Genomic DNA, 72,089 nt, shown 5'->3' with positions numbered 1-72,089 from the left:
TTTGCTAAATTCTCGTATCAAGCTCTCCTCTTCCGTTAGAATGGTAGCTATTTGCGAATGATCTCTACGGCTCAAAGCATCTGCCACTACATTGGCTTTGCCGGGGTGGTAGTTAATGCCACAATCATAGTCCTTCACTAGCTCGAGCCATCTTCGTTGTCGCATATTCAAGTCTCTCTACTCGAAGAAATACTTTAAGCTCTTGTGGTCCGTAAAGATTTCACATCTAACTCCGTAGAGATGATGCCTCCAAATCTTTAGGGCATGTACCACTGCTGCTAACTCCAAATCGTGCGTTGGGTAATTCAACTCGTGTGGTCTTAATTGTCGTGACGCGTAGGCGATCACTTTATTATTTTGCATCAATACGCATCCTAATCCAACCTTCGAAGCGTCGGTGTAGACTACGTAGTTCACTCCAAACTCGGGCACAGCTAACACTGGCGCGGTTGTCAACTTTTCCTTCAAGAGTTGAAAGCTTACTTCACACTCTGGGGTCCAATTCACCTTGACTCCCTTCTTGAGTTGTTGCGTCATTGGTCTCGCTATCTTGGAGAATCCTTCAATGAATCTTCGGTAGTATCCTGCCAATCCTAGGAAACTCCGAATTTCGTTTGGTGTTGAAGGCGACTTCCATCGTTGTACCGCCTCAACCTTGGCGGGGTCCACTCGGATTCCTTCTGCCGACACAATCTGTCCTAGAAAATTCACTTCCTTTAGCCAGAATTCACACTTGCTGAATTTGGCGTATAACTTCTCGGTCCTCAACGTTTCCAACTTGATTCGTAGGTGCTCCTCATGCTCCTTCTCGTTCTTTGAGTAGACTAGCACGTCATCTATGAAGACTAAAACGAATTTATCCAAGTACGGATGGAATATTCGATTCATCAAATCCATGAATACCGCTGGGGCATTCGTCAATCCAAACGGCATCACCACAAACTCGTAGTGGCCATATCTTGTGCGAAACGCAGTCTTGGGTATATCCTCCCTTCGAACTCGTAGCTGGTGATATCCGGACCTCAAGTCCATTTTTGAAAAGACTCCTGCTCCTCGCAGTTGGTCAAACAAGTCATCTATCCTTGGCAGTGGATACTTGTTCTTTAGGGTCAACTTGTTTAGCTCCCTATAATCGATGCACATCCTCATTGATCCGTCCTTCTTCTTCACGAAAAGTACTGGTGCGCCCCATGGCGAGACACTAGGTCTAATGAAATATAGGTCCATGAGTTCCTGGAGTTGTATCTTTAGTTCCTCCAACTCTTTTGGCGTCATTCGATATGGTGCATTTGATACGGGTGTGGCTCCCGGTTCAAGGTCAATCGTGAACTCCAATTGTCGATCTGGCGGTGGTCCAGGTAACACTTCCGGAAAAACATCGGGAAATTCTTACACGACAGCAACATCTTCCATCTTCTTCTCGTTCTTCTCCTCTCCATGGAGGTAGACAAGATAGGCAGTTCGCCCTTTTTTCATCATTGCGTTCGCTTGAAGCGCGGATATGATGGCGATTCACCGGCTCATCGAGATTCCGTGGTATATGGTGGGTTCGCTTCCCGGAGCTTGTAGAGATATCTGCCTCTCCTTACAACAAATCGTCGCAAAGTTCGTTGTCAGCCATTCCATTCCCAAGATTATATCGATATCCTCCATTTTTATGACTCGCAAGTCATGAGCAACTATCTTAATTTCTCCCATAACAATTTCTATGTTCGAGCACGTTCTAGATATTTCTATCATTCCTCCTACTGGTGAGGACACCATCATTCTACGTTCAGATTTGCTAGAAGGCAAGCTCAAAGTGCACACACACAATTCAGATATAAACGAGTGCGATGCGCCTGTGTCAAACAACACAACAACAGGGGTGTTGAGAATTTCGCCCATACCTGTCAAGTTTCTTTTTCCATGATCGTCTTGTTCCTTCTTTGGCTTCTTCTGTTCCAGCGCGAACGCTCTAGCTTGGGGAGGAAGTCTGGGGCGGTGAGGTTGTTGTTTCCGCGATGATGAGTCGCGATTCCCTCCCGATTCATTCGGCGGTGCCCTCGCTTGATGAGTGCGATGCGCCTGTGTCAAACAACACAACAACAGGGGTGTTGAGAATTTCGCCCATACCTGTCAAGTTTCTTTTTCCATGATCGTCTTGTTCCTTCTTTGGCTTCTTCTGTTCCAGCGCGAACGCTCTAGCTTGGGGAGGAAGTCTGGGGCGGTGAGGTTGTTGTTTCCGCGATGATGAGTCGCGATTCCCTCCCGATTCATTCGGCGGTGCCCTCGCTTGTTGACGGGATCCCTGATCATTCTGTCTCGATCCCGATCCTACCTTGTTATTTGGACACTCCCTAGAAAAGTGACCGTTTCCTCCACAAGTGTAGCACTTGATCACGTTCTGATATCGGCATTCTCCGAAATGGTACTTAGAGCACACATTGCATTGTGGTGCCCTCGGTCGGTAGTCTCCTCTCTGGCTAGACGTACGCTGCCCTCCTTCGTACTGGGATCGATGCTGGCTCGACTGGTGCCGCTTTCCATCGTGCGAAGCTCTAGGCTCATCCCACTTCCGTTTCTCTCTGGAGTAGTGCGGTGGGGGTAAAGACGAAGTAGTGTTCTCCTTAGCTTTCTCCTTAGGCATTGCTGCCTCAGTATCTAGCGCAAGTGCTAACGCTTCGGTGTAGGGGAGTCTCCCTCAGCTGGCCAACGACATTCTTATCTCGGGTTTTAGTCCCTCACGGAACTTGTCGGATAGCTTCTCGTCGGTGTCGACTTGATCGGGGGCGTACCGTGTCATGCTGTTGAGCGCTCAATCGTACTCGGTCACCGTCATGCGTCCTTGTGTCAGATTGTGGAACTCCGATGCCTTTGCTTTCCGATAGCTCTTTGGCACATACTTGTTGTATATTTCTGTGTTGAAACCTTCCCACGTCATCGCCTCTACTTGGTCTCGTGGCATAGTCTTCGTTCTAGTATCCCACCAAAAGTCGGCTGCCTCAGTCAGCTGATGGGTCACACAACTCATGCATTCTCTATCGTTGCATCTCAAAATCGCGAAGATGCGCTCTATTGCCCGGATCCAAGATTCAGCCTTGGCCGGTTCTCCCAATCCATCAAACACAGGTGGCTTTTGCTCTAAGAATAGTTTCACGATTTCTCGATCGACCGGAGGCGGCGGAGGCGGAGGAGGTGGAGGATGCGGAATGGGTTGTGACACGCTGTCCTCTTCCTCTGGTTGAGGAGTTTGTTCTCGATGGCGTCTTGGTGGCATTCTGATTTATCAACACAAAATATTCCCATGATTCTAACAATAGCCACGTGGTATGGTTGAATAACAAGGTTCTTGGGTCAATTGTTTTAGAGTATATGGCCAAGCACAAGATATCAAAAGTTCGTCACGAAGTCCAGGAAAATGAGGAGGTATAAGCTGGACGAAGTCTAGGAAAACAAGGAGGTATAAGCTGGACGAAGTCCAGGGCAAAAAAAAAAGAAAAAATAAGAAAGGAAGTAGAAGGAGAAATTCTCATAACCCAAGGCATCAGTGGCAGAAAATAACTTAGAGTGATTGATCCTAACATCCCTGGTGAGAAATGAGAGATCGAGTGAATCCAACAACTAGTAAGGCTAAAGGCTATCTGGACCAACTGACAAATCGACTAGGTGGACGAAGGGAAGGGGAGGATTTGGAGAGTGTAGACTATTTGATTGACCTTAAACTTGTGGGGACGGCTGCTTAAAAGTCTGAGCTAATTCATGCCTATGTGTTTTGTTTTCTTAAGTGTTTATTTTTCTTCTTTTTATGTCAATAGTATGTCTAGGTCTAGGTGTCTAAGTGTCTTAGGGGGTCGGTCTCGAAATAACCATGCATTGAAATTCGCCTTATTTCTTTTTCTTGTCTTTATACTTGAGAACAAGTATGGTTTAAGTGTGAGCAGTTTGATAAGACTAATTTCATGCATTGGTTATGGGGTTAAATTCTGTAATTTCCCGGGTCTAACAAGGTTTTGTAAGCCATGTGTAGAGAAAATGCCAGATCCAGGAAGGAGAAAATCACCTGGAGAAGGAAGCTGGCAGAGAAAGTGAGCAGAATAAAGAAAGAATTTACCAGACGAAGGAGCATCTAAGAAAAGGGCAGAATGGGGATTACAAGGAAGAATCTAGAAGCTCCACTCCTTATAAATAAGAGCACGCGGCTTACATGAAGAGATCATCCATCATCTTTTAGCTCTTAGCTCATCTTTTTTCGCTCTACACACACACCTTAGGGGGTAGAATTTGGGGGACTTCACGGTTCATCAGAGTTGTGTAACACCGTCTCTACGGGAGGCGAAGATACAATCTATTTTCTGTTTTAAGTTTACGTTTCTGAATTTCCCGAGTCTTCGCTGTTCGAAGCTCGGCCGTATTTTGTTAAATTTCTGTTGGATTTGCACCTAATTTGCTATGGAATTCGCTGCTATGGTTTCGTTTCTTGTCATTGTTGTTTTTCCTGTCTACTTTGGATGCGTTTAGCGGTTGATCGTAGTTTTTGGTTGAATTGTGTGGAGATCGTAGTTGATCGTTTGAATCTGGTTGAATTTGTGTGATCGGAGATGGGAATTGCTGTAGTTTGTTGTGGATGGCTTGGATCCGGTGCGGATGAAGCGTCCAGTGTTTGGATCTGTTCTTTTCTGCATGGTTTTGATGTTTAGTTTTTGTTTTCGCATTTACCGCGTCTAGTAATAGTAGATCTTCTTAACTTCAGTAGTTAATCGTAGTTTAATGGTTTGATATAGCTTAATCTGTTCCGTTTCATAGCTTGCTCTATTTTCCTCTGCATTTCATGATCAAGAATCGTTAGAGAAGATGAAGTTAATTGTTGGTTAAGCCTTGAATTAGTTAATTTGCAGCTTTTCATTAGTACCTTGCCAATTTGGGAAATGATCCCCACAATTTGTCTTCCCTCTACCTAGGTTAAATTTAGGAAGTTATTTACTAGGTCTGGTAATTGTTTCGCTGGAGAGTGATCTTGAGTACGTCTTGTTTATCGTCATGCATGTTTATGTTATTTTTGCCTAGGTCAAGCTGTTAAAATAGGACATTTCATCTCCCCAGTCTAGTAGTTAAATCTCAACCCCAAAAAAAATGTTTGGCAGCAACCAAAAACAGTGTCCAGGTTTTTTTGCATGTTTACTTACGCCTCCATCTCTGTGGGATTCGATCCCTACTTCCTTATACTAATCCTTTTAGTACAGTGAGTTGAGGGTTTTGTAAAGCAGGGAAAGATCGTGTGCACAACGACCGAGGGTTTCAAGGATTCTTCCTAGGCCCCATGATCTAGTGGATTCCCTGGATCTGAGAAGTCTGATATAATTTACAAAACACACGAACACTTCACCAGGCTCTTTTCAGGAATCATATTTTCAAGAATCAAAATCCTAGAGATCATAATCACAAAAATCATTTTCCTTATTAACATTACTTTCCTGTCAAACAAACGCGGCCTTAGGTGTCGCATGCGGTGGAATCAATCCTTATAAAACCAACTATGGCATTGAACCTGAAATATGGGTCGGCAAGTGGTGGAATCAGTCACTATAAAAAGTTTACCCGACTATGGCCTCCTCCGTGGAGCGGTCTTTTATTATGACCAACCTCGAACAAACAGCCAAAATCAAAGAATTCGTCTAGAGTTTCCTCCTAACTCACATACATGGTAGAGGAATCTTCTTCAATGTCAATTCATGGACTAATTTTAAATGATAGCGACAACGGTTGATTGTTTACCCAGCTTAAGTAGAAAAGCAACAGAAATATCATGAAAGAAATATGTTGTCATATTTCACTAAGCTTTAGGTTTTAGGATCAGTAACCAACTGCGCTTTCCTGTTTCCTCTTCACAGCAGTTTCTTTTGCAATTGGGCTTTCTCCTTCTCTACGCGTTTTTGCTCGGCAAGAGTGGACCTAATAGGCAAGAAACGGAACGTCAACACATATCTTCGACTCAATTTTTTTGTTTATTACAAGCTTCGGCTCAATATTCATATAATACACAAGGTGATGGAAGTGCTCAGCAAAAAAATAAGCCAAATGAAATGAGGGGAAAAAGAAGAAAAAGGCAAAATGAAGAGCAAACTGACCCAAAAATTTCCACAAAAAAAAAATCTGCTAGTGTTAAAAAATGAAAACAAACAATATCATCTATCTTTCATCTACCGGAGAGAGATAGAGAGAGTTTCTATTTGAAAATATGAGTTTCTTACAACTCGGCAATCTTTTGTAGCGTCTCTTTTGAAGGAGGTACTGGGGCATATGAAGCAGCATCAATGATTGCCTGTCTCATTCATGTACAAACGATCAGTGATACCATAAACAATTTCGCTCATAAAGCATTTAACACCAGATACTAACTCCAGCCTTCCGTAGTTAACAAAAACAGAGTGATTTGTTTAATCCAGACGTACCTGTAATTTCTTCTTTTGGTAACTGAATACCTGTAGTTTTGCAATGGCATCTTCAGCGTTGCTCCTACAGCAAAAAACAAGACATTAACTTCTAGCATAAATTGAAATAGATAACGCATGATAAAGTAGTCACAGATATTAACTTTTGAGCTTTACTCTTCTTTGAAGAAATTACAATCTCCCCATCTTTGTTGATCCGGTGCTTCTCCTGCCAATGACATCAGAAATTAGGAAACAACAATACCATGACCAAAATAGAAACATTAATATATGGAGATTTCCATCACAAGCAATTTTAAGAATCCATGCTACAAAGTCTCATGTACAGACTTCAAATCTATGGTTATTAATAATTTGGAATTTTGGATACATACCCCTTAGATACATGAGATGAACTTGACTCTAACTCTAAGCCTAAAACAAAGACTCCCTCCGCCCCCAAGGAAGATGACCCCTTCATTGGGCGGCGCAGGATTTTATGCAACTTTATTTTATGTGTCAAGTGGAGAGAAAAAAAAAAGAGATAAATGTATTTCTATTTTTAGTAATGGATCATCTTAGTTGGAACAAACCAAAATGGAAAGTGGGTCATCATGAGTGGGATGGAGGGAGTACATAACTTCTCATTGTTGACTTTCAAAAAAGAAATTATTGCTACAAGTTTAACATTTTACTATATTAATTTCCGAGTCTTAAATATGCGTATGTATATTGGAACCATTAACAATTAAAATGAAATCTAAAACTAAAACCTAGAAAATAATTCAAAATTATACTAAACTTATTTGGTTGGTTCGTCTAGTCATCGTGAAGCTAGGCGAATGATGGAGTGAAGACTCATTAATTGAGACTTGAGAGGGCATGACGCCCCAATTTTAACAGTCAAGCGGTAAGCAAAAGTTTATTGGCTTCTACAAGGTGAGCTTGAGACAAAGAAGCATAAACCACCTGTCCTTCAAATAAGGATAAGGAATCACAAAATCCATGGTTGAAAGCAGCAGACTTAGTTAGTGGTATAAATTATCATCACAGAGCACTTCTAAACAGTTTGGCACTAAGATAACTGCACATACACAAAGGCACAATCTATTTGAACTTTACCACACTAAGGAGAGTTGCAAGAAATAAAGAATTAACTCAAGAAAACATAAAGTAAAAGCACAAGGAAAAGGGGAAAATAAAGTCATAACGCACCATTTGCATGATCCTTTCTCTCACTTTTTCATCCAACCATTCTGCAGTTTTCACATTGAACCGCATGTCCACCTTTGTGTTTACCGCTGATGTAGAAATGTAATTAGTGCATATAAGTACCTGACTAGGCATGGATAAAACTGAGGTAACACACCTTTGTTGAAGCCTTGCCCTCCCCCACCACTGTTTGCATAGCTTATTTTAACATGGTCTGCAAGGAAAATTGAAAATTATCTAACCTCATTATAGCCATTCATCACTATAAACAAAAAACATCAATTGCATAAGCGTCCTAGCTGAAAGTTTAAGAATTCAGAAAATTTATAAGGAAAAGACAATTAGAGTGGTCAGGGACAAACATGTACAACATTTCTAGACACCATCAGTATTCCCAAATCAAAAAAAGTAGAAGGGATAAAGAGGTATACTCACAAAATAAGATACAAAAACTGATAGAACATATACTTCCTAGTTCCTATCCAGGTTTATCAATTTCGAGGAAAGCAGCCACCAGATTAGCTTGTTTTTCTTTCCTTAAGTTTTACTATTATAGAGTTCCTTTAGTTGGTTGAAGCCCAAGGGCTCTTGCATGTGCCAGCTATGGTAGTATTTATTAGAAAGGCAGGAGAGATTGTGCCTGAGGACCTTGTTTAAGGTTGTTCTATTCCATTTAACCAATCTTTTTATTCAAGAACTTGTGCTTAACTTCAAATGAAACATTCAAGTGCGAGCTGTTCTGTAGGACAGTTGTTTTGCATGGTCAATCATCACGATGCAATAGAGCTCAACAGTACTTATAACATTTCATCAACAAATAAACATACATAGACTATCTCAAATAGCAAAAATAATTCATTTATCAATACGAGATAGTGCAATATAAATAGTAGGTTTAAGAAAATAAAATTCCATATTCCAAAATGTCAACAATGCATAGTAGGACACTTCAGAGATTTTTAACTCATAAGGTCCAGATAAAATTTGAAACACAAGTGACATCAACATAACACAGATCAGAATTTTTGTGCTGGAGCATAGTAGGATATGCCCATTGGATCATTGTGTAATACTGATCATCATGGTTATATCCACTGGTAAAATAATTATCTAACATCACTGAGAGGCTCTGTCAGGGCTTATGGTGGTACACTATGATTCTATAAATGAATGAAAAATAAGGACATAAAAACTATGATGAACCCAATAGCATATAGCTCTACTAATTAGTAACCTGTAGATGATATTTCAATTGATAACTTATTGTACTTAAATAAGAAAAATAATAACATTGATGTCAATGTAGGAAGTTGCTGAGAAACTGGAACATGCATTGACCATTACTGAGTAATTTCTGTCACAGGGAAACAACTTTGACATTGAGCATAAGAACAGAACACTAGGATGGAAGGGCCATTGATATATGCTTTGAATGATTCTATGGTTGCTGAAGGCTACATATTGGAAATTTATCCCAGGAACATATGCTAAGAAGCACACTATGGCTCAACTAAGCCTTATTGGCTTCATTCAAACAATGCTTTCTGTTGAATCAAAGCCATAATGAGGATTATTATAAGTCATATTTAGATTAGGAAAATGAATTGTTTAACACGACATAAAGTGCAAAAGCAATGGGATCTATTATAAATACAAACTCCTATGAGCCATGAGCTTAATTGTGCACCAAAGATCCTTACACGGTCTTACTTTTCCGAGTAGTCTTAGCCTGCTTTCTTCTCAAATTAACCAAAATACTAGCATTACCGAACCAATGATATCTTTCCATGCAATCTTATGACTATTTAGTAGTAATCTACTGGTAATTTTTTTATAAGCATTTCATTGAAATTCCAACTACTACAGATGCAACTTCAAATCAATAGCAATTTCACCGCTATAATTCATTAACATCAAACACCCACTATATCAAAATTATTAAACCTCAGACAGCTGATCTTTGAACCGTTAACTGATCAACAAAAATTTATTCGAATTCATAAATAAATCCCTAACCAAAACGAAAAATATTTCTCACTGAAACTCAATAAATAACAGCAGGGGATAAAAATTACCGAGCGTTACTCTGGGGATAGGCTCGACGCCTCCAGAAGGCTTGTAACGCTCCTCCGCCTGATACAAGAGCCGCTGAACCTCCACAAGGCGCGGCGAAGATTTGCCGGATTTGGTGGAGGCGCGACGCTGCGCGCCACCGCAATCCAGTGGCGTCAACGGCGGACGAAGGAGGCGAACTGATGGAGCCAATATTGCCTTGCCATCTCTCGCTCTAAGCAATGCTGCCATTACCAAGTCACGAATTTCAGTTGTCGAGAATACGGGAAGTGAACTTCTGTTCTACAAGTGAAAATGAACGCAATTGGAATTTGAGGGCAGAACAAAATGGTTTACTTGGCCCAATAATACCAAGAGGGCCTGGTTAGCCTAATACCTATGTCTTCCTTCTTTTTGTTTTTATTTTTTTAAAAACACCGGGTGTGAGCGGGGGCTTAAGGCTTCCTAAATCCATAAATAAAATAAAAATATACTATTAGTTTAAAATATGAACCAAGCCCAAAAGTAACTTGAGTCCAAAACCCCACAGATCGAGAACCACCACATTATCAAAACTAAACTAAAACTAGGATTAACAACTGGAATAGCTAAAAATAAAATATCATATACTAAACTAAGAACAATATCAATTCACATCTCTATGTCGGAAGTAGAAGTTAGGATAACTGATGGTTAGGCTGAGAGCACAGTACATGTTCAATAATTCACAATCTCCATGTCAAGAGGATTCACTAGATCACAGGGTCTAGGAGATCTCATACCGGAAAGACTCTGGTCGTTGGACTCGCTCTCAGACAACTCTCAAAAACTTCAACCCGCTACACTAATGATTAGTATAGGTAAGCAAAGGATCGGTTCCATAGAGAAGGATAGGACGCGAGTCGGAATCTAGAGGACTTGGAAAGGGGTTGGCTGCTGCCACGCAACTAAGGGTTGAGAATTTAAATTACTAGACTTGGGAACAACAAAATTATCTATTCTAACAACTAGACCTGGGAAACGGAAAAGACAACATGCACATTCATCGTAAACAGAAATCAAGCAGCAATTAGAACTCAGCAACTAAACTTACTAGATCTGGTAAACGGACTTCCCTAAACAGCTAGACAGGAAAGAAACATGCAGTGGAGACTATTTTCCCAAAACAGAAAGGTACGACTGAAAAGCTGCAAAAACAAGTGACGATGCTACTCTGAATCTAACTACCAACAATCTTCATCTTCCTTAACGAAATAAGCCTAAAACATGTACTCCCTCCGTTCCACAAAAGATGTCACACTTGTGGGACGACACGAGATTTTATGAGGTTTTGTTTTGTGTGTTAAATGGAGAGAGAAAATATAATTTTTATATTCATGTGAGAGAGAACTTTCTCCAAAAAGGGAAATGTGACATCTTTTGTGGGACAAACTAAAAAAGAAAGTGTGACATCTTTTGTGGGACGGATGGAGTATAAAACAGAGTAACAGAACAGATCGGAACAAAGCATACCAAATCGGACGTCAGAAACTGCGATTAACCGGAAAATAAACAGATCTAAACTACTAGGTCAAGTAAACAAAGAGAACAACAAGTAAACATCCATAATCATGCAAAATTTCGCCACCCTGTTTTCAGATCCACACATCGAACGCTTAATCCACTCCGGATCCAAGCAATCTGAACTCAACAGCGACAAACCCATTTCCATCAACCCCGATTCAAACAATTCAACCACAAATCAACTCCGATCAACAACAACGCAACCACAAATCAAGTCCGATCCAACAAGTCAAATGCGAAAAGCACCCAAAATCAGTAAATAGCATCAATCAACATCGAAGTAAACTAAAACGAAACATAAACTTCCATAGCAGCAATATTCAGATGTTTAACACATAATCAAAAGCCGCCGAGCTTCCAGCGATGAAGTCTCGGCTTAAAACCCACAGAAAGAGAAAATAAAACAGCAAATTGTATCTTCGCCCTCCGTGAGGATGGTGTTACACCACGATGAAACCCCCAAATTACCCAATTCTATCTAAGTGTGTAGAGAAAGTGTGTGTAAAAGAGTGTGAGTATGATGCGATCTCCCTTCTGATGAGTGCTCCGCTATTTATAAATGCGGCTTTGGTCTTCTAGAGTCTTCCTTCTCTTGAATTCTCCATTTTGCCCTTCCTAGAAATCCTCTCCGCCTGCTTTACTTCTGCTCCATGCTCATCCTGGCTCTCCTCGGTCAGGTGGAATGTTGCTCTTTCACTCTCTTTTTCGCTTGATTTCTCCGTCTGGTAGATATTTCTCTTCATTCCTTAGACCTGACGGATTTCTCTACACACCTGAACTTAAAACATGTGTTAGACCCTGTAAATCACAAAATTTACCTCCGTACAATGCATGAAATTAGCCTTATTAATTAATTAAGCTGGCTCATCCTAACAAGCGTCTTCACATATAGGTTTGCCTATAAACCTATGTCAACAGTAGTATATTTTTGGTTATTAAAGGACAGGTCTTTCCTAGTATAATCCTACTATATGTTCTCTAACTTCAAATATAATCTTTTTTTGAGTAAAATCCAATTATACAAATAGAATTTAAATGAGAGAAATGGTTATTCTACAAAAACTGCGTGCTTGCGGTGTCAAGTGAGCGGACCACTGAGTTGGCATTTGTCAACGTGAGTGGTTCATTGAGCGGACCAAATGAATTCTTATCCTTATGTAGGTTAACAAAACAGTCTATGTCACTAATTGATATGCTTCACATGTGGAGACACCATATACATAATCAGACGCTGCCTCGTACACCATCCAAATTGTGTTCTTCTTTTCAAATGTAAGTACGAAATGATTAGCGATTGCATATGTAAGAGATGCACTATATCTTCTATCATGTGGTAAATGGCAGTGGATAAACGAAATGGACGGGGGCCATCAACATAAAAGGGAATACAATTAGAAGGATCAATTGACTGCATAAACAAAATTTATACAAAGAATACGAGTGATTAACAAAAGAAATCTGTAAATCATGCACCACACCTCCTTATTAAAATTGGTATGCTGACTGAACAATAGCAACGAAATTGATTGATGAATCCAACACAAAAAAAAAAACAAAAATTAAATTTAATCCCCAAATTTACCCACTACAACCAACTCTACAAATAAACTCTAGTAATAACCGAAAAAAATGGTCACATGTCCAAACAAATAATGACCGAAGATCGCCTATACACAAATCATAACTATTTCTCACATTGTAACAAAAGACCCGTACAAGATCAATTTTTCACAACTAGACCCGACAGATGACTCAACCAAATCCAACAAATACATCCACGTTTTCACAATATAGGTTAAAATCCCAAAAGTACTTGCGCGACACCAATCGATTCTCCTTGACGAAAATTTCATCGCCTATAATGTGCAGCTCTTTCTTCTATGATGCATGTGTTATGCGACGAAGGTTTGTCTTTGAGTTGTGCTCAAATTCAAAATAACAAAATGAGGAAGGGCAATTGGGACAAAAAAGGAGTTTATTAGACTCAACGGTCGATGACAACAAATAAACGCACCAAAATGTAGATACTTATCTGCTGAAAATAATGTGAACAGTGCAGGCCTTGATTCTAACGAGCCAACATATAACATATGTAAGTAACCAAACACTAGGTTTCGTGCATATAATCATTCCAATATGGCTGAAACTTAATAACCAAACGACTCCTTAGGTCATTGTTTGTACGATGGGATGAGTTAGGGAGGGGATGAAATGAAGTGAGAATGAAATGAGGATTTGAATGAAATGACAGTTTCATTGTCTCCTTTTGCTTGGTAGGCACAATATACAAAAAGAATACAATTATTGTTCATTGATTGACTTCATCCCAATAATTTATAATTGATGTACAGGAAAGGGTGTGTTAGGTCTCGGGTTGTGTTATGGAACGTGTGTTCAACTGATCATGAGGTGACTCCTAACCTAGTCGTGTCGCTGGATCGAAGACCTATCGCTGGATCGAAGACCTAAAAACCTGGTATCAAGAAATTTCCTCAACTCACTTCTACTGCCTAGTATAGTGAGAGTAAGGGTCGAATCCCACGAGGAATGATGGTTGCAGCTCTAGACTATGTGACACTCTGGAATGGTTGGTTAGCTACCATGCTTGTGTTGAGATTCTACCTAGACGAAAGCTAAAGATGGACTTAGACTCTACTGACTGGTGTGGTTATATGATATCTGGGTGAGGTGGACATATGAGAGAGAAAAGATATTCTTCTGGAGTGCATGTGAAATATAGAAGTTTACTAAAAGTAGTTAAACAAAAGCTGGGGTGAATATCCTAACGAACTGGATGACGCATGTTAGCAGAAAATCTGACAAAAGTGGAAGGACAAAAGCAAAATGTGGTTGAAAAGTAAAATGGTCCAAGAAAAGGTGGATTGTGATGTTGTTTTCTTCAACAAGTATGCATAAAATTCAGATGAACACAAACTCCATGGATGAACTTAGATTAACAACTTCACACATCAGATCCATAACTTAAAAAGCTTAAACTCAAAGATTAACAGCTAATAAACCAGATTACTCCTACATGCAAGGTGACGACATCAACGTAAAGTGAAAAACTCATGCATTAAACCTTAGATCGGAACAAAGAAAACTCGAAAGGCTAGCTAACAAACTCAGATCTAGCCTACGCAAACGAAAACATGCTCAATACTTGGAAATTAAACGTAAACAACAGAAATCTAAACTAGGCAGAATGAAATGTAACGACGATCAAAGAGAACAAAAGAGAGGCAACTTCCATAGCAAATGTTTGGATCGTGACAAAAGACTTCGAAAACAGTTGAAGATTTAAGTTCTAACAAGATACAACAAGCTAAAAACGAAATGTGAAATTAAACTAAGAAAGTAAGTAAAGATTGTTTTTGCCACTTGGGCGATGAAACAGTTTCTGGCTACTAAACGGCTGGAAGAGTAGACGGTGGATAATTTCTGGTGGAACTCGGTCGGCTTCAAGTGATCATGACTGGTGGCGAGGAACGAGAGTTGAAGAGCTGGCCTCCGCCTCAAAGCTAAGATTTCCGAGAGCGGTTTCTAAGTGAGCTTATGTTGGTAGGTGGATTATGGAGCATGAATGGATGATTTGCTTGAAAGATAGATGGATCGATGCTCCTTCCTTCATGTGACCTTCTATTTATAGGGAGGCTTGCCCTGAAAAGTAGGGTTGTTCTTCCTTGCAAATTGTCGCTTTTGAGCCCGTCAAATAGTTGGACGTCTACCAGCAATCCTCTTCTCTCCATCTCGAGCCTTTGGGCATGCATCCTGGTCAGTATTACACCCTTCTAGCGTCCTTTTTCACTTGAACTTCCCGATTCCTTTCCTGCTGATAGACATGGCCAAACCAAACCGGACCGCCGGTTTCTAACCGAAACCGGAACCGGACGACGGTTCCGGTTCGAAATCCGGTTACACGGTTTTTACGGTTCGGTTACGGTTCAAGAAATATGCAACCGGAACCGGCGGTTAACCGCCGGTTCGGAACCGCCGGTTAACCGGAAAAATAGTCGTTCGCCGATAGGTTCGTAGGGTTGCAGGGGGTAGGTCTGAAAAAGCACGGTTAACCGCCGGTTTGTGTCGGAAACCGGCGGTTTGTGTCAGAAAACCGGCGGTTCCTGACACAAAACCGCCGGTTCCCGCCGGTTCAGGCGTAGGGTCTAGGGTTCAGGCGTAGGGTCTGAAAAGGGGTCGGAAACCGCCGGTTTTTGGTCAGAAACCGGCGGTTTCCGACCGTTTCAAATTTTGAATTTCAATTTTTTTTTATTTTTTTTTTTAATATCAGATTTTCCCCCCATTTTTATCTATAAATACCCCCTTCTTCATCACTTCTACTCACCCCATTCTTGTGTTAACAAGGATTTCTCTTTCAATCTCCAATTCTCTATTCTCTACCTCATTCTCTCAATTTGCTCTCTACTTGTTTACTTAAGTTGTTCATCAATTTTCATAATTTGCACTTCATATTAGTTACAACTTACAACTTGTTCAACTACATTACTATAAAAAAAAATATGTCTTCTTCTCATGGTGGTGGTGACCGTGATCGACGGGGCAAAGGAATTGCAGAAGATCAATCTACCCGTCCGAGAAAATCACGACGACCTACTCGTCGAGAAATTTTGGAGGAGGTTTCCCATGCTGAGGCTGTTCGCTTACAAGTAAGTTATAAAATATTTTGCATATTATTTTTTTTATACATAAAGTCATAACTTATAAGTTTGAGTTCATGATTTTTCTATGTTCATCATCTTCTAAATTCTAATTCGTACATACTACGTATACTATTTGTAGATGGAAGAAGATCGTCGTGCAGCTGCAGCCATTGCACTATCCCAATTGGGTGGTCATGGCGCGGTTGGCGCCGAATCCGATGCTGATAATTACATCTCGGTCGATGATTACGATATTGATGATGTTAATGTTAATCTAAACGATGATAATGAGGACAGTGACGGTGGTGACCACGAAAATGAGGAAATGCCCCCCCCTTCACAAGACGGCCGCAGAGAAAAAACTAAATATAAATCTGATATATTTGTGAAACATTTCAAAAAGGTCCCAATAGTTTCTTCCGCTAATGAAGTGCCGGTATTTTTTATGGCATATTGTAACTACTGCACCAAAAAATACAAATTCAAGAAGTCCGGGGGATATGGCTCTCTCATCCGTCACATGCAGACGATTCATCCCGAACTATATGGGCATACCGCTAGCCAAACCCAACTCAACTTCCAAAGTGCGAGTGCCCATGGCTCCGCCTCCGGTTCGTCTCAAACAGGTACGCCGTCCTCCGCTCTTTTAAGATATGATCATAAGCATACTACTGACGTTATGGCTAAATTTGCTGCAATGCATCATCTTCCTTTTGGTATTTATGATAATCAAGATTATGAAGATTCGATGAAAGAGTGTTATAATTTGAACTCAAAAAGACTACCTAGAACTAGTATTCAACGATCTACCAAAAATCAATATACTGAAATGAAAAAAGATTTATCACGATATTTGAGTAACTTGGGACACAAAGTGAATATTTGCTCTGATGTATGGACTGACGCTTTCCAAAAGCATGCATACATGGGAATTACGGTTTACTTTATGGACAATAGTTGGTCTTTGAACAAACGTTTAATTGCTTTTAGAGATTTTCCTACACCACACACTGCAAATGCAATTGCTTTTTTAATTATTCAAGTTTTGAATGAATATCAATTATGCAATAAGGTGTTTTCTATTGCTTTTGATAATGCAACTGCTAATACTGCAAGTATTAGCGACTTGATTGATGCGTGCTCTCCGATTATCGATGGTAAGTATTTTCATCAAAGATGTGTATGTCATATTTTGAACTTATGTGTATAAGATGCGCTTTCTTTATGGCAAAAGCATGTTGATCCTATTAGAAATGCAGTTAGAGCGATCCATTTCAAGCTTGGCAAGACTTGGAAAAAATATTGCCGTAACAGGAACATCAGGTATACAACCTTTATAATGGATGTGTCTACTAGATGGAACTCTACATATGATTGCCTCAATCTACTTTGGAGCATAGAGATGCTTTGTGCGATTTTTTTAGAACTAATCCCTATGGTGATATAGTTCTTACGCCTAATTGTTGGGACCAAAGCATGAGTTTATGTCAATTGTTCAAAGCTTTCAAAAGTGCTACCGTTGAATTATCGGGTGTTTACTATTGCACATCTGTTCGTGTGTTAGAGCATTGCATGTATATAGCACTTGGTTTTAAAACATGCATGAAAAATGCTAGATCTCGTGAGTTAATGTGTGTTTTATTTTATATGATTGAAAAATGGTTGAAGTATTTTAGTGAAATTCCAACTGTGTTTTTAATTGCTAAGTGCTTGGATCCGAAATGGAAATTAGCTGGCACAACTAAGATCTTAGATTTCTATTATCAAAATTTGCGTTCTATTGATCTTAGTCCACTTCAAAATTTGCGTTTTGATGATAATGAAACCTCGAGAGCTTTTGAACTAACCATTCCTGATAGATCACTTGTTCAAGCTCAATTTGAAAGTAGTTTGCGTACTCTCTTTGCCGAATATGAAGAAAAGTATAACCGTACCCACCAAATTCATCCACGTACACAACATGCTCCTCAACCGCAGCAATACGGCGGTTTTGGTTTTGCTTATGATGACCCCGATGCTCAATCACAATTAGCCGACTTATACGGCTACGGCACAAGCTCAAGTTCAAGGTCCACCTCAATGGGATCGGTAAGCGAGTTAGATTTTTATTTGGAAGCACGCCACCATACTTTTAGTGATGCAGGTCCGACACCCGCCCAAATCGACGTCCTAGAGTGGTGGGGAACACACGAGAAAGATTATCCCATACTTGCGTCAATGGCTAAGGAGATCTTTGCAGTCCCGGCTTCCACTGTAGCCGTCGAGTCCGCTTTCAGTGTTGGAGCATGTGTCTTGGACGTGAGAAGAAGCAAACTCTCCGCGAGAAATATGGAAGCCGTGATGTTACTTGATGATTGGGGAAAAGCTGCAAGGAGAGCGCAAGAACCAGATTGGGATGCTCGTGAAGAGAGTGAGGAAACCTTCACCGACACCGAGGATGAAGGTGGAGAATGAAGGCCAACCGTCGTCAACCGCCAACCAACAAGGTAAGCAAGGTAAGAGAACTACGTGGTGGACTTTGATTCCTCAATGCAATTGAGCATTAAGGATACGTAGGCACCTCAACTTAAATTTTAAATTTAAGTTGAGCTCAAGTCCTTTTCCTTTTTTTTCTTTTTTTTTTCTAATTGTTTCAACTTTACTTTTAATATGTTTTTTTAAATTGTAATTTTGTATTTAAATTTTAAATTCAAGTGTATAGTTGTAGTATTGTTGTATTTTGTAACTTGTAATTGTAATATTGCATTGTAGAAATTTACATTCAAAGTTTCAAATCAATAAAATTGCAATTATTTATCGTTATCGATTCTCTTTGGATTTTACTATAGAATTGCAATAAAAGTTATAACTCTAAGATTTAAAAAAAAAAAAAAAAAAAATCGAACCGGAACCGAACCGGAACCGGCCCGGAACCGCCGGAACCGGTGAAAAACCGGCGGTTAGTAACCGGAACCGGAACCGGCGGTAACCAGCGGTTAAACCGGAACCGGATAACCGGTATCCGGGCCGGTTACGGTTCATGATTTTGACGAACCGGAACCGCCGGTTCCGGTTCGGAACCGGCGGTTTTCGAACCGTGGCCACCACTACCTGCTGACCTGCACACTTACACACTTTTCTTGCAAAATGTGCACATTAAGCTCATCATATTGACCAGTAACCAAGGCCTAGAATACAATTTATCAATAACTATAGATAATATAATAATGAAATGGAATAAGATTGCATACACAGTACACACATTGCACTCACACACAAAATGTTACACACACTGCATACATACACACACTACACACAACACATACATATAATTGATATAACACATACCACACACTGCCCACACTAGCGCGTGCACACACATTACACGCATTGCACACACATGATACATACAATACATATAATTCAAAAAAATTTGCATGCGTGCAATATCAATTTAACTTGAAACCAATGTGTTACCTCAATAGACTGACAATTTGATAGAATTATGATTGAGAATTCATAGCCTACAAAAATCACAACTGGAATGATTCTAAACTAAATAACCCGCAACCTAATGGGGTTGACCCGAAATTAGCCCCAAGTCCCATAAATTTAACCCGATATTACATGGGATCAAACTTGAACATGTTGGACCGACTGATATCCTTGTGTGTGTGTTGTGCATGAAAATATTTTCATATAGAATGAAATGATGATAGAATGATGTTTTTTTTATAAAAATTATTCCTAACAAAGGATGTACCATGCTCCATTCACATCTATTACAAATAAAAGTCCATTATCTAAAGAAGGGAATTGCTAACTCAACTTTTAATTGCTAATTACAACTAATTTAAAACCATAAAATAGATAGAGATCTAGTGATCTATAAAAATTGTCATGTGTAATTTCATTTTATTATTATTTAAATTTAAAAAGATTAGAAAACTACCAAAATTAGGATTTTAGATCAAAATATCAATATAGTGTATTAAACATATCAATACGATTCATTGAATATGTCAACACAACTTAGCATTAACATTTTATATATATTATATTGACATATTATGATAGTTATATTGACATAAAACTATTACTTGAAAAATACGAAACTTCAAAATAAAAATTCAAATTTGACATCTGAGCATATGCAAGTGAGGTCTCGTTAGAATCCTTATAAAATTTTCTTTAATTTGATATATTTTGTATAAAAAAAATAATAAATATTGAGAAAGTTATACTCCATCCGTCCACAATTAAGAGTCACATTTCTAAATGGCGCGGGTTTTAAGAAATGTTAAGAAAAGTGGGTGGAAGAAAGTTAGTGGAATAGGGGTCCCACTTGTATATATTAGTTTTAAATGATATGTGAGTAGAATGAGTTAGTGGAATGTGGGGTCTATTTACCATTTATGGTAATTATGTACCGGGACTCTTATTCATAGACGGACCAAAATGAAAAAACGGGACTCTTATTCGTGGACGGAGGGAGTAATTATTTAAAGTTTTGAGATATTTTTTAAAAGTTAGTTATAACTAACTTTTGTCACTTGACACTAATATTCTTAATGGTCATTTTTTGTGCTACATATTGATATTCGTAGATGAATGATGTTGTGCCTTGATTTAATGATCCAATGCATATCATTTAGTTGTATTTAGCAATTTAAGAATTAGTTAGCAATATAAGACACCCCAATCTAAAGAATTATGTATTTATAGCACATAAATTATTGTGATGTTATAAATACATCAAAACCTCAAATTAGAAGTTAGAATTTTCTTAATTCTTATATTTATTACTCCCTCCGCCCCAGGGTATTAGACTCGTATACCATTTTGGGGTGTCCCAACATACTTGACCACTTTCTATTTATGGTAAAAATTAAAGAATTTAAGTAACACCCTTATTACAATTAGGATTAAAATAATGTTAATTAATCCAATGTTAATTGAATGGAAATCGGTACCCAACCCATCAACATCATTTCATTTTTTGTCTTCTCTCTCTTCCAGACTCAATCCCTCATTCTCTCTCCACGCCTCTTCCAAAAAAAAAACCCTAGATCTAACATTTTCTGTCAAACTCACGCATCCATAGCTTCCAACGACGAAATATGTGAGCCTAATCCAAGCGATGATGGGTGGGTTAACCCCCGACGCCCCCTTACTCGCTCGCCGTCGTGGTCTGCTGGCAGTGGCAGTGGCGGAGGAAAATCACTCGTCGTGGTGCAAGGAAAGAGGAAAGCTCCGGTTGCCGACGCCACCACCCCTGCCTGCCGTAAAGAAGTTCAAGAGCGGTCAGCTGAAATTAAAAGACCTGAAAGCTGTGTTCCATTTATTTTAAATTTAAAAATAAAAATACATCACATCACCTAATCTACTTTATTACCAACTTCATTTACACCACTAAACATCACCTCCTAAAATCATGTGCCCAAAAGAAGCGAGTCTAATACTCTGGGACGGAGGGAGTAATAAATTCAAAAGGTGTGCAAAACTAAAAACATACTCTCTCTCCGTCATTAGAAGTCCAATTTTTCACCCACAACTTTTAAGAAATGTTAAAAAAAATAGATGGAAAAAAGTTAGTGGAATATGAATCTCAAAATGAATTAGTGGAATATAGAACCCTATTACCATTTATAGTAAAAAAGAACCGAGACTCTGATGAATGGACTAAAATAGAAAAATGGAACTCTTATTCGTGGACGGAGGGAGTATCAAACATTTTACCAACTATGACATCTTCATAATGAATTTAAATGTATACCACCTTCGTTCTATTAAAGATAACTCACTTTCCTTTTTTGGATTATCTTAACCAAGATGACTCATTACTAAAATTGAAAACACCTTTTATCTCTACTTTATTCCCTCTCTCTTACTTTACTTTCTCCACTCAACATACAAAAATAAAGCTGCACAAAATCACTTGCCGTCCAATGAAAAGGGTCATCTTCCTTGAAGATGACTCACTTTCCTTTTTGGATTATCCTAACCAAGATGACCCATTACTAAAATTGGAAACACCTTTTATCTCTACTTTATTCCCTCTCTCTTACTTTACTCTCTCCACTCAACACACAAAAAATAAAGCTGCATAAAATCATGTGTCGTCCAAGGAAAAGATCATCTTCCTTGGGACGGAGTGAGTATAAAAGAAATATCCATATTAGTTATAGAAGCATTGTATGAGTCACATTTATTTTTCTACACTTATTTTATAAAAATGATTATAAATAGTAGGAGAGATTTCGGAATATGGGGCTCAATTCGCTGACATTTCGAGATTAGGGATTAAATTCGTTGACCTTTTAGAATATAGGCTCGAGGCATGTGAATTTTTCAGAATAATGGTTTTCATTCTTTTATATTTGTTCTCTTCCTTTTATCTTATTATTTTCCTCCCACTAATTATAAATTGACCAAACTATCCTTTAATTCAATTTTTAAAAAATTCATCTTCTGCATTCCAACTAGATTATGTCCTCCAACCTTAAAATTCAGTCGAAATTCTCATACCACAAATCATTTCCCCTTTTGAATTTTTGAAGAATCAGCCACTTTGAGAATTCTATAATATATTATTAAACTGATAATTCAATTATACTAGTATCACGCCTATGCTATGCACAAATCAATATATTTTTAAAATAATAATTTTTAATTTTAAATTAATTAAATAAAATTAGAATCAATATTAACAATGAACAATATAAGTAACAACTTTAGTTATATGAGAATCAAAATCCTATACAAATCAACATTGCGGCATTAATAAAATATATTGTTTAAACATTAAATCATGGAGTAGGAAGATAAAAATTCTATCACAATAAAGAATTAAACTCGTCATTTTTAAAACTTCTTTATACACTACATTAATTTTAAAATTAAAATCAACCTCATCATTATAAACTAAAACCTTCAATTTTCACACTCTTCAACAGAACTCATAGGTAAAATAACTCGTTTGTCATCATTAAAGTTTGTCATCTTTAAGTTGTCCGCCTCACCTAAAACTACAATAAAATAAGGAACAAAATCAATTTGCAATGCACAAAATCAATAATCAATATGTATAGCTACTTTCATCTAACAATTTTGTATTTTTCAATAAAATTAAAGACAAATTAAATTATACATTAAATTTACCAACAGAATAATCCTTTCATATGACTCAACATACTTATAGATATGTATAAAAAATATTAGCCAATTATAATTTCAACATAAATTTTTTAACATGAATCAACTATACATGAATATAAATGAACTAAAAATCTAATCAAAAGAAAGAAAATGGTGGTAACAATAATCTAAAAAAACATAGTAATGGATAAAAATGAACAGAAAGAAACGAAAAATATAACTAAGAAAAGATATATCGATAAGTCATATAATATATAAAACAAATACGATGTTATATCAAACTTTATATATAAAAATGAATGAAAATAAAAAAATATATAATTAAGAAAATGTTAAGAAAAAGAAAAATATAATTAATAAAAAGAAAAGGAACGAAAGCATAATTAAAAAGAACAAAATTAGCCAATCAAAGAAATTGAGGAAGCCTCGAGCTTATTGAGCATGGTGTGGAATGGTTTCATGGCGTCAAGCTTTCCTCCTATGGTAAGAGCAAAAATGGAATGTTTGAGTATGTGTGGATATCCAGCCTTTAAATGACATATTTATAGGCTAAAATATTATGCATGTAATCGATTCCTCAACCTATTATGCAAATATCAAGTCATTCTGAGAGGAATTTGAAGTACTACAATTGCATATTTATTTGACAGTAAGTACTCCAATGGATCCACAAATCAAAGTAAAAAAACATTTACAACCAGCAGATTTCAGACTCCAATGGATCCACAAATCAAAGTAAAATGTTTTTTACAACCAGCAGATTTCATACCTCAATTCCTTAGCAGTTGGTAATTGGGACACCAACGTCAACGATGATGACGACCCCATCTGTCTTACTGAAGTCGTGAGTTCGCATAAAATATACCTATAACAACAAAAATCATATATTATCAATATTTCTCAATTGATTTATTGGGGCTGAGTTTGGAGGGAAAACAATTGTTATTTACTCCGTGGAGTTGGATTGAAGTAAGATTTATTTATTTTAGCTTTTAATCTATAACGTTTATAACCTCCCACTCACTCACCTTCATTGTAAAACTTCCCACTCACTCCATGTAGACTTTTATAATTCAACATTTTTAATTTAATATAATTATTTAAATTAAATAGTAAATAAATTCTTTAAAACTCCCCCAAAACTCCCCTTATATATATTGTATAGATATCATCCCTCTAAAATCCCAACATCCATGTTTGAAATACTAGTATTAACACCTGTGCTATGCACAGGATATAGAGTTTTAAATAATGAATACAAAATATAATAAATATATAGAAAATATAAATTCTAATCAATATGAAGATTTAAAAAAACAGAAATGTATTTATTTTGTCTAACTCTAAATGAAGAATTTACTACTCTCTAATGAATGAAATATCTATACAATTTTAATTTATAATTTAAATGGAGTAAAAACAATAAAAATTAATGACAAAAAGAAGATGTGTAACTATGTTCAAAGAATATGACTTAATTAGAATAAGATATACAAATAAAGAAAATATGCGTGAGTAAAAATATTTATTGATAGGGATATGGTAGTCATTAATCCAAATAAAAAGTAAATCAAAATTTAATAGCTTAGTTAAAAAAAATTAATTGAAAAATTTATGGAATATTAAACATATCCACATTAAATATCTGAATAATTTAAATCATAAAAATTTAAAACTTCTTTGAGAAGTCAAGTTAAAAATGTTGTATTATCCAATAATTACACTTTAATTGATTATTTATTTATTTTGTTTAACTTCGTATCATAGCATAACTTGATATACATGACCAAAGACTAAATTAATTTTTAAAATTAGTAAGAATAAATTTCTTACTTCCTACCACATATACGTATAAAAAGTAAATTGTTACTTAAAATAACGATAATATTTTATGCATCTTGGTTGTTTTGAATAATGTGAAATTTTCCACTACTATTTATATTAAGAAGTTATACAAACTTTAAAAGTTAGATTTAATTTTAAATATATTAATTTCATCTTATTCCGTAATTATGTACACTAAATTTAAATGTAAATATATTTACATACTATATATCTTTAATATTAAATAAATAATAAATTTAGTTTTAATATTGCATACGATAATTTTAATATATAAAGGATTACAAAAAATATTTAATAAATCAGTTATTGAATTAAAATAAATTTAATTAAACAATTTTAAATCTGCTTATAATACGAATAACACTTACATTTTATAGTGTAACAAAACTGATATCCAAATAATTCCCAAAAAAAAACCTTAAACAGACGATTACAACACAACAAATTGTCGTATATACATAATACCAACGAAACAAATGAATATTTATTTCTCGTTATATATTTTGTCATTATAGAAAAAAAAAACAGCACATAATAAAAATAAGAAGCCCATTAGATATAACTCTACAACTCAATCAAACTAAAAGAAATCACAGCCCAATCATTAACAGAGAAAGGCCCAAATACATATAAATAAACTCAAATTTTATAATACCATTTAATTTCAGGCCCAAATACAATTAAATTGTCCCAAATGTTATACTCCTACTAAATTATTTTATTGCCAATACTTTATTAAATCAAATCTTAAGCTAAGTACGATTAATAAGACTAATCATCTTAATACATATTTAAATTTTAGTTAAACTTTAAGCTAAAACATAAGAAAACAAATAAGATAAGAAATTTGAAAAAAAATCCTCTATCTCTTTCTCTCTCGACGGAAACCCTAAAAAATGGGGAACCGCCGCCTCCTTCTTCCTCCGCCACCACGACCCTATTCTGCTCCGCCACTACAAATTTCCGGCGACCAGTCACAAAAATTCCCTAAAGCAAATACCCAACCATACAACTCCCAGATGGCACGAAAGTTTACCCATATCCCCTAGACGAATTCTAAAAAATTTGGAAACGATGAAGAACAAAAATCAGCGGAAACGAAGCGAATTAGACATCAATCAAATATAGAGAAGAAGGAAGAGGAGTAAAATCGAAGGAATGTGAAGTGAAAACCCTCAATGACCGACCGAAATCAAAGCTTCAAGGTAATCCGTAAATAAGCAAAAACCCTTTGATTTTCCCTTTCTCTAAACGATTCTCACAATTTAGTCAGAATTTATGCAGGAATTTTGTGGATTTGATGAACACTTGGAACGAAATAGAAGTTTCTCAGAAAGAAAAAAAGTATTTCCATTCCTATACAACTCCAAAGAATCCACAGAGAGGTAACTCAAGTCCTTTGCAAATCTAAATCAAAATTGTTTCTACTTCAGTGTCTAAGTTTGAACAAATAAATATAATCCAGAAAGAAGATATTTACTCTCACAGTAATGTTGAAATTCTTTATGCAAAACATTGACAAATAATGGCTCAGCAATGCATGCTTATCTTTTTACTAAACAGATCCAAAATTGGACAGAAACAATGGCTTTGTGTTCTACTTGCAGTCATAATATAATGCATTTGGATTTTCTATATAAATTTTAAAATAAAGAAGTCATACATTTTTGCAACAGGGAGCTCAAAGCATAAAAGCACAGCATAAAGGAAGATGAGACATTCAACTTTTCAAAGAATTCCACCAATAAGAAGATGAGTACCTGAACTTGAATGCGATAAGTCCTTCAATGGCAAACTCTTGAGTAGTTCAGATTTTCTAAGTTTCTTCATTGATAGTTAAGTTTTATGTTGGTACCAGAGAGATATTCTAGAATAAAATGACATGAAAGATCAATAAAAAAGATAAAACTTAGGGTGTAAAGAACTACTTCTAAATCATGATGACCATACCTATGCAGTGAAATGAGGTATTTAGGACAAAGAAGAAGTGTAAAAAGAAGTAAGAACAATAGAAATGTAAGAAATCAGAGAAAAATGATAAGGGGAATGCCATATATATTTAAGGATTAGAGCCACACATATACCAAGAACACCTTTCAGATCATCTATGTATCAAGTGTCTAAACATATCAAGTCTAGGTTTAAAAAAGGATTCTTGGAAATATTGATGAATTAGGCTGTAAATTTTTCAAAAAGCTAATTCATTTTTATCTTAAGACAGTCAATACTGTCTGAATGTTCAAATGTATAACCCTAAAGAATCTTATGTTGCAATTAAATAATGTATACACACTAATTTGTGTTCAAATATAAGGTGTTGATCTGTGTTTCTATATGTTTGTTAATGTTGGATATGATTCATATTATCTGAATCAACAGCCTCTGTGTTAAACTTTGGTGAAGACATGACAGAAAGAAAAAAGAGGCCTATATCAGTTTCAGCAGCATGGTAAGACATTTATAGATTAAACATCCGGGTATCAACTTGTGTAGATAGCAACAAATTACATTACATTGTTTATATGTGCAGAAACAATGCAACAAAAGGAGAGACATCAATGAATGGTTCAAGAATGCCAAGAACATACTTCACCGAAATGGTAAAAAAACTATGATTTTAAACATCTACTCCACTTTTTATTGACATCAAACAATAACAATATAATCTTCATTTCTGCAGCAATATTTAAACAAAAGGATACAAAGCAATAAAGGCAAGAAGATGCACATGTATCAGCAAAATGGTAAAAATCTAAAATCATAAAAACTTATTCCAGTTATCATTCAAAGCAACATATAACAACAAATTCATTTACATGTGCAGAAAAAATGATAGAAATGCAGAGATATAAGTGAGAAGCAAGGGGTTGCTATATGAATATTTCAGAAAATGGTAAGACACTAAGATCTCTAAAACACTTGCTACTGACTAAAAAAGAAGTAAAGAAGGAAAGAACAACCAAAATTTGAGTTTATGAATTGCTGTAGAGGTTGATGTAAGTTTTTAAGAGATATTAGCTGAGTGATTTGTAAGCTGAGTACCTAACCATATTTATAGAGGCAGGAGACCAGTATGCACTGCACACATGTACACAACACCACATTCCCAAAAAAACCGAATGATTAGGAGAACCTTTCAGATATCTCTTTTAATATAACAGATAAATTAATAGAAAATATTAAATAAGAGTAAAAATAATTGCTCCTGATGTTTATGTAGAGTTAAAAATGCATTCCCAATTTTAATTAATGCATTAAATGAATTAATAATCAGGAATATAAATAAGTGGTCCATTTGCCTTGGAAAACGATTAAATCAGTAATAGTAATTAATTAGTGGCACATTTGCCTTGCCCAATAAATGACCTTCCTGATTGGTATTTCCTCTATTTAACTTAACCCTATTTTACAGGAGTGCAAAGGGGATTCAATACAACCCCAAAAAGCAGCCGCCAGCCACTCTATTCAAAGGAAAAAGTAAGAGACACAATAAATTGGCATACCCTGCTACCTACAGAGAAGCTACAAAAGATCTGAAAATAGATCCTTCCACAATAACCTCTTCAAGTCTATCAAGAGAGGGAGCAGGCCAAACAAAGCAAATTAAAAGGTATTACAATTCATTAATAATATTTGTTTAGATCAATTCCAATAAATATCTTAATAACGTTTCTATTATAGATTACCAATCACAAACTACACCTCTACCAACACTGCAATACAGCTAACTATCTCCATTTTTTTGAACAGGTTATGAACTAATTTTAGGGAGAAGCAATTCATACATAAAGCCCAAATCAGAAAATACAATCAGCACATTCAGGAATCAGCAAGCAATAGATTAAGGCAGATTATTTAATTTTCCACAGAGCTAGCACTACTGCAACGCACCTAACTATCTCCCTTTCTATGAACAGGTTATGAACTAATTTATGGAAGAGAAGCAACTCATGAAGAAACAAAAAATCAGCCACAAATATAAGAACAACTACTTCTAAGGTAATTAAATTAATTTCCAGAATTTTAGGTCATGCTCTTCCAAACATAATCATATGTACAGTGAGATTGCATTATCAAAAACTATACCATGAATTCATATAAGCCATATGATACATATCATATCCTATTGCTTATTTGTAATAAAATTAAAGAAGCTCCTCTAACTTTCTTAATTGTGTCATTCTTAGGATTAAATACTAACCCTTTATTAATGTTTTTCTTGGACAATTTGCATTGGAAACAGGTTTTAAAAACTATACCATTAATTCATATAAGCAATATGATACATATCTTATCTGTTGCTTTGAAGCTATACATTAAAGAAGGTCCTTTAATTTTCTTATTTGTAAATTTGATATGTTGCAAGATAAATGCATTAATTGAGAAAGTTAATTGTGTCATTCTTACGATTAAATACTAACCTTTTATTAATGTTTTTCAGGGATGGTTTGCATTGGAAACAGGTTTAATACCCCAAAATATTGCTTAGCAAGAGAGATATATGTATTTATTAATCTGTGTCCTCTCTCTCTGTCTCTATCTTTCTCTCTCTCTCTCTCAGTTTCTCTCTCGCCCCTGCATCTTTTATATAACTGATTCTATATCTATTTCTCTCTCCTGTCCTACATTCCATTTTCGAATTATGTAGATGAAAATATTGGATTTTCGGCTGCTTAAGGTTTTCAAAAAATGGAGATATTAGGTTCAATCAGAATTTCAAATACTTGAAATAAGAAAAAAAAGTGAGATTTTACTTGATTGTAGACTTGACCTATTAAAATATTTCACACAGATTCCAGCAAAGCATTGGGAAAACACATTTCTTCTTGAATGTCTCGTTTCACAGTTTCACATCTGTAAAAATATTGTTTTCTAATATTTATATATAACATTCTAAACAACAAATATAAGAGCAATAAAAAAAATAAACATCAACTCTTCCAAAATCCCGCCAAAAAGTGCAAGAAAGTAATTTCAGCAAACTGCCACTTTTAAGTAGTATAGATATGATCAAGCACTACACGTATTTCATTAAAATGGAGATTGGGAGAATAGTGAATCACTCATCCATTGCAGTTTTTAAAATTGTAAACAAATATAGATAGAAAGCCAACAGATACGTTCACATGCCTTTAAAAAGGAAAAAAAATGGGAAAATTAAGTGTATTATTCAGCCCTTGCAGCATTTCTGTTTCTCCCAATAATCTCCATTTGGAGTTCATTGCCACTATCGACGAACACGAGATGGATAGTTGAGCGCATAATTTGATTGGATTTGGAGAAGATGATTTTTTTAAAAAATTGAATTAAAGGATAGTTTGGTTAATTTATAATTATTGGGAGGAAATAATAAGAAAAATTTATAATTATTGGGAGGAAATAATAAGAAAAAGTGAAGAGAATAAATATAAAAAGTGAATTGATCCCCATATTTTTATGTAATAAACTACTTCTTCCGTCCACGAAAATTTGTCCCAGTTTTTCATTTCCGTCCGTCCCCCAAAATTTGTCCCATTTCACTTTTACTATTTTTGGTAGTGGACCCCATATTCCACTAACTTATTCTTACTCACATTTTATTATAAAACTAATACTTTAAAAGTAGGACCCACGTCCCACCAACTTTTTCTAACTCACTTTCTATTACATTTCTTAAAACCCGTGCCCGGTCAAACCGGGACGAATTTTCGTGGACGGAGGGAGTAATACCGAATCAAAGTACTGTTTGAGCAGCGCAACCCGCCCGACCCGGATTTGACTTGCATTTGGTTTAAGAAAATTCATCAATCTGAGGCGAATAGTCAAACCCACGCAAAACCCGAATTTATATGCTGTCACTGCCTTCTTTTATCTTCCCTTAAAACATCTCTCTCTACAATCCAATTCACCAGAAATCAGGATCAACAACGTTATCTGGGCTTTTGATTGATCCCTTGCACCAGGAAAAGAGTCACACCGCCACAAATTACAATCCATTTGCCATGTCGATGTCTGATTCCGATACAGCGTCGCAGGGGAGCGAGTACAAGAATTTTCGCCAAATTAGCCGCGATAGTTAGTCAATTTTACTTTTGATGTGCCTCTTTTCTGCGACCTATATTTATATCCAGAGAGTGTGTTCAAATCAGCTGGTTTGTGCATGTGATTGGGCTGAGTGACACTGATACCTCGCGAGAATTATTTTAGTTTTCTTTCCGTGATTCTGTTGTTACCTTTGTTTTTGTGTATGACTTGATGTACTTGTATACTTTGATTTTGAATTTAGTGATCGTGTAGCAGCAATTGAATTATCTAAGTGGCTAAAACTTTGTTGGATTTGAGGCATAGAAAAGGATTTTGATCGATTAAAGAAAACCGCGTCCTGGTTTCAAGTGCTAATTAGTCTGATGGATATATTTTCTTATATTATTCTTATAGTTCTGTTTTATTTTTTTTGTCAGTGTTAAGGGCACCAAAGTTCCTTTCAGTTAATTTAAGAACAAGTGGATGTTTATAGTTACCACTAGAAATGGCTCTGTGATACTTCTAATAAACAGTCTTAGCATGAGCTATTGTCAGCAGACACAGCACTCTTGACCATGAAGATACCTTGATAAGTAATACAGGTCCAGAATTAGTTCACAACTTTTAGAATAGAGTTGTGCCTTACATTAGATTACATATTGATGGAGTTTTGATGTCAGCAGCTCCAGTTACTCAAAATCATTACGTTCTGCTCAAAAAGGATATATTTAGTACATCAATTTTCAATTATTTTTCAATACTCTTCTAGGATCAGAATTCAGAAAGAATGCGTAAATTGATTAAGAAAGGCATGGATATCAATTAACATGGTAGATCATGATCTTTCATGTAGCATAACTAGGAGTATATTAGAAAAAGCACCTTTCCCTGAAAAAAAATATTGACAAGAGAGGCCTTTCCGAGTCACTCACTAAGATATGCTTGTACTTTTTTAGAATATGTGCCGATCTCAATTTTTTTAAAGAGACAAAATGACCATCCTTTTTTGGAAATAAAGCAGAAGTGCATGCCTTCACTTGACTACTTTTCAGACATATTTGTGCTATCTTGACTGTCTGATTTGTTTATACGCTTTAGTTATGTTTATATGCTTTAGTTACAGGTTTCACTCCTTTATTACTTGTACAAACCGTTTAATGTTAAAGAAATCCTGAATAAACTAAATAACTAACTAATAAGATAGCACAATTGATTCTCTTATATTTCTTAATGCGATGCATAAATAAGAGTATCATTGAGCACCAGAACTTGAAAAGCTTTTTCAAGATAAAACAACACCTGTTAAAGGAAAACTGAGCCTCCTTATAATTTTTAGCGTCTGTTGATGCATAGATTGCAGAATTGAGCACCAGGGCTCGAATAGCTTCTGAGCTTCAATCTGTATAATATTTTTTCTACTAATCTCTTGCAGAAGCTGTTGATGCTATAAAATTACCATTAAAACACCACTATTAAGATAAGTCAATTTAATTGCCCAATTTTTTCCACGCCTGTTGATGGCTTGATGCATCGATTAAAGAATATCTTTAAACACCAGAAGTTTAAAAGCTTCTGAAGCTTCAGTCTGTATCAATTTTTAATTTTTTTATATAATATCTACTTCTAGAAACAGTTGATTGCTAAAAGTCCTGTTATAAAACCACTGATTAGGCAGGATCTAAATCTTCATACAGATATAACATCTGTTGATGCATACATTAAGGACTATCATTGAGCTTCAGTCTGTATCAGTTTTATTCCACTGTCACAACATCAGATGATTTTCTAGTTCATATTTTCTGGTCCAGCAATGAAAATTTTCTAATCTCTTTTATCAGTTTTTTTATGATTGATGTATGCTTGCTGATGCCATGGTGTGGGTCTTAGTTTGTTCTATGCAAATCTTTCTTAATGGTGATTATTATTGAAAATGATTAGCGAGCTACATTTATATATTCTTTGTCCTCTGTATTTTCTCTATAATTACTAATTTCTGCATATGCAGGATTGTTATATGAAATGCTCCGATCAACCAAAACAGGGGACTCCAAGTCGAGTTGGAAGGTAGAAAAGAATATATATTTCTCTTACTCTCAGAAAGTTGATCTAGGTGTGGGTGATTGGGTTGGAGGATTGCTAGGACTTCTCTCCTCCATCAATCCATTGCATGTTGAGATGATGCCTGAGGCTCAAGTTTTTTTCTTACAAAAATCTCAAGAATCTTCCAAAACTTTGTATGTGTGCAAGTACACCAGACTGATTGAACTCCATTTGAGGGAATAATTTGTCCTGGCTAGATACGCATTTGTTACCAATATGTCATATGTGGCAAAATACTAGTATGATTAGTATCCCATAATATCAGGGCAAAAAAATGAACAAAGAAAATTATGCAATAGAAGGTGCGTGGTACGTTGAAGGCTTGGGGAAGAAAATAAAGTAAAGTAATAGGCATGTTACAATAGCAAATCCAATTGAGGCGGTGGTGTAGAACAATGGTTTCTGTAGTTAAATTGTTATTAGAGTTCTCATTCATTTAAACCTTTTCTTTCCAATGGTCAATATATTTTCTGATTGCAAGTCTATTAATGATTTTTGCCTTTCTGATTTATGCACAAACCTTTCCCCCCCCTCATATGCCTCTTGTCTATTATTGGTATAATTTTGTTGGCAAATAGTTCTTTGAACTGAAATCATCCGCCCCAATCACTTTGGATGAAACTTTATCTTACTCAATCCAGTTTAATACACAATCCCTGAGATGTGTTGGTTTTACTGTGCCATTATCTGTAAGTCTAGTGCAGAAAATGGTAATCTACCCAAGTATTTATATTACCAGGAGAAGCACAAAGTCCTGTTTGACATTTGTAAAATAACCATCACGCACAAATTGTAATCAAATTTTGTTGTAGATAGATAACATATTTTGGGTTTTGATTTTTCTTTAATCTATTATGTGATGCCCTTGTAATCCCTCAATTTCTATGTTCTATCACCTCCCTGTTCTAATACCTTGACATGTAGGTACTCATTATGGACAAGCTAACAGTAAGAATAATGTCTTACGCATGCAAGATGGCAGATATCACAGAGGAAGGAGTTTCATGTAAGAAATAGAAGGCCAGTCTCAGAGAAAAATTGTACTATCTTTCTTCATTTTATACCCAATACTATTGTTTGCATTTTGTTGCTCTCTAAATCTATGCCATGATCATATCTTTATACATGAGCTTTCCGGTATTGTTTATGGTGGAGTTATTTATGTGAGTGCTTGTAAGTTACTTGCCAAATGTTTCAAATAATATGCATGTACCCCCTGTATAAAATTCAGTGTTCAGGTTGTGTGAGACCAATAATTGATATTTGATAATTTAATAATCTAACAACGAGAACAAAAACATTAAGAACAACAACAACAATAATAATAAGATTTGGTGATTGGAAGGTTTGATTATCACACTACTTCAAGCAATAATATGAACAGTTATTTTGTCAACTACTCAACTCTCATCTGAAAGATAGTGAATATAAATATTGATTTGATTATGAAATTCACAGATCACAACTTGTTGAAACTTGAAACTTACTATCTTATGAAAGCATTGACTCTAAATCCATATTCTTTTTTATTTAAATGGCTTACAAAATATTTTAGGTACTAAATGTCACTTCATGATAGCAATTTTAGTAGGCTACTTGTCTATTTTCGATTTAGTTGCCATCCTCAGATTATTTAGTTGCTCCAATTTGTGCATTCAATATCTATTCATAAGAACGCCATCATATGTATTGCTCTGAAAACATTGTCTGACGTATTACAAGCTCTGGATGTGCGGTGATCTGTTGGCCCATGCAATTTTATTTATTACTCCCTCTGTCCCACGATAAGAGTCCTATTTTTCCATTTCCGTCTGTCCCACAATAAGATTCCTATTTCACTTTTACCATAAATGGTAAGTAGGCCTCACAACCCACCAACTTATTCCACTCACATTTTATTATAAAACTATTATATATATAAGTGGGACCCACATTCCACTAACTTATTCAATCCACTTTTCTTTACATTTCTTAAATCCCGTGCCCAAACCAGATAGGACTCTTATTGTGGGATGGAGGGAGTACTATATAAGTTGGTGGAAGCATTATGAGTTAGTTTGTCTGGACTCCATGTCTACTACAATCTTTAACTTTAGTTTTAGGAAAGAAGAAACAGGTGTATTTGATTGATTCCAAATTGCAATTAACTGCTTTATTATTTTTGTGGAACAAAATGCAATCTAAAATTATCTTTTGCATGAGTCCTGTGTTGGGAAGATTCACCATGATACAAATAAATGCAATTATTTATTGAGATAGAGGAGTAACGATGTTCTCTGACCTATTGCAGTGGTGGAAGATATACACAAACGAAGACAACCTTTGCCATCCATGGATGGGATATATTTTATCCAACCAACCAAAGAAAAGTATGTAGTTCACATTTTTATCATCTGACTTTGGTTTTGGTATCATCCTGATAGTAAGGCTATAAGGCTTGCAGAATAATTTGTACAAGAGACTCGTTACATGAAAGTTACTGGACTCTAATGAAGGAAGTCTGTTGACTGATACTGAAGTTGTGTATCATATATCAGTTATCCTTTTTCATTTCCTTCTTCTAAGTATCATTGCTACTACTGAGAGGAGATGAATTGACATAATAGTTTGATGGGATCTTTTAGCTTGTAGTGCATGATTTTTTTAGCAGGGATTTTTTACAATTGAAACACAGAAACATAGCCATATTGTTAATAATCTACTGACAAACTCCTCTACTGTCAGGGGAGTCTCCTTTATCAATAGCCAATGTACTTTACATGGTTTAGAAAAGCGTTAGTGAGGTGCGCCTTAGTGCAAGGCGCCTCACCTGGTTCGAATGGGGCAGGTGCCTCGACCATGTTGAGGCGCACGCATCACACTTATGCTGTAAAAACAGCATTACATTAAAAAAAGAGGTTCCTGACCGCTAAACCTAATGAAACGTGAAAACTGAGGTAGAAACATCTAGTTCTCTCGTGCGCCCTATATCTCCCTCTGTCTCACTTCTTCTTGGACATTTGATGGTGGCTAATAATTATTTGAATGTAAGATTTTAAAGTAGATATGAACTTATGATTTTTTAATGGTTTCTCAAAGTTTTTCTATGTGTTTTATTTTATTAGGTACAGTTTGCATGTCTGTTATGATTTACACCTTGGCTTTATGCTTCTGACTGCCTCGAGGCTCTGGGGTCCTTAAAAAATTCCTCGGGACCTAAAACCTTGGTGGTTTAGTAACGTTGCTAGGAAAATGTGCAAGTGGTTTTATTTGTTTGTTTTTTTGGTCGAATGTTGCGAGAGCTTTATATGCCTAACCTCTGCAGTTCAAGTATTAGGGAGGGTTGTTAATTACTTGCTCTTGGGAATTTTGTACTCCGTACTTTTTAATACTGATTACACAGCCATGCTAGTATGGTCAATAGAGCTTTCTTCTGAATAGTTTATAATGTTTTTGCTTACAAATTTCTTCTAGATAAATTTAGTTTAATTTTTTCTTGTTCTTCTTTATGTGCTTCACATTCTTGCCCTTATCTTTCATTTTCTTTATCGTGCAGCATTGTTATCTTCCTGTCTGATATGTCTGGAAGATCGCCATTGTACAAAAAGTATGTCAAATGTTTTATTCTTTCTTTCGTAGGTGTTCCTCTACAATTTTATGGAATAGTTTTAACTTACATTTCCCGAGTTATGCGGCTATTGTTATAGAAAATAATTGGGATCATCATCTCTTTGTTTCATCTACTTTTATCTTTTTTCTGCCTTTAGGGCCTTTGTCTTCTTCAGTTCACCTGTTTCCCGCGAATTGGTAGCCCAAATAAAGAGGGATGGAAGTGTTTTACCTCGCATTGGTGCCTTAAGAGAGGTTACTCAATTTTCTTCCTTCTCTTTCTTTTCTCTCTATCTATGTCCACACGTATTGTACGTTTGCACTAAAGAGAGATCTAGTATTTATTCTTATTTTGAATCTAAAATGTACAGATGAACTTGGAATATTTCGCCATAGATAGCCAGGTATATATAATCCTTTTAGACTTTTATGTGGAAGTTCTTGTATCTAGCATTCTCATAATCCCTTTATTGTTCACAAGAAAAAAACTCATTCAGATTTAGTTGAATGGCTTGACAACCAAAGATGTAAATTAAGTCATGCTATATGAGACGGTGACCATGGTCAACTCAGATCCATGTATTTTAAAAATGTTCCTGTTGCATGGTGTGAACTTCAACAACAAATGCAATGGTTCATTTGGCAATTGGCTAATACTTCAGGGTTTCATCACTGACAATGAGAGAGCACTTGAGGATCTCTTCGGGGAAGAAGAAAGCTCTCGCAGAGGTGATGCATGTTTGAATTTGATGGGGACACGAATAGCTACAGTGCTTGCTTCTTTGAGGGTACGTTATCTGAACCTTAAATGTTGTCCTATAGCGTTAGCAATTTCAGAGTGAAGACCTCTATTTCATTGTGATATGGCAGGAGTTTCCAAATGTGCGTTACCGTGCTGCTAAGTCCCTTGACCCTACTACAATGACTACTTTTCGTGATCTAATTCCTACAAAGCTTGCTGCTTCTGTTTGGAATAATCTGATGAAATACAAAGCCAATCTTCCTAACTTTCCCCAAATGGAGACATGCGAGCTTCTTATCTTAGATAGATCAGTAGACCAGGTATGTAGTATCAATTCCATGCCCACTATTTTTAATTCTCGAGAGTTCCACTGTAATTTTTATTGTATAATATACCTGAATTTCTTGTTCAGATTGCTCCAGTTATACATGAATGGACATATGATGCGATGTGCCATGATTTACTAAATATGGACGGAAATAAATACATCCATGAGGTAGTGTCTCTGAGATCTTACCAGACAGTTTGATTAAATTTTTGGAAGTTCCTCAGCCATGTTAAGTAATCATAATGGTCAGGTTCCAAGCAAGACAGGTGGTCGCCCTGAGAAGAAAGAGGTTCTTTTGGAGGATCATGACCCTATCTGGTTAGAGCTCCGACATGCACATATAGCTGATGTACGTATGGAGAATCCTCCTATATATTTATTGATATTTCGTCTGAGATTTGAATCAATTGCTATATTTACTTAAATCAATTATCAGGCAAGTGAGCGGCTGCATGAGAAAATGACAAACTTCGTATCGAAAAATAAGGCTGCACAAATTCATGGTTCAAGGTTGGTTGATATATACCTTGGTTGGTTCCTGAAAAATTTGGTGGATCGAACACATGCCAACTTTTAATATTAAAATAGTCTCAGATTATGATTGTTACGGAGTTAGATAATTAATCTCTCAACTTATAATTAAAATATACTCCATTAGATATCTTACTAGTTTACAAGGTACTTGTAGCCTATAACTATGTTTCTGCCGACCATTTAAATAAAACTATATTTCGGTCTGAGAGCCTATTTAGGGTTTGTTTAGGTTCCTTGTTTTGTCAAGAAAAAGATCCTTGTAAGCTAAAAACATAGTTAGAAAATTTACATTCTCTTAACTTATATCATGTCAAGCAAACTAAACAAGCCCTTAAATGCATAATATCTAAAGCTATTGTTATTGTACAGTTGATAGGTAGGATTTAACATTAAATATGTTATTTTTACACGGCAGATTTTCAATGGTGTAGTCTTATTTTAAGTGTAACTATTAGCCTCAGTCACCTTGTTACTTGTTAGACCATCCCTGCTCTTTCCTTCTTGTTTTGGATGTCGATTAAAATTGTCTTGGATCTTTTGGTTGGGTTAAAGAGCTGAGGTTTTGCATCTCTCTTTTTCTATTTAAAGTTGCATATCTCATAGCAGTACATAATGCTGCTATGAGATTTTGAACCATCCAAGTATAAATAAAGTGAAGTATGATTATGATTATCAATTTGGAACGACGAAGTCTTAACAGAATTTCATCTATGGGGTCTTAGTTCCATGGAGTACACGTTCAGTTATATGGATATATTTAGATATACCTAAAATCCCTAATAATTCCAAAAGTCCCTGTCTCACTTTTTCATGCTTCTGTATTGTATCAATGGTATATAAACACGTGTCCTGCTAGTCATGGTATATGTGATCTATTGTGTACATTAAATATGCAGATCTGGTGGTGAATTGTCAACGCGGGACTTGCAAAAGATGGTTCAAGCTTTGCCTCAATATAGTGAACAAATTGAAAAGCTCTCCCTCCATGTTGATGTGAGTTTTAGTGTATTCCTGGCTGAAATTTTTTTAATGCTTTTACTTGACCATGTTGTCACATAAGTGGTGTTTCTAACGATCTACTAAGATCTTATCTTGAACTAGAGTAATGCTCTATATTTCATCATTTTTATTTGTTTGTTTGTCACTCAAGTCGCATGTAAATATAACAGTGGCAGACTGTGGATGATACTGGTTAAAGATATATGGTATATGTTTGCTCGTTTTGATTGCACTTTGAATCTTAACAAATAGAAAAAAATGTAATTAGGGTCTAGGAGAAGCAAATAAATTACCGAAAGCTTTAAGATATCATTATCGTATCATAATGTTTGTGAATCCATCAGTTGATACATAGATGTAGTAATTCTTTTTCATTGCTAGACTCTTTTTATGAACTCTAAAATAATGATATGTTTATTAAAATTTTGTAATATGTACCACTTGATTATTAAAGATTTTTGACTAATAAATATAAGCAACAGATCTGTAAATTAACTCCAAAAATCAAACTCTATTTTTATTTCTGGGTTGACTAGTTTCTTATGTGTTTCTTCAGATTGCAGGAAAAATTAACAAAATTATCAGGGAATCTGGGCTTAAAGATGTTGGTCAACTAGAGCAGGATCTTGTTTTCGGAGATGCAGGAACCAAGGATATTATTAATTTTCTTAGAGCAAAAGAGGTGAGTTGCGTTTTCCTTTGTACTGAAAAGGGAAGAAGCTTGTATGCTGATGACGGATGTAATTTATAATGTTCAATTGTTGGCAGGATATATCACGGGAATATAAATTGCGATTATTGATGATTTATGCTGCCGTATATCCTGAAAAGTTTGACGATGATAAAATCTCAAAACTAATGGAGGTTAGTGCTAAGTTTGAATTTTATTTTTAACAGTCCAGGGTCCATGACATGGCCTCATAACCTTGTGGATGTAGTTGTTAATACCATATGGTGATGCTAACTGTGCTAAAAAACTTAAACTTATAGATGATGAAAGGATTATATTCACTATTTTAATATTTTTTCAGAATATGATTTTTGTTGCCCTTACCATATACCTTTGTTTAGTCAATCTAACCCCCCAAAATAGTACTGCATAAATCATGTAAATACTTATATAGACGCTTCCCCATACCAAATCATCTAAATTCCCGTCCCTCCTACTGTTCAATAAGCACCCCTCGTTTGTAAGTATTCCTGCCACCTGATCCACCCTTGTGTAATACCCTCACCCCCAACCTGCCCCCTTATATAAACATGACCACACCCACCAGACTAGCAAGAACCTTCAAACTACACCCTTTCATGCAAACTGGCACCCCCCCTCTCCCCCCCCCCTTTATGCAGCACGCCAGCTCCCAATTTTTTTTCTAAATTATATTTACCAAATAATATGGGTCACGGTTGTGTTCATATTTGCATGAGAAATATTGCATGTTTTCTACATAAGCATACGTTTTCTTGACTTGAAAAATGAGTCCGGTGACCCTAGGGTCTCAGGGACGAGCATTGACAGAATAATTTTCCTTCCGAACCAAAGATGACTATTTGATACTCCCTCTGTCCGCAAATAGGAGTCCCGTTTTTCCATTTTAGTCCGTCCGCGAATACGAGTCCTGGTTCACTTTTACCATAACTCATTCCACTCACATATTATTTAAAACTAATATATACAAGTGGGATCCCTATTCCACTAACTTTTTTCCACCCACTTTTCTTAATATTTCTTAAAACCCGTGCCGCCCATAAATGGGATTCCTAATGGCGGACGGAGGGAGTATTTCTTAATACGGATCTTTTAGACCTTGGAGGGAGTATTTCTTAATAAGGATCTTTTAGACCTTGAGCCAGAAAGGGCTAAAAAGTTCACTTTCATATGTGGATGGCTAAAATATGCATATAGCTTTTCTAGTTTGCTAAAAATGGCAATTTCCACTGATACTGTTCTATTTTAACCTTAAGAAATGTGATACCTTCCATAAAAATTTTATGATGTTAACCTGAAATCATGATACAACAGTCGAATCAGCTACTGCCTCAAAGAATATCTTTACCTTCTTTCTCTCTATCGAAATCTGAAAGATCAAGTATTCGTCTTGAGAAATCATGCTGTTACTTTGAGAGACCTAGTTTTTTGTTCACCTTGATTCAACTGTTGGAAAACCAATGTTTTTAAAATGCTGCCATGGCACTTCTCCGTGACGGGATTTTGAGAAAACGCCATTTCCATGACCACTTGTGGCAGATTTTTTATGGCGGCCGCCATAGCATTTATGGAGGCATTTTTTACTGGCTATCCCTGAACCAATCCATTTGCCCATTAACCCTAAACCATGCCCAAATGACCCGGCCGGTTTCCCCAAAATCTGACCTATTTGCTAAAACCGATCTGCTTTGCACATCTGAAATAGGGAATACGGTTTTAATATGTTTTCAGATTTCCTGCGCATTACGCATTTAAATGCCAACCCTACTACTTCCCTATCTTCCCCTGGGAGTTGCCTCCCCACCGCCCTAGCGCCTCCCCCCTAGCGCTGCGCTGGCTTATTGATTCAGTTTCAGTATCTTTTTAAAATATATTTAGATTTTCAATTCTAAATTTTCTAATATATTATTATAATTAACATGTTGGGAATATAGAATGAGTGAGAACATGTTGGGAATATAGATTTAAGGGGAGAAGGATTTGTTTCGTTGGATGTCGATGATAACAATGAGAATGGGATAACTATGTTTAGGTTGATGAGGATTGAGAAGGATTTGAATTTAGACTTAATATGTTTTGATGTATGATGATTTTACATTTTAATTATTGAGCTAAGACTTCAATTAGTATTACTCCCTCCGTCCCGCTTAAGATGACACGTTTTCCTTTTTAGTTTGTCCCAACTAAGATGACACATTTCCTTTTTTGGTAACTTTCTCTCTCCAATTAATACACTCAACCACTTTTTCTCACTCCTATTAAAATATCCATTTTTCTTTATCTCTCTACTTTAATACTTACACTCACCTTCTTTCTCTCCAATTAAACACTTTAATCAATAACTCCTAAAATCCCGTGCCGGCTAAGCAATGTGTCATCTTAGCCGGGACGGAGGGAGTAGTATTTATTAGACATGGAGTATTATTGTTATGACTTTCAAATTTTAATTGTTGTTCGAAGATTTGAAATACTATAATATTTTTATCATTTTCTATTTTTTTGCTTTTTATATTTCATACTCCTCCGTCCCAACGAAGATGACTCACTTTCCTTTTTTGGTTTATTGTCCCAACCAAGACGACCCATTTCTAAAAATGGAAACACCTTTATTTCTACTTTATTCTCTCTCCACTTAGTACACAAAACAACGCAGCATAAAATCCCACCATGAAAAGGGTAATCTTCCTTGGGACGGAGGGAGTATTATACTATATATGTCTATATATATTAATAATATTTATTTATCGCTTGCCATATCTCGACATGCATACCGCCATAAAGTTGTGGTATTTGGGTCGACGTAAGTTACCTTATGTTATTCATAACATTGTGAAAAACGTTATGAAGCCTCAAGTACTTCAAATCCCTCCCTTTAGCCCAGGATACTATAAAAATTTTTGGAATTGACTTTGTATACAACATTTTGCTATATAATTTCAGATTCTTGCCGCCCACTTGTTTTTTTTTGTTTTGTTATTATTTTACTGAATAAGCAGCTGTATGTTTTTAACTCTATAATATACCTTCCTTGAGGTGGTTCTTGTGGCTGCAGCCATTAAGCAATCTGGTAAACCTTTAATATGAAAAATGATATCATGCTACATAAAATGCAGATGGCTAGACTACCACAAGATGATGCGACTGCAGTTTATAATATGAGATTGCTAGAATCATCATCAGATCCCAAAAAGAGCTCAATTGTACCATTTTCTCTTAAGTTTGATGTCCACAAGGTAGTGAATAGAAAAGTGATTGTTCTGTAGTAGCCATGCATCTGATAATGGGGTTAATTTTCATTTTTCCTTGTTTTCAGAAGAAGCATGCTGCACGAAAAGACAGACCTGGAGAAGTGGCATGGCAATTATCACGTTTTTACCCCATTATAGAGGTAAATTTATGACTCTGTAAAGTTGGGAAGATCAAGAGATGTATGGTAGCTCTGGCTCTTGGATGATATTGGATGAGTAATGCACTAAGCTCACATACAGAGATGAATATCACCGATTTTCTTTGAACAAGCTATTTAATAAAACAGCTATAGGAATCTATCTCTACTTTAAGCCGCACCGCAGCTATTGGTAGAATGGGCCACATTCTGTTACCTTGAAATTTTACCTCAGCCAATATAATGCTACTGAATGAGCTTAAAAACTCCACCAAATCTTATAGCAAACTGCTTGTGAGATGGATTTTGAATATACTTGTGTGAGACAAATATGTTTAATTGGTTTAAATTTTGAATAACGTTTTGAACAGTATATGTACTATAGCCCAGGACCATGAATGTTTGATTTCTTTTTCTCATACAGAAACAATGACTTGGCCCTGACATGATCTGGTGGCTGACTTAAAAATTTCGACAAAGTTGATCATGTTGTAGACCCATTTGTCCCGTGAAATTTTCACTTTATTGTTTGGTTTGTGTTTGCATTATAAGGTGTTCTGTGATGAAAACTATCGGTAATACTCGTTGGAGTGCACATGAAGTCATTGTAAACATATTTTCTGACTAAATGGTTCCCCTTGCCTTGCAGGAGCTTGTTGAAAAACTTAGTAAAGGCGAACTACCTAGGAATGATTATCCTTGTATGAATGAACCTAGTCCTACTACTCATGGATCCTCTCAGAGTGCAGCAATAAGGTCAGGTGACATCCCAACACCTTATTCAAAGAGATCAAGAAGAACAGCAACATGGGCTCGTCCACGGAATTCTGATGATGGTTATTCAAGGTATACTTGGAGTCTTGTGTTTGTTAATTGACTCTCAACTTTTCTCTCGTGGTAATTTAATATAGTATTTGGCTTTATCGTGGTCTTTGAAAAATGTCTAGTGCTATCCTTTTAAGTTCAACAAGCTTGCACTTTTAGTCTTTAAACTTATTTTTTCCATGTAATCTACATGTTGCTTTCCGTCATTTCACCCTGAAATGATTGTGTCTTAATTTATTTGTTTTGTTTAGTGATTCAATATTAAGGCACGCCTCTAGTGATTTCAAGAAGATGGGTCAGCGGATTTTTGTGTTTATTGTAGGTGGGGCAACACGTTCTGAGGTAATATGCAATTTTTGCTCTCTCTCTCTCTATATATATATATATTTTGTTTTTGAAATATGTTTCTCTGCAGTTACGAGCTTGTCATAAATTATCAACAAAATTGCACAGAGAAATTGTTCTAGGATCATCCAGTCTCGATGATCCCCCACAATTTATAACGGTAAAAGATTTCATTCTGTCCTATTTACGTATATCATCTCCTTTATTTTGTGTTATTGCATTCATCCAGAAGGTGCCTTGAATTTTGAGGCAATGAATCTACTATAGTCTGGCATCTGATTCTGAGATGAGTCGTTTAGAGTGGCTGGCATGATTTGTTTGTAGAATTGAATACTCGATATACTAGGGGGGTGTTCGGTTTGCAAGATTATATCCATGATTAAATTTGTATTATGTTTGGTTCATGAGATTGAAACTCATGACTTAATCCTAGATGGGTAGTCATGTGATAATTAGTCATAGTCAATCCCCTCCTACTAAATAATCTCACAACTTAATCCCAGATTATATCTTGCTAGTACTATTTTATCTAGTAAACCAAACACCACCTAGGTATATACATGGGATTAATCACAACATAAGTCGCACTGAAGTGGATGATCATTATGTGTACCTTATTCATGATTTCTGTTTCAGGAGCCGGAGATTTAACTAATTATTTACTAATGGCTTTTGCTCGGCATATGCTTTGCTTTTTATACCCATTAAAAACGTTTGCAACTGTCTAACCTTGACACAGACAGGAACAGGACCTAATCCCCATCATGTGCTCAGATTCTTGGGTTCTCTTACTTAAATGTTGTGAACTAGTACAGTGATCGCCTGGAGCTTATTGTGTGATTCTCTCTCTTTTACAGAAGCTAAAGTTGTTGAATGCAAATGAGTTGTCATTGGACGACCTCCAGATCTAGATATTTACGGCTGGTGAAGCTGGATATGCAAATTTAAGCGGAGCTGCTTTGCAATTGTGATCATACAACAAAGTATCATGCCGCGTTCCACTATCCTTCTATTTTCTTCTCACCATGTACAAAATGGCTGTGTGGCAGATGTGTTGTAATTTATTTGTTGAGGCCTTCCGGAAATCTGTGGTGTGTTATGTAAGTATACTTTCTTTTCGCGCCTGAGTGTTTTTTTTCGCAGTTTGTGTATTTCCTTTGCATGTTTGTGTCTTTCTGTAGCTGATTATTTGCTTCACAACTCCACCAAGACCCATGCATGTGTGCTTGCGCCACATAATTCTCGAAGAAATCTTTATCTCCGAAAAAATATAGGAGGTAGTGCATGTGGAACATCGATCAGTTTATGCGTATTTGCATTCACAAAGTGGGTGTTTGGTTAGCAAGACTAAATCTCATGATTAAATATGTATCATGTTTGGTTCATAAGATTGACCCCCACAACTTAATCCTAGATGGATAGTCTCATAATAATTAGTTATAGCTTCCCCCTCCAACTAAAATAATCTCACAACTTAATCCTAGATGGATAGTCTCATGATAATTAGTCATGACAACCGAACACCACCAAAGTGTTTCGTTCCCTAATAGAGAGCGCAAGAGAGCCAAAACCAGTGTATTTGTTTCATCCCCTAAATAAGAGTCTCGGTCGATTATTGCTCACTTAATAGTCAAGCTGTACGAGGGGATAAGGTATAAATTTCTATGGCTGAATTGTTGATGAATGATCGTAGTTGCAAGAAATATGAAACAAATATACACTTTGTCCCTTCTTTTGAAAGATATATGTTTCCTGCACAATTAGTAAAGTAAAATGATTGAAGAATTATTAGTGGAGAATGAGTTCTACAGATAAACAAGTTTTCTAAAATAGAAAGTGCATAATTATATGAGACAGATTAATATGAAAATAGATTATATTTTTAAGAGATAATAATATAAAATTATTCTAATTTTAGGTGCTAGGGATTGCTTAATTCCACACCTACTTTTTACTACATGTATTATAAGTAGCGTTATAAGTAGATAATTAGATTAGAATTATATGAATTGGAGAATATTGCCCTATTAAAAAAGAAATTTTTTTCTTTTTAGGTTAAACTATTAAAAGTAAAATGTTTTTAAAACAAAAACAACATAATCTCTACTTTTTTCTCTCTCCACTTAACTCACAAAGCAATATTGTATAAAATTTTGTACCAAAATTTAATGAGACGAATGGAGTATTAATATTTTTAATTTTAATCCAATTTTTTTGCCAGAGTAATGATAATAAATTAGTACTACTTCCATCACATAGGAATAGGCTGAACTTTCTTTTTTCATCCGTGCCATAGAAATAGACCGTATTCAATTATTAATTTTTTTTTTTACTTTATCATTTATGGGCTCCACCATCCACTATATTATTTCATCAATTTTTTCTACTTCTCTTTTACTTTACCAATTATACATTAAAATTTGTGTCATCCCAATTAGCCTATCACACTATGGGATGGATGGGCTATTCTATTCTTTTAATTGACAAATGAATATTCCTCCATTCCATAGTAATAGAGTTATTTTGGCATTTTGGTACGTTCCATAATAATAGAGTCATTTCTCTTTTTAATAAAAATCAACACAATTTTCCACACCTACTTTACTCTCTCTTACTTTTTTCTCTCTCCATCTCTCTACCTTTTTCATTTTCCACTTTATTCTTTCTTTACTTAACTCACCTAACATAATTTTTCTTAATCTACGTGCCAAAAAGTTTTGCCTCCATTACTATGGAATGGAAGTAGTAGTATTTTAAAGGTCGCGTCACGTAGACTTGAACCCAGGACTTATGGCTTTAGTAAATTGAAATGTAATAGGAGTGGAATGGAACGCAAGGCAGAAATGTAATAAAGACAAGAATGGAACGAAGGCAGATATATAATAAAGATAAGAATGAAATGACAATAAGCATTGTACCAAATAAAAGAACAGAATAAAAGTAGAAATTCCCATTTCATTCTCTCTTTCGTCTCATCATATGAAAAAGGGCTTAGTCCGTCAAGAATATGACCCACAACCACAGGGCATTGATGGTTTTTTTGCCAAAATATTTATTCTAGAAAGGAATGAAACCAACTTATTGGCTTTGGAAAATAGGAGTACAACTTATTTAGCTTAAATTCTGGGAGTATGGACCTACCTTAGTGTACTTAAACAGAAGAAATTCACTGAGGCCTAGGTAGGATTTGGAATGTTACAAGTTACAACTATAACTTTAGCAATTTAGTATGGTCACACTGCACACGCACACACGCTATACACACGCGCTGTACACACACAATGCATGCATTCCACACACGTACACCCACTGACACAATACACATATTGCATAATACACACTGCATATACATAACACACAATTCACAATCTGCACATTGCATACATACAAATAATACACACACTGCATAACATACTGACAGTAGAGAATTGTAATAGAAATAATTAGATTAGTATATGATTAAAATCAGAAATATATGCCATCACCTTCGTAAAAAATTTGATAAAAATGACAAAGAAATAAACCAAAAATAGATCAATTATTTAAATTAAAGAGCAAAAATGCAACATTCAAATCCGAAATAAACAAATACCCAATTCTTTCACAAAATAAGCAAAATATCCAAATCATTCAGAAAAAGGCCGAGGAATTTCAAATTCAACAACAATATCAACAGCAATTCAGCTCTCTAATTGCAGGTAATTGCAGCAAATTGGTACAGTCGAAAACACAAACCTAATTTCCCCAAATTGGGCATAACATCACCCGGATTGAACAGCAGGCTGCGACGGAATAGGAGCGGCGGCGGAGTCGTCGGAGACGAGAGTCCATTCCGGAGGGAGAGGGGGGTACACGGCGGGGCCATGGCGTATGTCGGAAGGCCGGTTCTTGTGGGGGCGGCACTTCATGTGATGCTTCGGCGCCTTTTTCTGCGGTCTGGAAGAGCACTCGATCGCCAATCCGCCGCCACCGAGCGATGGGCGGCTCGGTGGCGGTGGGAAAGCCTTGATTGCGGCGGCATAGGGGGGCGGAACCGCCAATCTTGTGCCTAAAATGGCTGCCAAAGAGCAGGGAATAAACGACGGCGCGAAGGATGAGGGAAAGAGGAAGAGGATCGAGAATATTTAATTTTAAAAGAATATTTATAAAAAATAATTAGAGAATTAATTAGGGAGTAAAAAATTAGAATTAAAAATTTAATTTGGTCAAAATTTGGATTAAATTCATTGACAGTTTAGTTTTTAACGGAATAGTTGATGACCAAAATGATCAAATTTCCATATGTTCAGGACCACAAATTCAAAAGATAATGTTTAGGACCAATAATATAAAATGGTCATATGTTCAGGTCAAAAGACATAAAACAAAAATATTTGAAAAAAAAGAAAAAAAAAACAATAGGACATAAAATATAATAGAAATAAAATAAGAAGAAAATTATTTCACTTTTATGCTGTAATTTTTTTTTACATTAACATTCCTTATTTTACATATATAAAATATTTTTTAAGCATTTCTTATTTTATTAAATTTGTCGTGTGATGTTGATGCATTAACGACCGTGTACCTAAACACAAAATCCAACATAGACACCTTCCTTCCATTTCCCACTCGGCCTGCCCCACTCTCTCAATATATATATTATCACCATCTATATCTGTATCAACTGTGGACTCACCCTATCCCAAACCGTGCTCATTTATGTCAGACAAGAATCTGTTCAAAAAGCCTACCACAAAACGGAGAGCGTTCAAAGCACCAAGGCCGTCTCCCTCGGCGGCGGTCCGCCTGAGGGCCAGGCCGGCCGGTGGATTCAAGTCTTCACAAAAGCTCAAGCTTGTGAAGAGGAGCAATTCCGAGCCATGGCTATGGAAGCCCGGTGGCGATGTGATGATGGCGGCGGCTGATGATGATTTCGAAGACGACGACGTTGGAGTCCTTTACCGCCCGAGTACATGTACCAATATTTTTTCTTCGCCGGAAAATTTACTGCCGGGAAACTCTTCTGAGGTAATCTCCATTTTCTTGATTCAAAAAAAGAAAAATATTCTTTCCTTTTCATTTATTGATCGTTGTTTTACTTTATTGAAAAATGCATAGATATTTTATTTAAAGAAAATTATTGATTTGACTCCAATATTTTTAATTCTAAAACTATTAGCCAATACGTGTTTTCTGATTTTTTATTCTTTTTCTTTTAGTGGGCCTTTTATTTGGTTATTTTGTCCCTTGGCCCTTCCCCATTTGAAGTTCTACATATGACTATCACTATAAAATACTACTACTCTACACCACAAGATGACAATAAGGTGACTGATCTTCTTTTAATTAATGGATGTCCCTGTATTAAGGTCCATATTTAATAAGTATAGTATTCAAGTATACTAGGATTTATTTTTCTTGAATTTTTTAAAAAATTCATTTTGATAAAAAACATGCACCAAATGTTATATGCAGAGGTACAACATGGATACAAAGGTGGTGATCAATGTAACCGTGGAAGGAAGCCCTGGACCAATCAGAACGATGGTTAAATTAGGATCAAAAGTTGAGGATATAATGAAGCTTGTAATGAATAAGTATAATGAAGAAGGAAGAACCCCTCAAATGGATAAAAGATCATATTCAGCCTATGAACTTCACTACTCTTATTTTAGTCTTCAAGGTAACAGACTCCCTTGTTTTTAATCTTTACTTATTCTTCAAAACACCTACATACGAATTATATGACAAATTGGCAGTCATCAATGACATGATCAGTAAGAATTCATAATCTATATAGTCCTAAATTTATCAAAATTGAATATGGTATATGGATGTAACATGTTGGTAGGGTTGAGCAAGTCGGATTTGATCGGTGATGTTGGGAGCCGAAGCTTCTATCTTCGCAGGCGTAGCAGCGCTGATCTAACTTCCAATCAGCTGGAGGCGTTGCCGCTGCCTTTCCTTCCAACATTCTTCAATCGAAAGATTACAAAGCTCATGCGAAAAACACGAAAACTCTGCAAAATCTTCGGTTGCATCCCCTCTGCCTGATAATATATGTACTCCTCTTCCTATATGTCATTATATTATGTAATCCATTTCTGTTTAGACTAAAGTCAGTGTGTGTATTCAAACAAAAGAACAAATGGTGTTAGAGTGGGTGAACAATTGTAATGAACGAATTGCAACGAAGAACGAAAAGAACAAGTGCTCACCATGTTTCAATTGCCGGTTACAACTTACAACTCAAAATCTATGCATACTCCTTTCAACCTTAAGAATATATTTATACTAGATGTTAAACGAACACTCCTAAGTCAACTTGAACACAGAGGCGCAAACTTAATATAGACTAATGAAAGTAGTACCCAAAATAGTCCTTTGAGGCGCAAGCTGAGTGATTTGTGTTGAAAATGGCCTCACGTTGCACAAGATTCATTCACATTTGATAACACAAAGTTAAAGAGGATAATAAGCCAAAAATATGTTTGATAGCAGATGATTAAACTTACATACAAACCATTCTTACATAGGTATATAGTGTGTGTAAAGGAAGGTGCTAGAACATAAGCTAAACCCTAGCTAGGCTATGCGACAAAATATCTTTAGAAAACATAAAATATCTTATTTCATGCACTCCATTAACTCTAGATATACGACGTGATATCAAGCATGCAAATCAACTTCATGAGTCTTTGACCAGACCCTCTTTCATTACATTTGCACTTGGATGACTCACATGCTTAGTCAGAGGGTGGAGTGGACCGCTCGGATGTTCTGCCGGTTTTTTAGCCTTGTTTTGCATTTTTAAAGATATTTTAATCCTTTGTTTAGGGGCTCCTATAAGTAGACCCCTTAGTTGATTTTATCATTTAGACTTTTGATGAATTGATATTGTCTCTCTTTTGTGAGTTTTTCCCTTTGAAAGGGTTTATCCAATTCCTTCTTTGTAAGATGCTTGCTTCTTTGATTAGATCAAGTAGAGGTATTGTGTATCCATGGAGTGGTGAAGTCATAAGATAATTTCTGGGTCAACGGAATCTTACTCATTAGACGAAACTAAAACTACTTGATCGTATTGTGTATCCATGGAGTGGTGAAGCCATAAGATAATTTCTGGGTCAACGGAATTTTACTCATTAGACGAAACTAAAACTACTTGATCAACTCAACTAATCTTTCCATAAATGGACAAATAACATAAAACGGACGACTGTTAGTCTCCTGCAAAAAGTACTGTAAAGTAAAACTTTTCTAACAACTTCATCTTCTTCACAGAATCAACATGAAATGTAGAGTAAAAAGCAGATTTGAAAGATTATGAAAAACGAAACATCATAACAGCTTGTAAACTTAAATCTACTCTTAAAATCTAAACAGCGACTACGTAAACAAGAAACTAACCCATACTCATGCCGAAATAGAAGGCTACTAGATCTAAACATCCTAAACAAACCTAATGACAATTTCCTTCATAACTAAATAGAAACATTACTCGGAAACTCAGATCTGACCAAATCAAAACGGAACAAAGTACTTTGAGCTAAGACATGTGACATAAAATGAAAATCAAAGCAGATCGGATATACCATGCATGAAAATAGAACATATCAACTGGAAACGAAACCATAACTATAAATTTACTAAATAAAAAACGTCAAGAGTCGATAGCATCAAAAGGAAACTGAAAACAAACAAACGAAAACAGGAAATTGTTTCATCGCTTCTTCTCGAAGCAGAATAGCAGAACTAACGATTAAAATGCAGAAAACCAACACCAAACCACCACTAAACTAAACTAAAACAGGAACCAAATGTGCAATCTATTGAATTCTGGAGTGTTGGGAGCCCCCAATTCCAGCTCTAGAATAGAACTGAAAACTACTGAGCGTCAAAGGTTGGAAGCCACCTCCTTCCTCCTTCTCTATGTCCATTTATAGGAAGGCGTGAGGCCTTGATCCATAGGGCATTTGTTCTCTGAACAGTCTGGTTTACCCTTTGCCCTTGGGGACCATTCTGGTGTGACACACCATTCTTCAAGTTAGGTGCTCCCGCTGCATGCCATTTGATTCAACTTAATCTGTTTGCGCATCAATTTTAACTCCTTCTCCTGATCTAGTCGTCCACCCAGTTGATCCACTCGTTTTTTAAAAATGGCAGACTTTCAAACACACCTGGCTCAAAATTAGACGTTAGTTTACAAAATTTGATGCAGCTTTATGACAGAACACATGCATGAAACGAGCCTCATCAGATGGGACAAAAATTATGAGTATTCTGTCTCTCCTTTATTCTCCTATTTATATTAAGTTACATATTGGGTCCAGTTAGGGATCTATGGAGGTTTGGATGCATGCCACCCCCAATTTACATTTATCTAATTAAATTGAACCCCAATTTAATTCAAGCTCTAATTGGAATATTATTATCAGCCACTATAGTTATAATATTAAGTTACCCATCCAAATTTGAAATTACAAGTAATCTGGGTTTTCATATTTAAATAGTTATTTCCGGCGCTGAAGATATAAATGTCCATTAATTAATTACTGTCTGTCTGGTATGAACTTAATTAATTAATATCTTGTTTATTCCAAGAGTGGACTCGGCAGGAGACGCTTATTTATTATTCATGGAATAATGAAATTCCAACTAGCTACGTTCTGAACAATAAAACATTGTTTCAAGCTCCTCTTGAGGACATTATCAAACTAGACTCACCAGAAACACGTTTCAGCATAATAGCAATCCTAACATGTCAAGATTATTGGGTTGCGAAAAACCTGCACCATTTGATAAGTAAAAGCAATGCATAATCAATAAGGTATGCTCAATGCTAAATATATTGATTAAGAAATGATAGTTTATCAAAACCTCGTATTTCAGTAGATAGCATAAAGGCATGTCTTGCTGTTAGATCCATTCAGTGCTATACCACACCAATGTCATCTTATTTCAGTAAGGCTTAGAAATAATCGGACTGACATTGCAACCTTTCACGATAGTAGATGACATTAGTGTGGTATAGCACTGAACGGATCTAAGAGCAAGACGTGTCTTTATGCTATCTACTGAAAGACTAGGTCTTGATAAAATATTTTTTCTTAATCTACATATGTTAGTATTGAGCATACGGTATTGATTATGCACTACTTTGACTTATCAAATGGTGCGGGTTTTTCGCAACCCAATAATCCTGATATATTGGGTAGTGGTGATTAATATCTAGCGGTGCTAGGATTGCTATTATATTGAATCGTGCACGAGGTGAGTGTCGTTTGATAATGTCCTCAAGAGGAGCTCGAACAAGGTTTTATTATTCGGAAATGCCAGTTGGAGTTTTATTACTCTATGAATAATAAATAAATGTTTCTTGCTAAGTCCACTCTTGGAATTAATAAGATATTAATTAATTAAGTCCATAGCAGACATTAATTAATTAATGGACATTTATATCTAATAAACAAAGTGGAAACCCGGATTACTTGTAATTTCGGATTTGGATGGGGAGAGTTCAATATTACTTCTGTAGTGGCTGCTCGTAATATTCCAATATAAGCTTGTATTAAATTGTGGGTTCAATTTAATTAGTAAAAAGCTAATTGGGGGAGCCCATATCCAAAACCTTCCATAGATCCCTGTCTGGGCCCAAAAGGAACTTAATATAAATAGGAGAATAAAGGAGACAGAATGATCACAATTTTTATTCTCAAATTTTTCGAAAACTTCGAACTCTCCAGCTGTGGAGGATTTCGAATTCATCACCTATTCCCAAAAGGATTTCTTCTGTCTTCTTTATTTAAGTCCCAGTATTCTAGTAAGATCAACCCACACTGATATTGGAGTACAGTTCGGGAACCAGAGAGAAGATCTGTGGTCTAGTATTGAAGATCATCATGTGGAGAAGGCGCGAGCAATCGACGATTCTTTGGAGAATCAAATCGGTAACCCTAAACCGTAGAATTCATGTTTTAGGATTTACTTTCTTTGAGCATGAATTATTTGCGTTCTAGCATGCAATTATCTGTTTAACATGTGAATTGATTAATCGCATAATCGGTCAAATAGATCCTACGTCTGATTTATTTGTTTTGTACAAATCTTACGCTGTGCAAGGGGCACCAAACCCCAACAATTGGTATCAGAGCCAATTTTTGGCTCTGATTATGTGGATTAATTTCATGTTATGTGAATGGCTTGAATGCATGACCGTTGCGTGGTTGGAGGAATTGCGTTGTCTTTTTCTGTGAGTTTTGGAGTCGTGATCTATGTGGAATCTAATTCTCTCATCTAATGTAATCAAAACATAATGTTTTCTTTTGTAATGATTACGTTGACTTCAAAATATATGGTATCATTACTTGATCCATTATCTTTGCCTTACGTGAATTTGAATTCCAAGTTGGCAATTCATGAATTGCGCTGCGATGTCGCGACTCCACAGCAGCGTCGATGCAGCGGAGTCCGTTGCGGCAGCAGCGGTGACCGGATAGAAGGATGCCCAAGCCCTTGGGCTGGGGCTGTCTCGACCGGATCCGGGCAGTAGCAGCTGCGACGCCGGGCAGGCGATCAGCGAGCAGAAACTCCAGCGGCACCGGCGGCTGATGGAAAGGCGTGAGAACAGCGACTTCAGGGCAGCGGCGGTGTGCAGGGAGTGCGACGACGCGGCGACAGCAGCGTCGGCATCGTGCAGTGCAGCACCGGCGGAGCGACGTCGACGCATCAGCATCGGAGGCGACAACTTTTCGAGTGGGAGTCCTTCTCGGGCAGTGTTCGGGCTCGGAGGAAGCTGTTGTCGGAGTAACAGCAGCAGCGCCGGCGGGTGGCACGGGCTGCCAGAGACGAGGATTAGGGTTACCCTATGCGTGAAATCGGTTTGTCTCGTCGCGTGACTATGCTTTCCAAATTTAAATTAGGGTTTCCTAACCCTTAGAATTATTTTTGGAAAATATTCAAGATTAATTAGGAAATATGATTTGAATATATCTTTTTGTGGATTTTATATATTATATAAGATTTGATCATGTATTAAATCATGGATTAATTATAGATTTTATCCTTATTTTATGGATTTGTAGGGATTTAATTCCTAGATGAATCCTAGTTAAATTTGGATAATGACAATCTAATTTTTATTTATATCCAATGGATTAATGTGGATTTATCCCTAGACAAATCCTAGTTGGATTTAGACAAATCCTAGTTGGATGAATGTCATAAAATACTCAAAGCTTTCTATGGACTTCGCATACGCTGATCCCAATAGATAGCTATAGACCAACTCCAATTTTTGCGTCTCCAACTTCTATAGATTTCAGGCCGGGCAGTACACCTTTTGAGCACATTATTTTCATCTGTTTTTTTCGCTCATTTGGCCAAAACGACAATACGACATTATTTGTTTCACTTGCAAGAACGATGCAATCTTTGGAGTAATTTGTGGTATGACATACCCTCCTTCGTACCTCGATATCCAAGAGCTCATCATCATATGTTGTTGGGGTTATCCAATGAAATATCCGATCAAGCAAATGGATCCCAAAGTGGATTTATTTAGATGATTATGTGGATTAATATGTTTACGTTTATAATTGTATGTCTATGACTCCTTTATCTCACTTTTGAGTTCTTCCAACATATTGACCACCATGCCCATGTAATCACTTTCGAGCACAACGTCATTCGAGGTCGCTCTCTTATCACCCTCATCCTCGTGGACGTCCCCCATCTTGTTTGATCAAATAATGGGAGGTGATGAGCTACGAAGCGGTGCTGTGAAATGAGAATATAAAATATAATCACAGACTGGTTAAGCAGAGTGACCGAACCAAAGTGGTCAAGCAGACTACGTAAACCTATCTACGTGTCGTCGGACGCGCAATTTGAAGCTGCGTTCAAAACCTTAACCTACAATACTACTAATTAGTACATGGAAGTAAGGGTCGAATCCCAAGAAGAAAGAGGCGAAAGGTATGTGTTCGGGACGTTTTGGGAGGGTTTTTGGCTGCTGCCACGCAAACTTAGTGGGTTAAGTATCTACTGGATTTGGTAGAATGGACAGGTGACTCCACCTAACTGACCAACTAGACGGGGTACGTAAACATGCATAACGACTGAAACTTGAAACAAACATTTAAATCTGAGGTTAAACAACAAAGAACACCTGCAACTACAAGACAATGCTGGAAACTTTCCTAAAATAGGCAGACAACATGCAAAAGTAAAGTGGAGACCAAGTTTGTTAAACTAACTAATCTGGCAGAAAAGCTGTAAATGCACAAAGCACAAAGCACAAAGCATAAAGCAGAATTGCAGATCTGATTCTAACTGCCACTATTTCATCTTTTACATGCAAATACACAAAGCACAAAACATAAAGCATAATTGCAGATCTGATTCTAACTGCCACTACTTCATCTTCTACATGCATTCAAACTAAAAGAACATAGTAAACCGAGCATCAATCAACCATAAGGTCGAGAAATAGAGGATGCTTCAAAAAAAGATGTAAACAAAAATTTAAGCTACGAGTGATTGGGTCTAAGCTAACTGACCAAGCGGAATGACGAACTAATAGAAACAAAACATAATCATGCAAATCTAAAACAAGGAACACCAGACCAAAAAAATATCAAAATGAGAAACAACGTGGACCCATGGAATTAGACGTCAAACAAGTTATATCTACGAGATCCTAACAACTACCCAAAAGCATTCAACAAACATAAATTGGATTCAACACCATGAGATGCAATAAAAACTTCCATAACATCGGACATAAACCAAATCCAACAGAATCCAACGTAGAAATTTAGAACCAACAATGAAAACAACTATGAAATTCAACAACTAAGATGTTCAATGTACCAACAACTTTCAAAACGAAAATAAAACATAGCAAAAACATGAATTTAAATTGTATCTTTGCACCTCGGAGCGGTTAAACACCGATTACAAACTTAAACAACAGTTGGAACACGATTTCCCCCCTCCAAGTTTGAGGCAGAGCTGGAAGTTGGAGTTGTGGAGTAGTTTTGAGCTCGGAAGACTTTTCGAGCTAAGAGGAGCTCATCCATTCTTCAACATTCATCCCTTTATATAGGGGGGGCTTGAGGCCCGAATCCCTAGGGCATATCTCCCTTGATTTGAAAATTGTGCTCTTGCTTCTGCCTTGTTCTACTAAAATTCTCTTGCTCTTTTCTCATACTCCTTGCTTCTGTCTTCTTCTGCTAAAAGTTTCCCAGGGCAGTTTGGCGACTTCTAGCAATTTTACTCCTGTTCTTCTCATCCGGCATCTACTTAGGCCAGCTAGCATGATCTGCTGGACTTAGCAGCTGCTTGCACACCTAAACTTAAATTTTGCACGTTAACTCCCTGAAAGTATATAATTTCATCCAATAACCAGTGCATCAAACGAGTCTTATCAGGAGTCATCAAAATACCTACAAGAAGCAACAAACACTAGGATCTAGTCCAAGGGGTTAGTAATTAATAGGAAGGAAAGATTTAAGTAAATACCAAATTATGGCATCTCTATTTAGGAGTATCTTTCTCTCCAAAAAAAAATACCAAATTAATTCCTATGCTAATTAAATAGCATAAAATCGGCCCCTTCTTATTCTCCCTATTTTTACACGCTAATTTTCATTCTCTCTCATATATCCACAATCTTTATTTATTTGATTGTGGAATTTATTTCTTGACCTCTATAAATACAAGTGCAAAACCCTAACCCTAACCACCACTACTACACGCCACTTCCTCCCTTTCTCTTGAAATTCATGCCTCTCTTCCCTCTCATACTCTCAATTTTCTTCCATTGTTCACCAAGAACTTTTCATCCTTTGAAGTGAAGAACCATGTTTTGTAGAAGAACCTTTGATTATCTTTGTTCCTACGTTTTCTTTTGTGAAGAAAATGTATTTGATTCATCTTTTCTACTTTTGAACCGTTTGAATCGGTGTTCTTGAACCCTGATGCATATAGATCTAGTTTTGGGAAGGGATTGGTATAAAAATATGATCTTTTGGATATGTGTATGTAGTGCACGCGTGTGTGTATGCGTGTAAGCGTGTGAGTATGTATGTGGTGAAAAATAGTAAGTTTTATGCTTGATTATGAACTTTTTTTTGTGGATCTGAAATCGTAAGTATAATTTCATATGATTTGTGTTTTAAAAGTATGTTTGAAATTATATGTGATGGGTGATGCAAGTGAGTGAGAAGCAATAGGACATGCATGATTGTTGAGTTTGATGAATAATTTTTGTTATGTGTGCATATGATATTGTGGAAAGGTGTTGTGCGAACGCGACTTGCGAGGAAGCACGAGTTGTAATTATTGTTGTGACTTGTTTTCTAAGCAAGAAAGGTGGGCTATTCTATTCTATCCTACATTTCAGTGTGGGATAAAATCTCCTAAACTCTTTTATGTTTCGAAATACTATTATGGTGATATATTATGTCATGCCAGTAAATTGTTTTGTTTTTGCGATTGTGAGATGATTGCTTGATGCCTAGTTTGGAGTACGATTCATTAGGCTATGAGCTATGTGAAATACGAATTCAGGTCTGAGTAGTGACCGTAAACCCTACCACGCTAGTGTACACATGTGGGATCATGAGCCATCCTTGCTAGTCGGCCAGTCTCGGGGGTGAATAGTGTGGCTGATGGAACCGGCAGCGGAAGCGGGCGCATAAATTAATCACATAATAATCAGATCTATTTAGCATATTATTTAGACAAAAGCTATTCGCGTAATTATCACATGTATCATGCTCATAACTTGAATCAATCATGCTTTAAGAATATTGAAACCTAAAACATGCTTTTCTATGGAGCAGAAAAATACCTAATTAATTCTCCAAAGAATTGAAGATGGCTAGCTTCTTCTCCACGTGATGCTTTGAGTACTAAACCACAAATCTTCTCTTTGGTTCCCGAACTGTATCCCAATATCAGTGTGGGCTGATCTTACTAGAATACTAGGACTTAAATAAAGAAGATAGAAGAAATCCTTTTTGGAATAGGAGAGGAATTCGAAAATTCCTACAGCTTGTGACAGCTGAAATTTTCGAAAATTTTAGCAAATAAAATTGTGTTATTTCTGTCTCCTTTATTCTCCTATTTATATTAAGTTCCTTTTGGGCCCAGACAGGGATCTATGGAAGGTTTTGGATATGGGCTCATCCAATTTACTTTTTACTAATTAAATTGAACCCACAATTTAATATAAGTTATAATTGGAATATTACGAGCAGCCACTACAGAAGTAATATTGAACTCTCCCCATCCAAATCCAAAATTACAAGTAATCCGGGTTTTCGTTTAACTTTCATTTCCCGTGCTTAAGATTAAAATGTCCATTAATTAATTAATGTCTGCTATTGACTTAATTAATTAACTTCTTATTAATTCCAAGAGTGGACTTAGCATGAAACGCTTATTTATTATTCATAGAGTAATCACACTCCAACTAGCTAGGTTCCGAATAATAAAACCTTGTTTCGCGCTCCTCTTGAGGACATTATCAAACGAGACTCAGCTCGCGCACGATTCAATATAATAGCAATCCTAGCATCGCTAGATATCGATCACCACTACCCAATATATCAGGATCATTGAGTTACGAAAAACCCGCACCATTTGATAAGTCAAAGTAGTGCATAATCAATACCGTATGCTCAATGCTAACCTACATTGATTAAGAAACAAATATTTATCAAGACCTCGCCTTTCAGTAGATAGCCTAAGGCAAGTCTCGCTGTTAGATCCGTTCAGTGCTATACCACACCAATGTCATCTTATTTCAGTAAGGCTTAGAAATATGCGGACTGACATTGCAACCTTTCTCGATGGATAGTCAAATTCCATCTAGGTTGTGAAATTCATCTTTTTCTTTGTTTTAGAACTGACCGTATTACCTTAAAGTGGACGACGCCCACAACCGGTCTACTAAAACAAAGACATAGACTTTGTTAAGTTAACTTATACACTTAAACATGCATTAACATCCATTAAATGTAAAACATAACAACATTATGACAAAAATAATCTGTTTTATTTATTGGAAAATAAAATAAGAGTTTTACAGTATTCAATCACTCGAAACGTGATTTCTAGTATACAAACTCTAACAATCTCCCACTTATACTCAAAACACTTTCGAGTATACAAAAAAATGTGCTAACGTCTAAAATCTCCCACTTATACTGAAAGCGGATTGAGGTCTTGAATTAGTCGAACTCCCATTCCTTCAACATGGCTTTCATACGGCTTTACCGCTAATGCCTTCGTGAAAGGATCTGCCAGGTTGTTCTCTGACTCAATCTTGACCACTTGTATGTCTCCTCTCTGCACTATATCTCGAATGATATGATACTTCCTCTCTATGTGCTTGCTCGCTTTATGAGTACGTGGTTCCCTCGAGTTTGCCACAGCACCAGAATTATCACAATAAATGGTGATGCTTTTGGGCATATTCGTAACCACACCTAAGTCCAGAAGGAAGTTCTTAAGCCATACAGCCTCTTTTGCAGCCTCCGAAGCGGCCACATATTCGGCTTCCATGGTAGAGTCTGCAATGCATTTCTGCTTTACACTCTTCCAAATTACGGCTCCACCTCCTAAGGTAAACACATATCCGGAAGTTGATTTCCTCGAATCTACATCAAATTGAAAATCTGAATCTGTATATCCTAAAGGACAGAGCTCGGCTGCATTGTAAACTAGAACATAGTCCTTAGTCCGATTAAGGTACTTGAGTATGTTCTTTACGGCAGTCCAATGTCCTTGGCCAGGATTAGATTGATATCTTGCTACCATGCCAACAGCAAAGCAGATATCGGGTCTAGTACAAAGCATAGCATACATGAGACTACCAATTGCCGAGGCATATGGTATCCTTCTCATCTCTGCTATCTCAGATGCTGTCTTAGGACACATCTCTTGAGATAAATGGATGCCATGTCTAAAAGGTAGAAAACCTTTCTTGGCATCTTGCATGCTAAAGCGTCTAAGTACTGTATCGATGTAAGATTCTTGGGATAAGCACAACATTCTCTTACCTCGGTTCCAAAGAACCTTGATACCGAGAATGTGTCCCGCATCACCCATATCCTTCATCTCGAACTGGCTGGACAACCAAGTTCGTACTGATGACAACATCTTTTTATTGTTTCCAATTAGAAGAATGTCATCTACATATAAAACTAAGAACACAACATTTCCTTTTTCAACCTTCTTATACACACAGCTTTCATTGGGGCATTTTTCGAATCCAAACTTTTGAACTGTTTGATCGAAACACTGGTTCCATGATCTAGATGCTTGCTTGAGGCCATAAATGGCCTTCTTAAGCTTCCAAACCATGTGTTCCTTGCCTTTTACTACATAGCCTTCGGGTTGTTCCATGTAGATGGTCTCCTCAAGACTCCCGTTTAAAAACGCAGTCTTGACGTCCATCTGCCATACTTCCCAATCCATGTAAGCTGCTATAGACAAAAGTATGCGGATCGATTTGAGCATGGCCACTGGGGAGAAGGTCTCATCGTAATCGATGCCTTCCTTTTGGGTATACCCCTTAGCCACTAGTCTTGCCTTAAAGACTTTAACTCGTCCATCGGGTCCACGTTTACGTTTGTATATCCATTTGCTCCCAATGGCAGTACAGCCTTCGGGTAGGACAGACAAATCGTAGACGTCCTTTTCTATCATTGATTGTAGTTCCGAATCCATTGCTTTCACCCATTCGCAATGATCGACATCTGTCTGCGCCTCTGCAAAATTCCAGGGATCAAGTACATTGCTGTCCGAGGAGTGATCCATGCACTCTCCCAAACCAATGTATCTATCGGGCTCATGAGAGACCCTCCCACTGCGGCGCGGCACTACAATATCCGGAGTGTTAGTTGAAATTTCTGGAATTGTTTGTACACTAGGTAATTGTTCTTGGTTAATGGAAGTTGTAACTTGAGTGAGCTCTTCAAGAGCTATCTCACTGCTGGGCTTATGATTCATTATATAGTCTTCCTCTAAGAATGTGGCATGAGTGCTCACAATCACTTTCTGATCTCTGAGACTATAGAATTCATAAGCTTTCGTTCCTCTAGGGTATCCTATGAACACACAAACCTCCGTCCTAGATTCCAGCTTAGTTGGATCCTTTTCCAATACATGAGTCGGACACCCCCATACTCTGAGATGTTCCAGATTGGGCTTACGCCCATTCCACAACTCATATGGGGTAGTAGGAACTGATTTAGAAGGTAAGTTGTCCAAAAGATAGTTTGCTGAAAGCAAAGCGTGACCCCAAAACGAAACAGGTAACCGTGCATAACTCATCATCGATCGGACCATATTCAATAAGGTCCTGTTCCTTCTTTCAGCCACGCCATTCTGCTGGGGTGTGCCCGGCGCAGTCGTTTGGGATTCAATTCCCGCCACTGATAAATAGTCCAAAAACTCGGCACTTAGGTATTCGCCTCCGCGATCAGATCGCAGGCATTTGATACTCTTACCATGATGTGTCTCTACTTTAGACTTAAACTCCTTGAACTTGTCAAAAGTTTCAGACTTGTAGCGCATCAAATAGATGTATCCGATTTTCGAGTAGTCATCTGTAAAGGTGACGAAGTATCGAAAACCGCCCCTTGCCTCGGTTGACATTGGTCCACACACATCAGTATGAATGAGCTCAAGTACTTCCTTGGCCCTATTCCCTTTTGACCTAAAAGGTCTCTTAGTCATCTTGCCTTCGAGACAGGACTCACACTTCGAAAACGGTTCCTTCTCAAGACCTTTAATAAGATCTTGATCAACCATCGCATGAATCCTTCTTTCGTTGGCATGACCAAGTCTAAGGTGCCATAAGTACGTTTCATTCATTGAAGTTGAAGGTTCTTTTCTTTTCTTAGAAATTTTCGATGTAGCATTGAGTTCTGATTTACGTTGATTAAATTGTGTAGAAGTGATTGTGTACAGATTGTTTTCCATGATACCATGACAGATATAAGAGCCATCTTTCTTAATAACGCAATTGTCATCAAAAGAAATCGAATATCCATCAAAAGACAATTTAGAAACTGAAATTAAATTTCTTCTAAAAGAAGGTATCAACAAAACATTCTTCAAAATCAAAAATCTATCACTAGAAAAACGCAAATAAATGTCTCCCACTGCAACGGCCGCCACTTTCGTAGCGTCGCCTAGCTGGACTTCGATCTCACGATCATGTAGCCGTCTTGTCACCTGCATTAAGTCAGGATCAAAACATATATGATCAGTTGCTCCAGTATCAATAACCCAAGTATGAGTAGATGTCGAAGCCAAACATGACTCGACTACTAGAGCATGGTGCATACCTGTAGCCTTGCCCTTTTTAGGACAGTCTGGCTTCCAATGACCCTTCTCTCCACATTTGAAGCACTTTCCAGTAGGCTTCTTGTCACCCCGCTGTTTCTTCTTTCCCTTAGCATTCTTAGCTGCCACTGGATTGGGTGCCTTTTTCTTTCCTTTTCTAGGCTTAGAGCCAGAGGAATTAGGCGCCAAACTCAGCATAGCTACCTTAGCTTGAACCATAAGGTCCTCCGCCGACTGAAGTTCAGTCAGCAGCTCTGCCAAAGTGTAATTCCGCTTGTTCATCTCGAAATTGAGCTTGAACTGTTGGAAGCTAGGGGGAAGACTTTGAAGGATTATAGTAACCTGGGACTCGGGATCGATTGTCCCTCCCAAAACCTCAATCTGGTTGAGGTGGCTCATCATCTCGAGGACGTGTTGCCTCACAGATGAGCCTTCCTTCATAGACTTCGTCATGATACTCCGAAAGGCTTGAGACTTAGCCGTTCGATTCTGAGTACCAAAAAGATTTGCGAGATTTGTCATGATCTCGGCGGCAGTTTCCATGGCAGAATGCTGATGCTTGAGTACTGATGACATAGAAGCCAACATATAGCACTTAGCCATCTCATTCGCCTTATGCCACCGTCTATGCGCATCTCGCAGTGCTTGCGCGGCATTAGCTGCCGGCACAGCTGGGCGTGGAGTAGTGAGCACAAATTTGTACTCTTCGGCTGTGAGAACGATATCCAAGTTTTGTTTCCATTCGATGTAATTTTGGCCTTCGAGTTTGTTTTCTTTGAGAATGGTAGAAAGAGGATTAAAAGACATCTTGACGGATTTTATTGCACTGCAAACAGAAGATTTTACTATTTGTCATAAACTTATGTAAGGAAATTGAGTAGAAATTGAGTAGATTAACTATAAAACTTTTCAAAATCTTACAACAGCCAAATTAATAAATTGTATCCTCCTCTGGAGGTTAATACGCATTAAAATTTTGACAATTTACTGGTCACAACACCGACATATCAATAGCTTCCTCCTCTGGAGGTCGACATATCTAATGCTGCCTAAGCACGACCATCAGGTTTAGCATTACAGAATTTTATTTCTACAACACACTCCCATAACAATGTTCATGTGTTGATAACAAAACCAAGCTATCTCATAAATTCTGATTGAACCCTGAAACTCGTAGTTCCTTAGGATTATTGTCCCTACTCTGTAGGTGGTGATAATATTAGGAACCACTTTCTAGTTCATTCTATTTATTACTTGAGAAGTCCGCCCTTATGAACTTACTGTTTTCGTAGGATTATTGTCCCTACTCTGTAGTTGGCGATAATATTAGAAAATCAGCTTCACAAAATTTGGCAGTCCAACCGATGGAGACCATATATAAACTTTCAGTTCATAATTATCGCTTAGATATTGTGTTATGGTTTTAATTAATTATCCTTTAGCCTTAAGGCAGATTAAGACTAATTAAATTCTGTTGGTATTTAATTTGACTGGATAATTAAAACTTTTATTATCTTTAATATCTTAGTTTAGGAATTATTGTTCTAGAATTTAATTCTTATTCATGTCATACTATAAGATATATCTAAAATAAAGTACATTATTTATAATCTTAATTAGACATGAAAAATTAAATTCATATAATTTCCATGTTCAAGATTAGGAAGAGAATTAAATTATATTATTTAATGTAATCTTATATATATATATCTATCTTATTATAGATTCTAGATATAATATATTTATAAAACTATTAAATTATTCTTATCTATATCATCTAGGATATAAAATATTCATAGATATAGAAAATAATCCAAATATTCCTAAAATCTAGGGAAATCTTCCCAAAATATTTTATTTCATTAAATAATATTATTTTTAATGATTTCTATTAATTAATCAATTAAATAATCATTAAAATAATCTTTCGTCAATATCTTGCGATTCGAGGTTGGCACGAATCTACACGACGAAGATTTGAAGATATCCTCCGGAGGCGCTCGCCGGGGCGGCGAATTCGCCGCCCGACCGCCGCCGGTAGGTGCGCGCACTAGGCGCGCCGCTTCCTCCCTAATTCGCGACGATTGCACTCCGCGAACCGCGTCGCCGTCGAGCTTTCCCCGCGGCTGGAGCCGCGCAGCTCTGGCGTCTCCTCTGCTTCACGTCGATCTGGCATCAACCAGCAGCCGCCGCGGAGGGTGGCGCTGCTCCGGATGTGCCTCGCGTGAATTAAGGTTCAGGCGGTGTCTAGGGTTAGGGTTTCACGATTCTGGTGGCTTCGCCACCCAATCGCATCGTCGGCGTTTCAGCGCCGGAGGTTCAAGGCAGGCGCGATCATGGCAGCGGCGTGGACGAGCTCCTCTGCTCGCGATCACGTCGCCACTATTCCGTCGTCTCGTGCCCAGACCCCGTCGCGTTTAGCCGGGAGTTGCATGGCTGGGCGCTCTCGCCGGCGATGCACACGAAACCGAAATCGTCCGTGCATCGCCGGTGGATCGCTCCTTATGCTCCCACTCGCTCGACGCATTCGTCGAATTCGTGCGGGTGCCGCTTAGGGTTTCCCTCGGATTTGGCCGGCGGTGCGCGCGAGCCCTTGCTCGCCGGCGCGTCGCCCCAAGTCCGTCGACCCTCGGCTCCTACTCGCTCGACAACCCTACTTCGATCGCATGTAGTGCGATTCGTCCCGGCGCAAGCGCCGACGAATCGCACATCTCGTGCGTTCGAATAATTCAAGTTCTATGATTCGAATGTTCTTGAGTTCAACATGCATATACAAAAATAACAAAAACACAAGAACATGCTTCGTAATCAAATAATACATGCATACATGAATTTCGCGAAATTTAAATCCAAATAATCAGAGCCAAAGACTGGCTCTGATACCAATTGATGGAACCGGCAGCGGAAGCGGGCGCATAAATTAATCACATAATAATCAGATCTATTTAGCAGATTATTTAGACAAAAGCTATTCGCGTAATTATCACATGTATCATGCTCATAACTTGAATCAATCATGCTTTAAGAATATTGAAACCTAAAACATGCTTTTCTACGGAGCAGAAAAATACCTAATTAATTCTCCAAAGAATTGAAGATGGCTAGCTTCTTCTCCACGTGATGCTTTGAGTACTAAACCACAAATCTTCTCTCTGGTTCCCGAACTGTATCCCAATATCAGTGTGGGCTGATCTTACTAGAATACTAGGACTTAAATAAAGAAGACAGAAGAAATCCTTTTTGGAATAGGAGAGGAATTCGAAAATTCCTACAGCTTGTGACAGCTGAAATTTTCGAAAATTTTAGCAAATAAAATTGTGTTATTTCTGTCTCCTTTATTCTCCTATTTATATTAAGTTCCTTTTGGGCCCAGACAGGGATCTATGGAAGGTTTTGGATATGGGCTCATCCAATTTACTTTTTACTAATTAAATTGAACCCACAATTTAATATAAGTTATAATTGGAATATTACGAGCAGCCACTACAGATGTAATATTGAACTCTCCCCATCCAAATCCGAAATTACAAGTAATCCGGGTTTCCGTTTAACTTTCATTTCCCGTGCTTAAGATTAAAATGTCCATTAATTAATTAATGTCTGCTATTGACTTAATTAATTAACTTCTTATTAATTCCAAGAGTGGACTTAGCATGAAACGCTTATTTATTATTCATAGAGTAATCACACTCCAACTAGCTAGGTTCCGAATAATAAAACCTTGTTTCGCGCTCCTCTTGAGGACATTATCAAACGAGACTCAGCTCGCGCACGATTCAATATAATAGCAATCCTAGCATCGCTAGATATCGATCACCACTACCCAATATATCAGGACCATTGGGTTACGAAAAACCCGCACCATTTGATAAGTCAAAGTAGTGCATAATCAATACCGTATGCTCAATGCTAACCTACATTGATTAAGAAACAAATATTTATCAAGACCTCGCCTTTCAATAGATAGCCTAAGGCAAGTCTCGCTGTTAGATCCGTTCAGTGCTATACCACACCGATGTCATCTTATTTCAGTAAGGCTTAGAAATATGCGGACTGACATTGCAACCTTTCTCGATGGATAGTCAAATTCCATCTAGGTTGTGAAATTCATATTTTTCTTTGTTTTAGAACTGACCGTATTACCTTAAAGTGGACGACGCCCACAACCGGTCTACTAAAACAAAGACATAGACTTTGTTAAGTTAACTTATACACTTAAACATGCATTAACATCCATTAAATGTAAAACATAACAACATTATGACAAAAATAATCTGTTTTATTTATTGGAAAATAAAATAAGAGTTTTACAGTATTCAATCACTCGAAACGTGATTTCTAGTATACAAACTCTAACAGTGGCCACACTATCGTCGCACATTGGTTAGATATCATGATTGATGGATTGTTGTGAAAATGAGAGATTAATTGATTGCGCGGTCTACTTTTGTTTTTGTGATCTCGTTGATATGTTTCTCAAGGTAAAACTCGAGATTTCACTATGGTGTGGATGAAATAATCGTTAAAACGTTTTTGTCATAGCACACTGTACTCAGCCCTCCATATGTTTTCTTTATATGCATGTTGAGTGGTGATGGTTGCGGCGGATGTTGAGTAGAAGCTGTTGGAACCCAAGTGCGGCGTGTCTTCATACATAGGCGACACTCATGACTCTATTTGACAATATTTCCGCTGCCATATAATTCTTTCCACTACCATATTATTCTTTTCGCTGTTGATCGGCAAGGGTTTTGCACGTGTGTTGTGGGCACGTGTCCCTCCTTTCAACAAGATTTATAGTTTCCCACTTTTGCAACAAATATTACTAAGTATAAGTGGCAAGAGAGGGGTCAAACCACAGAGACCATGGACCTAGTCGAGATTGTTTCTATGACACGGGTTGGTTAGCTACCATGATTTTGGGTTGAGTGTGGACCTAAACGCTAGGGTGGGAAACTTGAACTTTGAACTGGGTTTGGAGACTTGAATTAAATCTAACGAAGAGAGCATGAAATGAAATGTAATCCTGACGTCAGAGTTGTCAATTCCTCCGTCGAGGCTACAGAGCTAAGCTAAACTAAACTAACATCAAAACTACTCATTTCGAAAAGCATCCAAGAAAACACGAGTAAATAAATCGTCAACATAAAGCAAATCAAAGCGGTAAAGAAAGCAAAGATCCAACATCGGAGTCATCAATTCCTCTGCCGAAGCCATTAAATCTAACTAGAAAGCATGGTATGAAGGGGTTTCTAAAATGGAGGTGTCAATGAAGGGTTTGGCAGCGGAAGCGCTCACATAAATCAATTACATAATAATTCTGATCTATTTAGCAGATTATTTAGACAAATTCTATTCGCAAAATTATCACATGTATCATGCTCATAACTCAAATAAAACATGCTTTAAATTGATTGAAACCTAAAACATGCTTTTCTAGGGTTTAGCCATTATACCTTGATGATTCTACAAAAAATCGAAGATAGCTAGCGCCTTCTCCAGGTGAAGATCTTTAGTACAAAACCACGGATCTTCTGTCTGGTTCTCGGACTGTAAACTGATATCAGGGTGGGCTGATCTCACCAGTGTACTAGAACTTAAAAAAAGAAGACGGAAATCCTTTCCCTCGGAGGAGTGAAAATCGCCCCTTGTGTATGTAGAGAGGGGGGCGAAATTTTTGAAGAAAAATAATTGTGTTTTCTGTCTCCTTTATTCTCCTATTTATAATAAGTCACATATTGGGCCCAGACAGGGATCTATGGAAGGCTTTGGATATGGGCTCCTCCAATTAGCTTTTTACTAATTAAATTAAACACAATTTAATATAAGCTTATAATTGGAATATTACGAGCAGCTACTACAGAAGTAATATTGCACTCCCCATCCAAATCCGAAATTATAAGTACTTCGGGTTTCCATTATTTGATATTTATTTCCCACGCTTAAGATAGAAACATCCATTAATTAATTAGTGTCTGCTATGGACTTAATTAATTAATATCTTATTTATTCCAAAAGAGGACTCAACAAGAAAATCTTATTTATTATTCATAGAGTAATTAAACTCCAACTAGCTAGGTTCCGAATAATAAAACCTTATTTCAAGCTTCTCTTGAGGATGTTATCAAACGAGACTCACCTCGCGCACGATTCAGCATAGTAGCAATCCTAGCACCGCTATATATTAATCACCACTACCCAATATACCAGACTTATTGGGTTGCGAAAAACCCGCACCATTTGGTAAGTCAAAGTAGCGCATAATCAATATCGTATGCTCAATGCTAACGTACATTGATTAAGAAATAACAATTTACAAGACCTCGTCTTTCAGTAGATAGCATAAAGACTGTCTCGCTGTTAGATCCATTCAGTACTATACGACACCAACGTCATCTTATTTCAGTAAGGCTTAGAAATAATCAGATGCAACCTTTCACGATAGGTAGTCTAAGCCTATCTAGGTTGTGAAATTCTTCTTTTTCTTTGTTTAGAACTGACCGTGTTACCTTAAAGTGAACGACGCCCACAACCGGTCTACTAAAACAAAGACTTAGACTTTGTTAAGTTACTTATACATTTAAACATTTAATAAACATCCATTAAATGTAAAACATAACAACATTATGACAAAAATAATCAGTTTATTCCTTTGGAAAATAAAATAAGAGTTTCAACAGTATTCAATCACTCGAAAGGTGATTTCTAGTATAAATACTCTAACAATCTCCAACTTATACTCAAAACAGCTTTCGAGTATACAAAAAAAATGTGCACTACGTCTAATTCTCCCACTTATACTGAAAGTGAGTTGAGGTCTCGAGTGAGTCGAACTCCCATTCCTTCTACATGGCGCTCGAACGGTTTGACCGCCAATGCCTTAGTAAAGGGATCTGCCAGGTTGTTCCCTGACGCAATCTTGACCACTTGTATGTCTCCTCTCTGCACTATATCTCTAATGATATGATACTTCCTCTCTATGTGTTTGCTCGCTATGTGAGCTCTTGGTTCCTTCGAATTTGCCACAGCACCAGAATTGTCACAATAAATGGTGATGCTCTTGGGCAGATTCGTAACCACACCTAAGTCCATAAGAAAGGTCTTGAGTCATACAGCCTCTTTTGCAGCCTCCGAAGCGGCCACATATTCGGCTTCCATGGTAGAGTCTGCAATGCATTTCTACTTTACACTCTTCCAAATTACGGCTCCACCTCCTACGGTAAACACATAACCAGAAGTAGATTTCCTCAAGTCTTGATCAGCTTGAAAGTCTGAATCAGTATATCCCAAAGGACATAGCTCGCTTGCTTTGTAAACTAGAACATAGTCCTTAGTCCGTTTAAGGTACTTGAGTATGTTCTTTACTGCAGTCCAATGTCCTTGGCCCGGATTTGACTGATATCTTGCTACCATGCCAACAACAAAGCAAATATCAGGCCTTGTACAAAGCATAGCATACATGAGACTACCAACTGCCTAAGCGTATGGTATCCTTCTCATCTCTGCTATCTCAGATGCAGTCTTAGGACACATCTCTTGAGATAAATGGATGCCATGTTGATAAGGCTAATTTCATGCATTGGTTATATAGTGAAAAGCATCACATTTCTGCTGGGTCTAACATGTTTGATTAAGCCAGGTGTGTGATAAAGCGCTAGATCCAGGAGATACTGGAGGAAACAGTCTAGCGAGGAACAGAGCAGAAATTGATCAAAACTGAAGGAAAAGAAGGCTAGAGGAAGGGAGTTAATAGCTGAGGGCAACAAGGTCTATCTATACCTCGCTGGGCCCCACCTCAACGCCTATAAATGGAGGAGTATGCAGCACGAAATAGAGGAAGTTTTTGTTTTTTGCTCACTCTTAGCACACACACACACACTTGGAAATGGGAATTCGGGGTGGTTAAGGGGGTCGTTTTTGAGTTCAGTAGTTCCGACGTAACACCGTCCGCGTGAGGGCGAAGATACAATCATTTTAATTTCAGTTTGTTGTTTCTTGTTTCGAACTTCACTTTCGGGAGTCGAATCTGCTGTTGATGTTGCTTAATTTCCTATGCATTTCTGTTGGTTTCATTTCCTCTGTTTTGGAGTTGATTTATGTTGAGCTATTTTCTCTGTCGACATAGTGTTTGATCTGGGAGTTTGATTGTTGATCTGTATTTGTTGTTGTTGATCTGTGGAGAATCCAAATCTGTTGTTATGGAGCTGTTTTTGGTTGGAGTTTTGTGTCGGATGCTTGGATCCGGAGTGGATTTAGCATCCGAGTTTTGGATCTGAGCAGGGGAGATAGATTTGTGCATGAATTTCAAGT

At 36.8% G+C, this 72,089-nt stretch overlaps 3 protein-coding genes and 1 long non-coding RNA gene across 9 annotated transcripts; 3 read left to right on the top strand and 1 right to left on the bottom strand.

Annotated features, from left to right (window-relative positions):
• Positions 1-5,563: 5,563 nt before the first annotated feature.
• Positions 5,564-10,028, bottom strand: LOC125223265 (uncharacterized). Its single transcript, XM_048126334.2, has 7 exons — positions 9,698-10,028; positions 7,780-7,836; positions 7,626-7,711; positions 6,575-6,639; positions 6,432-6,495; positions 6,231-6,301; positions 5,564-5,931 (listed from the first exon to the last, which is right to left on the bottom strand). The coding sequence occupies exons 1-7, from the start codon at positions 9,924-9,926 to the stop codon at positions 5,865-5,867; spliced, it is 639 nt and encodes a 212-aa protein (XP_047982291.2). The 5' UTR covers positions 9,927-10,028; the 3' UTR covers positions 5,564-5,864.
• A 15,686-nt stretch (positions 10,029-25,714) lies between these two features.
• LOC125222075 (uncharacterized) lies at positions 25,715-29,548 on the top strand. Of its 4 annotated transcripts, none has more exons than XR_016136554.1 (10): positions 25,715-26,082; positions 26,162-26,262; positions 26,554-27,326; positions 27,408-27,477; positions 27,558-27,621; positions 27,702-27,770; positions 28,290-28,487; positions 28,628-28,723; positions 28,795-28,876; positions 29,319-29,548. It is a non-coding gene; the product is annotated as an uncharacterized LOC125222075 (long non-coding RNA). The 4 variants fall into 4 exon arrangements; XR_016136555.1 differs by having other exon boundaries at positions 26,151-26,262; XR_016136560.1 differs by having other exon boundaries at positions 25,716-26,082; positions 27,257-27,326.
• Positions 29,549-30,684: 1,136 nt separating this feature from the next.
• LOC125222586 (SNARE-interacting protein KEULE-like) lies at positions 30,685-45,553 on the top strand. Of its 3 annotated transcripts, XM_048125284.2 has the most exons (21): positions 30,686-30,931; positions 32,886-32,944; positions 33,905-33,986; positions 35,271-35,349; positions 36,516-36,566; positions 36,727-36,823; positions 36,940-36,972; positions 37,231-37,356; positions 37,439-37,630; positions 37,723-37,806; positions 37,889-37,987; positions 38,075-38,148; positions 39,069-39,165; positions 39,728-39,853; positions 39,940-40,035; positions 42,994-43,113; positions 43,194-43,268; positions 43,915-44,111; positions 44,342-44,432; positions 44,506-44,595; positions 45,293-45,553. In XM_048125284.2, exons 1-21 carry the CDS (start codon positions 30,859-30,861, stop codon positions 45,344-45,346), a joined length of 1,995 nt encoding a protein of 664 aa, XP_047981241.2. In that variant the 5' UTR covers positions 30,686-30,858; the 3' UTR covers positions 45,347-45,553. The 3 variants fall into 3 exon arrangements, with proteins under 3 accessions (XP_047981242.1, XP_047981241.2, XP_088923499.1); XM_048125285.2 differs by lacking the exon at positions 42,994-43,113 and having other exon boundaries at positions 30,685-30,931; XM_089067373.1 differs by lacking the exons at positions 30,686-30,931; positions 32,886-32,944 and having other exon boundaries at positions 33,905-34,000.
• Positions 45,554-49,049: 3,496 nt separating this feature from the next.
• On the top strand, positions 49,050-50,645 carry LOC125219726 (PPR containing protein). The gene is made up of 3 exons (XM_048121776.2): positions 49,050-49,445; positions 49,893-50,100; positions 50,269-50,645. Exons 1-3 carry the CDS (start codon positions 49,137-49,139, stop codon positions 50,469-50,471), a joined length of 720 nt encoding a protein of 239 aa, XP_047977733.1. The 5' UTR covers positions 49,050-49,136; the 3' UTR covers positions 50,472-50,645.
• Positions 50,646-72,089: the final 21,444 nt, after the last annotated feature.

The sequence above is a fragment of the Salvia hispanica genome, chromosome 1 (genome assembly GCF_029641045.1).
Source record: "Salvia hispanica isolate PSC_SH4W2 chromosome 1, Shi_PSC_v1, whole genome shotgun sequence".
NCBI classification, from domain to species: domain Eukaryota; kingdom Viridiplantae; phylum Streptophyta; class Magnoliopsida; order Lamiales; family Lamiaceae; genus Salvia; species Salvia hispanica.
Note: the sequence above shows the minus strand (reverse complement) of the source record. Positions and strands in the feature narration are given on the sequence as shown.

Bases quoted from the DNA above. Each gene is read 5' to 3' on its own strand.
- LOC125223265 (XM_048126334.2), bottom strand. From the start codon at position 9,926: ATGGCAGCATTGCTTAGAGCGAGAGATGGCAAGGCAATATTGGCTCCA. The intron at 7,712-7,779 runs GTGTGTTACCTC...TTTCTACATCAG, and splicing joins AGGGCAAGGCTTCAACAAAG to CGGTAAACACAAAGGTGGAC. The intron at 6,496-6,574 runs GTTAATATCTGT...TTTTTGCTGTAG, and splicing joins AAGAAGAGTAAAGCTCAAAA to GAGCAACGCTGAAGATGCCA.
- LOC125219726 (XM_048121776.2), top strand. From the start codon at position 49,137: ATGTCAGACAAGAATCTGTTCAAAAAGCCTACCACAAAACGGAGAGCG. The intron at 49,446-49,892 runs GTAATCTCCATT...TGTTATATGCAG, and splicing joins TGCCGGGAAACTCTTCTGAG to AGGTACAACATGGATACAAA. The intron at 50,101-50,268 runs GTAACAGACTCC...ACATGTTGGTAG, and splicing joins CTCTTATTTTAGTCTTCAAG to GGTTGAGCAAGTCGGATTTG.
- LOC125222586 (XM_048125284.2), top strand. From the start codon at position 30,859: ATGTCGATGTCTGATTCCGATACAGCGTCGCAGGGGAGCGAGTACAAG. The intron at 35,350-36,515 runs GTATGTAGTTCA...TTTATCGTGCAG, and splicing joins ATCCAACCAACCAAAGAAAA to CATTGTTATCTTCCTGTCTG. The intron at 44,433-44,505 runs GTAATATGCAAT...GTTTCTCTGCAG, and splicing joins GTGGGGCAACACGTTCTGAG to TTACGAGCTTGTCATAAATT.